At 48.6% G+C, this 61,071-nt stretch overlaps 1 protein-coding gene across 1 annotated transcript; it reads left to right on the top strand.

Annotated features, from left to right (window-relative positions):
* Positions 1–19,432: 19,432 nt before the first annotated feature.
* LOC309415216 (zinc finger protein 367-like) lies at positions 19,433–60,655 on the top strand (the record flags this gene model as incomplete). The annotated part of the gene is given in 6 exon segments (XM_082012667.1): positions 19,433–19,777; positions 55,942–56,079; positions 56,083–56,092; positions 59,151–59,270; positions 59,690–59,828; positions 60,424–60,655. Coding segments are annotated over 6 exon segments (984 nt in total).
* Between the last annotated feature and the right edge of the window lie 416 nt (positions 60,656–61,071).

Here is a 61,071-nt window from a genome sequence, read left to right as displayed (position 1 = left end):
TCTCTTCTCCCAAGTAACTAGTGATAGGACAAGAGGAAATGGCCTCAAGTTGCGCCAGGCGAGGTTTAGATTGGATATTAGGAAAAATTTCTTCACTGAGAGGGTGGTCAGGCATTGGAACAGGCTGCCCAGGGAGGTGGTGGAGTCGCCATCCCTGGAAGTGTTCAAAAAACGTGTGGATGTGGCGCTTCAGGACATGTTTTAGGGGACATGGTGGTTCTGGATTAATGGTTGGACTTGATGATCTTAAAGGTCCTTTCCAACCTAGTGATTCTGTGATTCTGTGATTCTGTGATTCTGTGATTTTGTGTTAACTCAAACAGACTTCCTGTCATTCCTTTTACATGTTTCTCCTTCCGCAAATAATTTAACACATATAAGGCTTTATTCAAATGTTCTTGGGGTGGTGTGATAGCCTCTCCCCCTTTTTGTTTTGAGCGTGTTTATCTAAGAGGTTTACCTAACAAAGCTCATTCATTGGGTGTGTAAGACACTCGTTTGAACTATTAGCCAAACATTCCTTATTACCTTTTGAACCATTCCTTGTAGACAGTGTAATAAACATGGTACAATAAGCATTATTATTAAGATAACAAGTAATATAACAACTGCCCTTTTAACTAAGTCTTGTAACCATCCGCTTAGGCCGAAACTTGACAGCCATGGTTCGAGGCCAAGCGAACTTGTCTGTAACTTGTCCGTTAACTCCTTCAGTTTTCGCAATTGTTGAGTTACCATCTGTGAGGTATCTGTTAAATTCATACAACACATGCCTTCAAACTCCTCACACCTGTGCCCTTGGGCCAGAAGTAGGAAGTCGATGGCCGCCCTATTTTGCCTTATTGAGTCAGTTTCCATTAACAAAGCACTGAGCGCTGCAGAAGTAGCATTGGTTTGATTCGCTAGCCAACATCCCAATCTATTTAAGGTGGTTAAGCCTTGGGCAGCAGCGACCCCAGGGGCAAGGAAAGAGGCTAGTATGGTTTTGTCCGCGTTCCAAAAATCCAATTGGTCATTGCACCCTTCTTGATATTTTTGAATCTGTCGTTTTATTCTATGCCGTCGGGTAAGGTTTAATATCATAGAAGTGTTGGGAGTTAACAATGTCAGATGCCCCAATGTGCAAGGACCACCTCTCAAACGGAAGGGAATGCCTTGCCATGCACGATCACCACAAATTAAAAATATTCCTTTAGGGAGTCTTATTGGGACAATACTAGAGCGCGAGGTGTTGCTCGCCGTATAATTACACCAATTGGTAGCATTCTGAAAAACGGCCAACGTGCGGCTTACATCCTGTGACCTGGTATCGTCCTGTCCTGTATAATTAAAATATAAACAGGTAGGGGCTGTAATGCTTCCTAAAATATCCAACTCCCGTGGTTCCAACAACTCCTGTGGTCCGTGCACCATCCATCCGTCCCACTTATCCATAGCTGCAGAGGTGTTTGTTATGTTTAAAAACAAGGCTAGATCAGGGGCAGTCTTATTTACAACCATTGCCAAGTCATAGTCCCCTAATGGCAGACCAACCAAGCATGTTGTAAACGGATTCTCAGCAGTGGATATGGATAAACAAAGGTGGCCTTGGCCTGTTTGATTAGCTAGTGTAACCCAGATATTTTTTCTTGGTTGAACAGAAAGCCATGTCTGACCTTGGCATATTAAGCACGTGACTATTAGACTCATGAACAACTTTCTTCCGCTTGTGGAGAGAGGTGCGCTCGCCATGGTCGAAGCCATCGACTTGGAACCCATCTCACTCCGCTATCTGTAAGAATACAAGCAAAGCCTCGACCAGTCATTTTTAACTCCGCAGGTCCTTTCCATTCTCCAGTGACCACATCTTTGTACTGTACTAAAATTCTTTTCCCAGTCTGGGATACCCCAGATTGTAGACTTGAAGCATGAATCACCATTGGAGGGTCTTCCCTGTCTCCCGTAAAACGCAAATAATTTAGCACATACACCGCCTTTGCAAGTCGTTCTGTCGTGTCCAGCACGCTTCCCCCTTTTTGTTTTTGCAAAAGCGCTTTCAACGTTTGATGCGCCCGCTCCACGATAGCTTGCCCTGTAGGGGAATGAGGAATCTCTGTAATATGTCGAATGCCCCAAAGCTGACAGAAATGGGAAAATTTTCGAGACACATACGCAGGCCCATTATCCGTTTTTACCTGTAAAGGTACTCCTAAGGCCATAATAGCAGCATGCATATGCTTGATAACGTCACGCTGTTTCTCCGCCTTGTGCAGTAGCCCAAATGGCATGCGAAAAGGTGTCTATCGAGACATGGACATATTTCATTCTTCCAAATTCTGGAACATGTGTTACATCCATCTGCCATAACTGTAATGACTGGAGCCCTCTGGGATTAACCCCTATACCAATGCCCATTCCTGCTTTCTGACAGCTGGGACAAGACTGAACAGTGCCCCTAGCATCTGTTACGGGAATATGGAACTGTTTTGCCAACGCCTTTGCTGACTGATGGAAAAACTCATGTGATAGCCTAGCTTGTTCAAATGTCTTTACCACAGGTGGGGTCCAGGCTGGAGATACGAGGTGATCAGCGCGGGCATTTCCTATGGCTAAGCCCCCACACTGCTGATGGCTACGAATGTGCGTAATAAAATATGGTTGCTGTCATTGGTTTAACTATCTCAACAGCTGCAGCAGTAAGGAATATAATACCGGATTTTTGACTGCTTTGACCATGCCATTGTGAAATATGTTTATCTGATTCGTGTGATGAAGTGTAATCTTCTGTACTTTCATGGATTTCTCCTGCACCATAAAAAGGGGTATTTTACAGGAGAAAGTTAAACTACTTTGCTGGTATATCAGCTCAAACCAGTTTGACCACTGACCGCATAGTATTGTGTAAAGAAAGTGCATGCATAAGGTTTGGGGTCATCCTGGGGGCACGCCGAGGAAGATTCGAGAAGACTCTAGCAGGAGAAGAGGGCATGCGCTGAAGAAGACACGCCTATTCATGAATATGTATTAGAAGACACGCCTATTCATGAATATGTATTAGCGAACAGGATCACGCTGAGGAAGAGTCGAGAAGATTCTAGAAGGAGAAGAGGGCATGCGCCGAAGAAGACACGCCTATTCATGAATATGTATTAACGGACAGGATATAAACCAGGAACAGGAACTGTACCGCGTGCGTCTTGGTGGAGCAGAGACTCCCGGCGCACCCAGCGCTGTTTGCTTGCCTCTATTCGCTTAATAAATTGTAAATTTGAATTGGAATCCTGTTTGGGACTAAATCATTTATAACACCATGTTCAAGTTGCTGTACCGTGCCCACCACATATTGCGAATCCGACACAACGTTAACAGCCTCTTGAGACCATTTTTCGAATACCCAAAGAACTGCCCGAAGTTCCATAGTTTGTAAAGAATCTCCATGCACCCCAGGTAACAGTTGATGTTTCCATTCGTCATTTTCCTTCCAAGTGACAGCCGCTCTACGGGATTTGCGCCCTGCGTCGGTAAAGACTGTCACCCCGTTCACTGGGGACTCCGATCGCATGGGCATTTCTTCAAACTGTTGACTAGCCAACAGTGACAATAATCTATCGGACGGATAGCTATTTGTAACGTGTTCTAAAAAATCAGAGATTGCGATCTGAAACTCCAGAGAACTGGCCAACAACCAATCTAAGTACTTTTGAGATACAGGAACATAAATTATTACAGGTTCTAACCCAGATATTTCTACAATTCTTTGTCTTCCCTTAATAATGAGTTGTGCAAATAATTCATATCTGGTGACCACTGTTTTTCTGGGTTGATAGGAGAGGAAAACCCATTCCAACACTTTCAAACTGTCCGCCGTATTTCCTAACTGCACAATCAGTCCTAGTGGATGTTTCCATTCCCCTCCTGAATTAACTATCATAAGTGAGATACTGTCAGTAGGTGAACATCTGTGAGCATAGGCTGTTGCTATCTTCTCAGTAATTTTCTGCAATGCTTGCTGTTGATCCTCGTCCAGTTGACGGCGTTCTGGAGCCTCCACCGAAGACCCCAGGAGCGGCATCAACGGCCTCAGATCATCATTAGTAATTCCACAAATATTTCGAACCCACTGTATATCCCCCATTAATTTTTGGACATCAGAAACATTTTCTATTTTCGAATTAATCTTTATCTTCTGTGGGTGGACCGCTCCACTGGTAATAATCCAGCCCAAATATTTCCATGGTCCCTTCTTCTGAATTTTTTCCGGTGCTATTTTTAAACCCCGTTTTTCTAAATCATGCCCTAAGTGCTGTAAAATGTGGTCTGCATTCAATTGTGTCCCTGCTATTAATATATCATCCATATAATGATACATTATTAAATCTGGATACTTTCTCCGCACCGGCTCTAGAGCCCATGCCACAAATGTCTGACACATCGTAGGTGAATTTTTCATTCCTTGCGGTAACACTACCCAATGATACCTCTTTGCTGGCTCTCCTTTATATACCGATGGTACCGTAAAGGCAAACTTCTCTGCATCCTCAGCTGCTAAGGGAATGGTAAAAAAGCAATTGAAATATACTCTTCGATTCCCTGCAAAAGAAATGATACATTTGTGACAATAATTACAACGACATAGAACAAACCCACAACACCATTTTACAAATATGGCATATTGAAGTTCCTGCTCTTGAATGTCCAGGGAGTGCCGCTGAAACGGTCAACGAGCCATCATTCCCCATACAAAAGAGCGAAAGCATCAGCTGGCGATATGTCGGAGTTGACTGCGTCCGTGTGACGTGTGACAGGATCTTCTGGTCTTACTGCTGGCCGTACTGACCTGGCCGGTACCCACTTCGCTCCGTCACCTCCCCCTCTGCCAAGGCCTCTTGTCTCATGCCTCGCCAATGTTGGGCAGGGTCGTATCTCGACTTGGGGGAAGGATCGCCCCAGGCAGCCCCCTTCTGTTGCAGCACGGGCGACCAGCGCTCATGTTCCGGGTCAGGAGGCGGGGGCCAAGGAGGACTCGCCACCTCCATTGGTTGCATTAGCGGGGGGGCGGGCGGGGGTCGCTCGTTCTTATCATCCCCAGCTCGGCCTCCCTTCTCTCCCGAGGCTGTGGCAGCGGCAGCTGCTGCTGCCGCTGTCCGCTCTGATTTTATCGCCTTTATAGTCTCTGACTAATCGCCAGGTTGTTAACACTTTCACAGCCGTATGGTCCCCTTTAGAGGCTGCCTCAAACACCAATTTCCCTGCTTTCTCCCAGGTAGGTAACTCAAAAGCTGTGGCAGAGTCTGCTGCTAGCCCCTGGCTCTTCAAAAGAGTCTCCAATAGCAATCGCCTCGTTGTTGCTAGCTCCGCTGCTTGCCCATCTCCTTTTGAGACCCGCCCCATCCATCTTTCACACAGGCACACAGGTAACATTGAGTACATTGTTCTGGGCAACGTTGTCCCGTCTTGCCCTCACATACATCATCGTAGATCTGTTTCTCTGACTTATCTGATGCAGCCGGTTTACTCGGTGCATCTGGCACCTCAGGAGGTGCAGTCGGAGTCGCTGAAGGTCCTGGACCCTCTGACTCGGTTAAAAAGGGATTGGTTGAAGGCGGTTTAACAGCCTCCTCCATATCAGCTGCAGCTTTTCTCTCTGCCTTCAAGGCTTTTAATGTGGTTAACATCAACTTCCATGCCGTCACTAACTCTGCGGCGGTTTTATCTCTGTTCCCAATATGTTCCTATAACATTTTTCCTATCTCCTCCCACGTCTCTGCCTTAAACGCCACAGACAGATCGGGGGGGTACCCTTTCTTTCGGCTCCAAATTAGAAGCCTTCTAAGTGTATATTCATCATATTTCAGTCCTCTCTTAGAGAGCATATGCGGCAGGAGTCTGACCATCGCCCCTTCTTCATGCGATGCGTTCTGCCTTTAGTTCTTTTAATGTCTCGAGGATCAACCTCCAGAGCGTTGGAAACTTTATACTGTCTTTGTTGCCTGTGCTGACTTCATTCCTCAGTGCTGCGCCAATTCCTTCCCAGATCGGGATCTCAAAAGCCGCACTTACTGAGGGGATTAGTCCTTTTTGCCGCGCCCATACCAATAATCTTTTTAGGCCGGCTTCCTCATACTGTACACCTCTCTTTGAGAGGATATGTTGGAGGAGCTTAACCACTGCTTCTTCCTCTTTTGTTAGCGTGGACCCCATCTCCTCCCCAGCCGCTCACCTGATCAGGGCGAGATTCCAACAGTTTCTTCGGTTGCGCTAGCGACTTCCAGGCACCGGGGCAGTGCCTGCTATGGCTGGCTTCCGCACCCCCTTTGCTGTCTCTTCTGCTCCGGGAAGCATCGACTAGAGGGTCCCTGTTGGAGCGCCACCTGACGCAGAAGTCTCGGACACAACGCATATGACCAATATGATCAGGTCAATGCCGTTTATTGTCTTGTCTGACTCCAATATATATCATAATTTTCGCTTAGTCACTGCGCACACACTCATGATTGGTTACAGCTTGTTACACACATTATTGCAATTGGCTATATACAAAATATCACGCGCTGTCCACGCGCCCCTCACACAGTCAGGATTCACTGCCTGCAGGTGTTCCTGCACTCCTTTGCTGCTTCTTAGTTGTTTACCACAGCTCCTTCTCCTCAAGGCCGAGCCGTGCAGATCAATGCCACAGCTCCTTCTCCTTAAGGTCGAGCCATGCAGGGTGATCCCAACACGTAGCCACGCAATTGAAACCACAGGGTGGCTCGCGGTGTGTATCCTCTATATCCTCTCTCTCAAGCAGAAGAACGCTTACTCCTAATAGCTGAGATACTGGTCTGTACGGGTGGGGGGTAGGGCATATCCTCTTTGAATTGCCGGAACTCCCAGGACAGTTTCTCCACAGCAGAGATGCAGGCCCGTAGGGAGGAAGAGAGACTTTCTTCGTATTGACGGAGCTGGCCAGCCAATTCATCCACCGTTGGTCTCTCTCCGTCTTTCCAGGCCATTACTGCTAATGAGTTGGCATATGATGATGGTGCACTCCGTACAAATTTCCGCCACATAGGTCGCGTGCAATTGACTTCATCTGGATCTTTGGATGATCGACCATTGTCCAAGTCACCATAAATCACCTCCAGCACAGCTAGCTCCCTCAGGTACTGGATACCTTTCTCCATGGTGGTCCACTTGCCTGGGTGACACAGAACATCTTCCTTGAAGGGATACCTTTCCTTCACACCCGACAGGAGTCGCCTCCAGAGGCTGAGGACTCGTGCACCTTTTCCAATAGCTTTGTCAATGCCCCCTTCCCAAGAAAGGGATCCCAGCTGCTTGGCTTCCCTACCCTCTAATTCCAGGCTACTGGCCCCATTATCCCAGCATCGGAGCAGCCAGGTGACAAAGTGCTCACCTGGACGACGGCTGAAATCCTTTCGCATATCTCTCAGTTCACTCAGGGATAGAGATTGGGTAGTCACCATCTCTTTTATAAGTTCTTACTCTTCCTCCTCTTCAAGTGATGACCTGCTCTCTTCCCTCTTCCGTCCTCGTGACGGCCCTGCTTCAGAGCACTCTGCTTCCTCACTCTCTTCCTCTGGCTCCTTCTTAGCAGAATCTTCCTCATCCCTTACTAAACGAGCTGACTTCCACTTCCAAGATTTCTTCTTTTGTACAGGGGTGACTGATGCCAGGACGGGCTGGTTCTCTGGTTCAGCTGCAACAGTCTGAGTAGCTACAGTGCCCATTGCAGGGGTTGGAGTAGTGGCAGTGCCCGTCGCGGGGGTTGGAGTAGTCACAGTGCCTGTCACATTGTCATCAGATCCAGAGACCCTGTCTCCCCTTTGAATAGTGTTAAATAGAGCTCGGTAGGCATGGGCCAGGCCCCAGCACATTGCAATGATTTGTGTCTCCTTGGAACTGCCAGGCCGACAGCATACTTCTTCCAGATATTCTGCTAGTTTATCAGGATTCTGCACTTGTTTGGGAGTAAAGTTCCAAAAACACCGGAGGTGCCCACCGCCCTAGGCATTTGCCCATGCTGTTCCACACACCCTGCCATTCATAACTATCCAGCCTTGGGGTAGATCTCTGGGTGATATTCTTAAATTGCTTGCTAATCTTAGACAAAACCAAAACAATGATGTTCCCCAGAAGTATCAATAGAAGTATTTTAATTATCCAAGGGTGTTCAAAATACTGAAAAGTTATTGTGATGATGGAGGAAACATTATGATAGAGGGTAGCAAAGGTACCATTCTGCATTTCCTCCATAAAAAGCCTTCCGGAGGCAGAAGTATAATTGCTAATTGTCTCCACAAGATGCTACCTGAAATACAGTAACGGCTTTAGTACAGAGCTCAGATACCACATTAAACTCAAGGTCAGCATCCTAAAAACAAATCTTGCAGGCAAGACATTACTAATCATTGCAGAATACAGTAACCTGCAGAAACCAACACTGATCCTTAACATGTACGGGAAAGACAAGAGCATGATGCAAATCAAATAAACTGATATCGTGACCTGCAATCATTATTATCTCAAGCCTTTTGCCCCATGTTGGGCACCAAAAAGGACTGTCGTGGTTTAGCCCCAGCCGGCAACTAAGCACCATGCAGCCGCTCGCTCACTCCCCCTTCCCCCAGTGGGACGGGGGAGAGAATTGGGAAAAAACTCTTGGGCTGAGATAAAACCAGTTTAATAGGACAGCAAGAGAGAAGGAAACAACAATGCTAACAACAATAATAATACCGACAAAGGAATGTACAAGAACAAGTGATGCCCAGTACAGCAATTTCTCACCACCCGGCAATCGATAGCCAGTCCCCGAGCAGCAATTCCCACCCCTCGGCTAATTCCAGTTTATGTACTGGGCATGATGTTGTATGGTAGGGAATATCTCTTTGGCCAGCCTGGGTCAGCTGTCCTGGCTGTGTTCCCTCCCAGCTTCCTGTGCACCCCCACCCAGCCTTCTTGCTAGCAGGCCAGCACGAGAAGCTGGACTGTCCTTGACTACTTAGCAACAGCTCAAAACATCAGCACGTTATCAACATTTTCTCATCCCAAATCCAAAACATAGCCGCACACTAGCTTCTGTAAAGAAAACCAGCTCTATCCTGTCTGAAACCAGGACAACAACATCCACAGCCTTTCCCTCATCCACTAAGTGGGTCACCTGGACATAGAAGGAGATCAGGTTGGTCAAGAAGGACCTGCCTTTCATAAAGCCATACTGACTTGGCCTGATCACCTCATTATTCTGTACATGCCGTATGATGGCACTCAAGATGATCTACTCCATGACCTTCCCTGGCACTGAGGTCAGACTGACAGGCCTGTAGTTCCCTGGATCCTCCTTCTGGCACTTCTTGTAGATGGGTGTCACATTTCATAGAATCATAGAATAGTTTGGGTTGGAAGGGACATTTAAAGGCCATCTAGTCCAGCCCCCCTGCAATGAGCAGGGACATCTTCAACTAGATCACGTTACTCAGAGCCCTGTCCAACCTGACCTGGAATGTCTCCAGGAATGGGGCATCTACCACCTCTCTGGAAAACCTGTTCCAGTGTTTCACCACCCTCATTGTGAAAAATGTCTTCCTTATATCTAGTCTGAATCTACCCTCTTTTAGTTTAAAGCCATGACCCCTTGTCCTATTGCAACAAGCCCTGCTAAAAAGTCTGTCCTCATCTTTCTTATAAGCCCCCTTGAAGTACTGGAAGGCTGCAATAAGGTCTCCCCAGAGCCTTCTCTTCTCTCGGCTGAATAACGCCAACTCTCTCAGCCTGTCCTCATAGGAGAGGTGTGTTGCGTTAAGAGGCAGAGAAATTTGGCAGAAATTAAACCCCCTTGCTTTCCAGTCGATCCTCAGATATCAGAGGGACTGGGGGCGGCTGAGCTTAGGTTCTGAATGATGCCCAAAGTCAGCGTTAGTAGTCCGGTCGCGCCCAACACCTTCGTTGGACTATCACAGGTCCGGATGCACTACTAACATCACACTACCTGCTCAGCCGGACACCTCCTGAACTAACACGGCCGCACTCAGAGGTATGGTCGCGTTCAGGGACAACACACACATGGCTGAGTCAATCAATAGTGCGATTTATTGAAGCAACAGATACACAGGTTCTTTGGATTGCCGGTGATAAATTCACTGTCTGCAAAGCACGTGCAAATACCAAAAGTATGAGTGACACTACTTGGCTATAAACGCGTTAAAAGATGTAAAGTGACTCTATAGAGATTTCTAAGTTTCCCGGAGAGGCACTTGGTATGACCAATGGTTCAAATCTTACCCAACGGCGTCCCGATGGGGGGGAAGAGAGGCTCAGCCCGTCGACTGATCCCAGAAGTTAGAATAGTACACGACGATGGTATCTTCCCTAACATCCAGCTCTTAAAACATTATTTTATAGTGTATTACTTTACAAGTGGAGCTTGAGTGACTCTAGTCATACATGCCTTTATCAGGACTGGTTCAGAATTCTCTCGCTTCGCGTTTAAAGGTACAGACCAGGAAAAATTCAGTGCGCACGCTCATTGAGGAGGGGTCGCACCTTGGGGGGGTGGTAGCCTTTGAGAGGGGAGTGCATTTTAGTATTATAATGATATTATAATTAGCAAAGTTCACTCCAAGTACAGCACTTCATCAAAGTTGACAGGTCCTTGGCCCAGGACATTGCAAGCGCAGCTTATCAATGTACATCCTGTGCATCCCTAAACTCCCCTGTTCACAGAGCGTGGCTGCGACGTCTCCACTCTGCTCCACCCTCCATGTAATCTCTCCCAGAGTCAGCACACCAGGTGCCCCTGATGTTGCCAACATCCAGGGCCGTCCAGGGAGTCTCCATGGCACAGACCCGTTGTACGAGTGCTACGTTCCACCTGGTTTCAAGGCTGTTCTTAGAGGGTAAATTTCCAAAGGACCCCTCAGCGATTACTCCACAGAGGTGTTCCATCCCTCTGATCATTTTCGTGGCCCTCCTCTGGAACCGCTCCAACAGGTCCATGTCTTTTCTTGTGCTGAGGGCTCCAGAGCTGGATGCAGTACTCCAGGTGGGGTCTCACCAGAGTGGAGTACAGGGGCAGAATCACCTCCCTCAACCTGCTGGCCATGCTTCTTCTGATGCAGCCCAGGATACAGTTGGCCTTCTGGCCTCTGAGCGCACTTAGTCGGCTCATGTGCAGCTTTTGATCCACCAGCACCCTCAAGTCCTTCTCGGCAGGGCTGCTCTCAACTCCTTCATCCCCAAGCCTGTATTGATACTGAGGGTTGTCCTGACCCAGGTGCAGGACATTTGCTAACCTCCAGTCAACTGGGACCTCCCTGGTTAGCCAGGACTGATGATAAATGTTTGAAAGTGGCTTGGTGAGCTCTTCAGCCAGCTCCCTCAGTACGGGCCTCATAGACTTGTGTACACCTAAGCAGTGTAGCAGGTCGCTAACCATTTCCCCTTGGATTATGGGGGGTTCATGTTCCCTGTCCCTGTTTTCCAGCTCAGGGGGCTGGGTGCCCCGAGAACAACTGGTCTTACTATTAAAGACTGAGGCAAAGGCGGCATTAAGTACCTCAGCCTTTTCCTCACCCTTTGCCATGGTGTTTCCCTCTGCATCTAATAAAGGATGGAGATTCTCCTTAGCCCTCCTTTTTTTGTTAATGTATTTCTAGAAACATTTATCATAGAATCACTTCCTTTGGAAAATACCTATAAGATCGAGTCCAACCATTAACCTAATACTACCAAGCCCACCACTAAACCATGTCCCTAAGCTCCACATCTACACGTCCTTTAAATACCTCCAGGGATGGTGACTCAACCACTTCCCTGGGCAGTCTGTTCCAATGCTTGACAACCCGTTTGGTGAAGAATTTTTTTCTTAATTGTCCTGGTTTCACCTAGGATAGAGGTAATCTTCTTCACAGAAGCTAGTGTGAGGCTATGTTTTCGATTTGAGATGAGAAAATGTTGATAATGTACTGATGTTTTGAGTTGTTGCTAAGTAGTCAAGGACAGTCCAGCTTCTTGTGCTGGCCTGCTAGCAAGAAGGCTGGAGGTGGGGACACAGCTGGGACACAGCTAGGACAGCTGACCCAGGCTGGCCAAAGGGATATTCCATACCATATGACATCATGCTCAGTATATAAAGCTGGGATGAAGAAGGAGGAAAGGGTGGAGGGACATTCGGAGTGATGGCGTCTGTCTTCCCAAGAAACCATCACGCATGATGGAGCACTGCTTTCCTGGAGATGACTGAACACCTGCCTGCCAATGGGAAGTAGTGAATTAATTTCCTGTTTTGTTCTGCTTGCATGCACGGCTTTTGGTTTACCTATTAAACTGTCTTTATCATAACCCATGAGTTTTCTCACTTTTGACTCTTCCAATTCTCTCCCCCACCCCACCGTGGGGGAGTGAGCGAGCGGCTGTGTGGTGCTTAGTTGCTGGTTGGGGCTAAACCATGACACTGATATCCAGTCTAAACCTCCCCTGACACAACTCGAGGCCATTTCCTCTCATCCTATCAGTAGTTACATGGGAAAAGAGACCGACACCCACCTCACTACAAACTCCTTTCAGGTAGTTGTAGAGAGCGATAAGGTCTCCCCTCAGCCTCCTTTTCTCCACACTAAACAACCCCAGTTCCCTCAGCCACTCCTCATAAGACTTGTGCTCCAGACTCCTCACGAGCTTCATTGCCCTTCTTTGGATGCACTCCAGCACAGAATCACAGAATCACAGAATCACTAAGGTTGAAAAGGACCTTCAAGATCATCAAGTCCAACCATTAATCCAGCACCACTATGTCCCCTAAATCCATGTCCTGAAGCGCCACATCCACACGTTTTTTGAACACTTCCAGAGATGGCGACTCCACCACCTCCCTGGGCAACCTGTTCCAATGCTTGACCACCCTCTCGGTGAAGAAATTATTCCCAATATGCAATCTAAAACTCCCCTGGTGTAACTTGACGCCATTTCCTCTCGTCCTATCGCTGGTTACTTGGGAGAAGAGGCCAACACCCTTGTCGCCACAACCCCCTTTCAGATAGTTGTAGAGAGCGATAAGGTCTCCCCTCAGCCTCCTCTTCTCCAGACTAAACAACCCCAGTTCCCTCAGCCACTCCTCAGAAGACTTGTGCTCCAGACCCCTCACCATCTTCGTTACCCTTCTCTGGACACGCTCCAGCACCTCAACATCCTTCTTGTAGTGAAGGGCCCAAAAGTGAACACAGGATTCAAAGGTGCAGCCTCACCAGTGCCGAGTACAGGGGCACAATCACTTCCCTACTCCTGCTGGCCACACTAATGCTGATACAGGCCAGGATGCTGTTGGCCTTCTTGGCCACCTGGGCACACTGCCGGCTCATATACAGCCGGCTGTCAGACAGCACCCCCAGGTCCTTTTCTGCTGGGCAGCAATCCAGCCACTCCTCCCCAAGCTTGTAGCATTGCATGGGGTTGTTGTGACCCAAGTGCAGGACCCAGCACTTGGCCTTATTAAACCTCATACAGTTGACCTCTGCCCATCGATCCAGGCTGACCAGATCCCTCTGCAGAGCCCTCCTGCACTCGAGCAGATCAACACTCCAGCCCAATTTGGTGTCATCTGCAAAATTACTGAGGGAGCACTCAATTCCCTCATCCAGATCATCAATAAAGATAATGAATAAGACTGGCCCCAGAACCAAGCCCTGGGGAACACCGCTTGTGACCGGCCGCCATCCAGATTTAACGTGATTCACCACAACTCTCTGGGCTCAGCCATCCAGCCAGTTCCTCACCCAGCGAAGAGTAATCCCATCCAAGCCACGAGCCGCCAGTTTCTCCAGGAGAATGCTGTGGGAGACGCTGTCAAAGGCTTTACTCAAGTCCAGGTAGACAACGTCCACAGCCTTTCCCTCATCCACTAGGTGGGTCACCTGGTCATAGAAGGAGATCAGGTTGGTCAAGCAGGACCTGCCTTTCATGAACCCATGCTGGCTGGGCCTGATCCCTCAGCTGTCCTGCAGATGCCCTGTGAGCACTCAAGACAAACCGCTCCATGATCTTCCCCGGTACCAAGGTCAGGCTGACAGGCCTGTAGTTCCCAGGATCCTTCTTCTGGCCTTTCTTGTAGATGGGTGTCACATTGGCAAGCCTCCAGTCTTCTGGGACCTCCCCTGTTAACCAGGACTGCTGATAAATGATGGAGAGTGGCTTGGCAAGCTCCTCCACCAGCTCTCGCAGTACTCTTGGGTGGATCCCATCAGGCCCCATAGACTTGTGGGTGTCCAGGTGGCTTAACAGGTCCTTAACTGCTTCCTCCTGGATTATGGGCGGGTTATTGTGCTCTCCATCTCCATCTTCCAGCTCAGGGGGCTGAATACCCTGCGGATACCTGGACTGGCTATTAAAGACTGAGGCAAAGAAGGCATTAAGTACCTTGACCTTGTCCTCATCCTTGGAGAAAATGTTCCCCGCCATATCCAGTAGGGGATGGAGATTCTCCTTGCCTCTCTTTTTGTTGTTAATATATTTGTAGAAGCATTTTTTATTATCCTTTACAACTGTGGCCAGACTGAGTTCTTGCTGGGCTTTTGCCTTTCTAATTTTGTCCCTGCTTGACCTAACGAGATCCTTGTACACTTCGTGAGTTGCCTGCCCCTTCTTCCAGAGGTGATAAACTCTCCTCTTTCCCCTGAGTCCCAGCAAAATCTCCCTGTTCAGCCAGGCCAGTCGCCTTCCCTGCCAGCTCTTCTTACAGCACGTGGGAACTGCCTGCTCCTGCGCCTTTAAGATTTCCTTCTTGAAGACTGTCCAGTCTTCCTGGACCCCTTTGCCCTTCAGGACTGTCTCCCAAGGGACTCCCTCATCCCGTGACCTGAACAGGCCAAAGTCTGCCCTCCGGAAGTCCATGATAGCAGTTTTGCTGACCCCTCTCCTTACTGAGAATTCTATCATGTCGTGATCACTAAGCCCAAGACGGCCTCCGACCACCACATCTCTCACCAGTCCTTCTCTGTTTGTAAACAGCAGGACAAGCAAAGCACCTCCCCTGGTGGGCTCACTCACCAGCTGTGTCAGGAAGTTATCCTCCACACACTCCAGGAACCTCCCAGATTGTTTCCTCTCTGCCGTGTTATACTTCCAGCAGATGTCCGGTAGGTTGAAGTCCCCCACAAGAACAAGGGCCAGCGAATGTGAGACTTCTGCCAGTCGCTTATAGAATGTCTCATCTGTCTCTTCATCCTGGTTGGGTGGTCTGTAACAGACTCCCAGCAGGATATCTGCCTCATTGGCCTTCCCCCTCATCCTTACCCATAAGCACTCTACTTGGTCTTTACAGTCATTGATTTCTATACAGTCAAAACACTCCCTAACACACAGAGCCACCCCACCACCTCTCCTTCCTTGCCTATCCCTTTGGAAGAGATTATAGCCATGCATTGCAGCACTCCAGTCATGAGAAGCGTCCCACCATGTTTCTGTGATGGCAACTACATCATAGCTGTCGCGCTGCACAATGGCTTCCAGCTCCTCCTGTTTGGTGCCCATGCTGCGTGCATTGGTGTAGATGCACTTAAGCTGGGCTATCGATTTCAACTCTGGCATGCCACCCCCCGGGTCAACTCTAGTGAGCCTGGTTTTATCCCCTCCCCCCTCCAAATCTAGTTTAAAGCCCTCTCAATGAGACCTGCCAGTTCATAAGCAAGAATCCTTTTCCCCCTTGGAGATAGCTGACCTCCATCTGCTGCGTGAAGGCCCGGTGCCGTGTAAACCACCCCATGGTCAAAAAAGACAAAATTCCACTGATGGCACCAGCCCCTGAGCCATGTGTTGATCAGATGTGCTTTCCTATTCCTTTCAGTGTTCTTCCTTGCCACTGAAGGCATTGATGAAAACACTACCTGTGCTCCCGCTCCATCGACCAGTCGCCCCAGTGCTCTCAAGTCCTTTTTGACTGCCTTTGGGCTTCTTAGTGCAACCTCATCGTTGCCAACCTGCATGACCAACAGTGGGTAGTAATCAGTGGGCCGAACCAGACCAGGGAGTTTCCTGGTGACTGATTTTCCTCAGTGCCTGTCCTGTAGTGAGGGACCCAAAACTGAACACGATATTTGAGATGCGGACTCACCAGTCCCGAGTACAGGGGGAGAATTTCTTCTTGTTCCTCCTTATGAGGAGCGGCTGAGGGAACTGGGGTTGTTTAGTCTGGAGAAAAGGAGGCTGAGGGGAGACCTTATCGCTCTCTACAACTACCTGAAAGGGGGTTGTGGCGACGTGGGTGTTGGTCTCTTCTCCCAACTAACCAGTGATAGGACAAGAAGAAATGGCCTCAAGTTGCGCAAGGGAGGTTGAGATTGGATATTAGGAAAAATTTCTTCACCGAGAGGGTGATCAAGCATTCTAACAGTCTGCCCAGGATCACAGAATCACAGAATCACTAAGGTTGGAAAGGACCTTTAAGATCATCAAGTCCAACCATTAATCCAGCACCACCATGTTCCCTAAACCATGTCCTGAAGTGCCACATCCACACGTTTTTTTGAACACTTCCAGAGATGGAGACTCCACCACCTCCCTGGGCAGCCTGTTCCAATGCCTGACCACCCGCTCGGTGAAGAAATTTTTCCTAATATCCAATCTAAACCTCCCCTGGCGCAACTTGAGGCCATTTCCTCTTGTCCTATCACTGGTTAGTTGGGAGAAGAGGCCAACACCCACCTCGCCACAACCCCCTTTCAGGTAGTTGTAGAGAGCGATAAGGTCTCCTCTCAGCCTCCTCTTCTCCAGACTGAACAACCCCAGTTCCCTCAGACGCTCCTCATAAGACTTGTGCTCCAGACCCCTCAGCAGCTTTGTTGCCCTTCTTTGGACACGCTCCAGCACCTCAGCATCCTTCTTGTAGTGAGGGGCCCAAAACTGAACACAGGATTCGAGGTGCAGCCTCACCAGTGCCGAGTACAGGGGCACAATCACTTCCCTACTCGTGCTGGCCACACTAATGCTGATACAGGTCTGGACGCTGTTGGCCTTCTTGGCCACCTGGGCACACTGCTGGCTCATATTCAAATTAGTTCTCTTCATCACCAAATCTTTCATCATTCAGCTGTATGTTTTTTAATCACATGAATCAAATAAAAGCCGATAACAAATCCCAGTTTTCTATTTTTTTAGAAAACATTAATTACCAAATACTAAAATTAATAACTTTTAGAAACTTTGGATAAAACATACTAGCTAAACCTCAAACTTTCTGACTCATACAGACTGGTTAGAACTCATAAAGCAATGGCAATCTGGAGCTAGATCTGTATAATTATTTGGCACATAACCCATACTGATTTTATAAACTTTTGTGAATGGTGCCATAGTTACTCAGTGGTAACATGTTGGTGGTATAGGTCAGGCTGTCTAGCTGGAAGCTTATATAAGACAGTTCTGTATGGATTGTGTATGACCAATATAAAAGTTGGTTCTTTGCCGGCCGAGGAGGGAGGTAAGGACACTTAGCATAGAATTACCAAAGGAAGTTATTCTCTCATATTAGCTATTGCACATAGCATTTCCCCAGCCTAACACGTGGAGGACCCCAATACAGAGGAAAGCAGGGTTTAGGTCTCTTACAATACAGTTGTGCAGCCTAATCAAATCACTCATGTTACAAGGTGGACTAATCAGTTACTATTGCTCGCATAATCAGGTGCCTGATCCACCTGCTGGTTGTTTCGATGGCATTGGGGTACACTGTGCACCGGTGTCCACTAGAGCCTTATACTCTTGTGGGTCTGACCTGCCCGGCCACCAAATCCACACAGTCCAGTAAACTCAGTTGTCCCTTTCCTCCACCTGGCTGGAGGCAGGGCCCCTCTAATCCTGGTATGCACTTGTCCTGTGCAGGTGGTGTAGGTGCCTATGGATATATGCCTGTTATTTTTTTGAAAGGCAAATCTCCTATTGTTTTATTGTCAGTATGGGGTGTTCTCAGCCGGTAAGAGCCGGCTTAGGTTGGGTTCAGGTCACATCAATGTTGAGCTAAAAGCTCATAGTCTCAGGTAGTGTTCATTCTTCTAAGCAAGTCATATTGCAGTTAGTGCCTTGCTTTTCATACCAATCATCACAAAACAGCATTAGACTCATTGGACTCCCTGTTAGTGTATGATCAAGCAATTGGATAGAGCTGTAGATTATTTTAAACGTGTACGTGGAGGAGCAGAGCTGCCGACTCAGCGTGGCTTATCAGTGTTAGGGTCTAGTACTGAAACAGGCATTTCTCCATACACTCTAGACCCCCTCCCCCCCCAGTGATATCCCGGTACCGCAGGGAGGCAGCAGCCCGCAGGAGCACACCAGCGACTCCAAGCTCCCTGCTCTGAATCCTCACAGGGCGCAACCACGCGCTTGCCGCTGCAGCGTCCCACAACGGCCACCGCGTGCCACAACGAGCGCGCTGCTGCAGCCTGCACAGCGCCTGTTCCAGATCTCCCGCCCTAAACACATCTTGGTGATGGCAGTACCACGTCCCGGTGGCGACTTCCCTCCGCTCCTCCCGTTGCTATGTGCAATCCTCAGCTACTCCCCGCCTCTAGAGACGGAGTGGCGGCAGAAGACGTCTCCTTGCGATAGAGCACGAATCCACACAGGCAATGAAATCTCAGCACCTTCTAGGCACTTTCTAGCATCTCTTCTGCATGATAAGCACCAAATACCCGAGCGGGGGCCGACCTTTTAAACCCCACATGTGACGCGCCGCGTCCAAAGCCAGGTGCGCCAGAGCTCATCCATCAAGCGCCCAAAGGGCGAAACGAAAACGCGCATACAAGCTAGAGCACACAAACAAGCATGCCCGCCCGCCCACCGTGGCGGGCCAATCAACAACCAGAATGTGCCTCCTCAGAGGAAATTAGTTATAGTGAGGGAAAACACCCCCAGCAGTCCACCAGCTCAGACAGTTTCGAATTCTAGCAGTCGGCCTGGCGCCTGGCCAATAGAGCGGCAGAAGCGAAGCCGAGTTCCGCTCTGTCCCCGCCCACAGGGCAAAGTGGTTGGTGAGCAGGAACTGTTGCTCCATGACATCAGCGCCTGGTTCGGTGATTGGTTACGCCCAGGCGCGAAATGTAACGCGGGAAAAATCTCGGGTTCAGCCTGGGTTGTGCAACAGCAGTTCTTCCTCAGGAGTCACCAGGACTGGGACTACAAGTGGGGACCAGTGCCGCTTCAGGAAGGTGTGGGGAGACTGTAGCCATCACAGATTTTGCGACGATGGTAGCTGGGAAAGGGGGGGGTGACACCCTGTGACGAGTCGCCATCTCTGGCGATAAACACCTAAAGCAGACCTGGGGGGGTGACAAGTGGTGGTGATTGCAGGATTTCTATGTTTTCCCCGCCTTGGGACGTAGACTGGGAAAGGGGAACTGAGCCGTTGTGGAGTTTCCCCACTCCCTCTTCCCTTTTCTGCGCTGGTATCTGAGAGGGGGTGGCGATGGTGGAGAGGTCACTGCTGGGTCCCCCGGTGACTTTTTGCCAGGACTCCCTGAAGCGCGTCCTGGTTTCTGTTATCAAAACCACCTTGATCAAACTGCTCTCCCGGGGGAGAGATGAGGAGCCAGCGCTCCCTTCACCCGTCCCCATCAGCTCTGGCTTCAGCAACTTCATGGTTTACCCCTGGCGCTGGGGGGAGAATGCCCACAGTGTGACCTTGAGCCTGGGTGGCTCCGACGCCCCTTCATTCGTCCAACAGCCCCGTGGGGGCCCAGCCAGAGCCTGCAGCGGGGAAGAAGAGGAGGGGGGTAGCCCCGGCAGCAGTAGCAGCGGCAGCCACCTCAAGGTGAGTGTGGCCGGGACGGGCCAAGCAGCTGGACACGACGGGGTGAACTCTGCTGCCCCTGTGCGTGCAGTCCGGAGTCAGTGGGGTGGTAAGGTGCCTCACTACGGAGGGGCAGAGACGCAAAGTTAAAGGGCGACGGGCCGAACACTCCTTCCCTATTCTCAGCGTCTAGCTCCTCCTGGACACTTGAAGTGAAGTCTCTTCTGATGACACCACGGCACGCCCAACTGCATCGGGGGGGGCGGGGGGAAGAGGCGAGCCGCCCTTAACGGTCCCCGAGGGGTGGGATGGGGGTGGAGCCAGTTGCAGATGGATGACAACCCGCCAACGGCTGGGCATCTACACGCTGACAACCCTCCAAACTCCTCAAAACATCAAAAACGCCCACACCCTAAAAGCGCCCTACCCCTAAAACAAAAAACCCAACCCCCCAACCCCTCAAAAAAACCCCAAACCCTGAAACCCTCCAGTCCATCGAACCCCCCACAAATCCCAAGCACCAAACAAAAAAAACCCTCCATGACCCCCAAACTTTGTGAATCCCAATCCCCCAAAGTACCCCAAACCAGAACCCCCCAAAAACCCACCCCAAACAAAAACCCCTAAACCCCTAAATACAAGAAACCCTGAAACCTCCAAACCCCCTGAATGCTCACACTCCCTCCAAAAGTCCCAACCATGCACAATGCCCCAAACCCCAGAAGCCCCCACACCTAAAACCACCCCAAAACTTTGGACACCCCCCCCCAAAAAAAAGAAGCCCCAAATGCAAAAAAACCCCAACCCCAAATCTCCAAACCCACCCCTCTCAACCCCCCCCAAAATCCAATAAAACACAACCCCCCCCATGAACCCCCAAACCCAATCCCTCCCAAGAACTTCAGAACGAAAAACTGGTAAATCATACCTAAACCCAAAAACCCCACAAATTACAACTGCCTCAACCTGTCCTGCCCAAAACCTCTCAACCCTGCCAAAACTGCAACAAAACATCCCAACCCCCTGTAAAAAGCCCAAACCAATAATCAATAACCTTGAATCCTGTGTTCAGTTTTGGGCCCTTCACTACAAGAAGGACATTGAGTTGCTGGAGCATGTCCAGAGAAGGGCAATGAAGCTGGTGAGGGGTCTGGAGAACAAGTCTTATGAGGAGCGGCTGAGGGAACTGGGGTTGTTTAGCCTGGAGAAGAGGAGGCTGAGGGGAGACCTTATTGCTCTCTACAACTACCTGAAAGGGGGTTGTAGTGAGGTGGGTGTTGGTCTCTTCTCCTGAGTAACTAGCGATAGGAGGAGAGGAAGGAGCCTCAAGTTGCACCAGGGGAGGTTTAGATTGCATATTAGGAAAAAATTCTTCACTGAGAGAGTGGTCAAGCATTGGAACAGACTGCCCAGGGAGGTGGTGGAGTCACCATCCCTGGAAGCGTTCAAAAAACGTGTGGACATGGCACTGCAGGACATGGTTTAGTGGGCTTGGTGGTGTTGGGTTGGTGGTTGGACTTGATCTTGAAGGTCTTTTCTAACCGTAATGATTCTGTGATTCTGTAATCCAAGCCCCCAAACCTGAAGAAGGTACTTCCATCAAAATGCGCCACACTAAAAAAACCCATACCAAACGAAGCTCTCCAAACTCTGAACATCAAACCCTCTCCCTAAAACACATCACGCAAAAAGACTCTCCAAACCTACCGTCTCAAACCTGAAGGCAACAACCTCCCTCCCCAAGAAGTACTATGAAAAAAACACTCCAGTTCCCCCAAAACATGCTACACAAAAAAAGTGCCAAACCCAGCCCCCCCAACCCCAAAAAGTCACCCTCACCCCTAGAACATGCCATGCAAAAAGATGTGCCAAAATCAGTCCCCTGAACCCTGAGAAGGCAACCCTCACAAAACTCCCCACAGGAAAAAGCATGCCAAACCCAGCCCCCCTGTGGTGGGTTGAGCCTGGTTAGACACCAGGTGCCCACCAAAGCCACTCTATCACTCCCCTTCTCCGCTGGTCAGGGGAGAGAAAATGTAACAAAAAGCTTGTGGGTCGAGATAAGGACAGGGAGAGATCACTCAGCCGTGACTGTCATGGGCAAAACAGACTCAACTTGGGGAAATTAATTTAATTTCTTGCCAGTCAAAACGGACTAGGGGAATGAGAACTAAAATAAAATCTTAAAATACCTTCCCCCCACCCCTCTCTTCTTCCTGGGCTCAACTTCACTCCCGATTTCTCTACTTCCTCCCCCGAAGCAGCACAGGGGGATGGGGAACGGGGGTTGTGGTCAGTTCATCACACGTCATTTTTGCTGCTCCTTCCTCCTCAGGGGGAGGACTCCTCACACTCTTGCCCTGCTCCAGCGTGGGGTCCCTCCCACGGAACACAGTCCTCCATGAACTTCTCCAACTTGAGTCCTTTCCACAGGCTGCAGTTCTTCACAAACTGCTCCAGCGTGTGTCCTTTCCATAGGCTGCAGTCCTTCAGGAACAGACTGCTCCAGCATGTGTCCCCCACGGGGTCACAAGTCCTGCCAGCAAAACTGCTCCAGTGTGGGCTCCTCTCTCCATGGGGTCACAGGTCCTGCCAGGAGCTTGCTCCAGTGCAGGCTTCCCATGGGGTCACAGCCTCTTTTGGGCATCCACCTGCTCCGGTGTGGGGTCCTCCAAGGGCTGCAGATGGATATCTGCTCCAGCGTGGAGCTCCATGGGCTGCAGGGGGACAGCCTGCCTCACCATGGTCTTCACCGTGGGCTGCAGGGGAATCTCTGCTCCAGCACCTGGATCATGTCCTCCCTCTCCTTCTTCACTGACCTTGGTGTCTGCAGAGATGTTTCTCTCACATATTCTCACTCCTCTCTCTGGCTGCAATTGTTGTGTGCCCTTTTTTTCCCCCTTCTTAAATATGTTATCCCAGAGGCACTACCACTGTCACTGATTGGCCTGGCCTTGGCCAGCGGCAGGTCTGTCTTGGAGCCATCTGGCATTGGCCCTATGAGACATAGGGGAAGTTTCTAGCAGCTTCTCACAGAAGCCACCCCTGCAGCCCCACCGCTACCAAAACCTTGCCACACAAACCCAGTACACCCCTCAAACCCCAAGAAGGCAACCATCTGCACCACAACACACTACACAAAAAAGTGCAGCAAATACAGCCCCCAAAATCTCAGGAAGGCATGCTCACCCCTGGAACGTGTCACATGAAAAAGTGCACCGACCCCAGCCCACCGAACCCTTAAAAGGCAACCCCCCCTACTGAAAAAATCTGCAACAGGAAAAAGCGCTCTAAACACAGCCCCCCAAACCCCAAGAAGGCAACATCCTGCCCAAAAATGCGCCATGTGAAGGAGTATGCCAAACCATGCCCTCCAAACTCCAAGAAGGCAACCCCCCCCAACATGCGCCACATGAAAAGATGTGCCCAGCCCCCTGAAAACAAAAGGCCACACCTCTCCCTAAAACACACCATAAGAAAAGACACACCAGCCTCAGCCTCTCAAACACCAAGAAGGCACTCACCCCACAAAATGCACCACAGGAAAAAGCATGCCAAGCCCAGCCCCTGGAACCCCAAGAAGGCAACCTCTGGCCCAAAACCACGCCACATGAAAAAGTGTGCCCAAGACCAGCTCCCCGAAAAATGCAGGGAGTACAAAAAATGCAGCACCCTAAATCCTGAGAAGGCAAACTTCTGCCCAAAAATGTTCCACATGGAAAGCGTGCCAAATCCAGTCCCCCAAATAACAAGAAGGCAACCTTCTACCCCAAAATGTGCCACAGAAAAAGCACACCAGCCCCAGCCCCTCAACCCCCAAGAAGGCAACCACTCCCAAAAACGTGCCACAGGAAAAGGTGCTCTAAATATAGCCCTCCAAATCCTGAGAAGGCAACCTCCTGCCCCAAAATGCACCACACGAAAGTGTGCCAAACCCTGATCTCCAAACCACAGGAAGGCCACCTGAAAAGGTGCGCCAAGCCAAGCCCCCCTGAACCCTGTGAAGGCAACCTTCTGCCCCAAAACATGTCACATAAATAGTGTGCCAAACCAAGTTCCCCAAACCCCTTAGAAAGCAACCCCTATCCAAAATGCACCACACAAGAAAGCACACCAAATATAGCCCCCGCCAAAATCTGGAAAGGAACCCCCCACCGCCAAACCAAGCCACATAAAAAAGCACCAGTCCTAGCCCATCAAACCCTGCGAGATGGCAACCTCCCACCCCAAAATGAGCCACAGCAAAAAGCACGCCAACCCCAGCTCCCCAAATCCCAAGAAGGTACTGCCCCCAAATGTGCCAAATGAAAATGTGTCACAAACCAAGCTTGCCAAACCCTGAGAAGGCAACCTCCCACCCCAAAATGTGCCACAATAAAAACCGCACCAAAACCAGCCCCCTGAATCACCGAAATGGAAAAAAACCCCTAAAATATGGCAAATTAAAAGACTAGCCACACCTAGCCCCCCAAACCCCAAGAAGGCAAGCCCCCCTCAAAATGTGCCACACTAAATGCACCAAACTCAGTTCTCAGAATCCTGAAAAGCAATCCCTCTCGCCAAAACATGTCACACAAAAAGATGCTCCAAATCCAGCCCCTTGAACACTGAGAAGGCAACACTCCCAAAACAAAAACTTGCCATGAGTAAAGACGCCAACCTCAGCCCCCCGAATCCCAAGTAGGCAACTCCCCCCCCCCGCCAAACACACCACACAAAAAAATGCACCAAACCCAGCCCCCGCTGAACCCTGAGAAGACAACTACACTCCCCAAAATGCGCCACGTGAAAAAGCATGCCAAGTCCAGCCCCCCAAACCCTGAGAAGGTAACACCTCTCCCCAAGATGTGCCACATGAGAAAGCGCGCCAAATCCAGCCTCCCAAACTTTGTGAAGAACACCTTCCCCCTCAACAAGCCACATGAAAAAGCACCAAACTCAGCCTCCTGAACCTCGAGAAAGCAACCCCCTTCTAAAACGTGCCACATGAAAAGACATGCCAAACCCAGCCCCTCGAACACTGAGAAGGCAACCTCCTGCCCCAAAATGCACTACATTCAGTGGTTGCCCCTCCAACCACTGAACCAAAAAAACCCCAAAGCACACCAAAAGAAAAATGTGCCAAAGCTATCTCCCTCAAACACATAACCCCAAAAAAAGAAAATCCCAAACCATGTCAAAAGTAAAAAGTGCCAAAACAAGTCCTCTGAGCCTTCGAAACATAAAAAATCCCTAAAACCCATGAAAAACCCTGAAAACCTCCCAAATTTGTACCACCTCCCCAAACCTGCACAAAAAAAAAAAATAGGACAAAACAAAAAAATGCCAAACCTAGCCCCTGAACCAAAACAAACCCCAAGACATACCAAAACGAAACCAAAGCCCTAACCACCAGAAGAAAAAACCTAAACCCCAACCCATCAAAACCCCTAAACCCGATATTAACCCCCCAAAACATGCCAAAGACAGCCCCCTCAACCACCAAACCAAAAAGGCCCCCAAAACTATGCCAGAAGTGTGCCAAACCCACCCACCTCAACTGTCAAACCAAAAACCCCCCAATCCACGCCAAAACAAAGCCACGCCAGACAGCTCCCCAACAACTGAACCAAAAAAACCCCAAATGCACTGAAACGAAAATGTGCCAAAACAAAAGCCACCAAATCCAGCACCTCAAACCATTGACCAAAAAAAACCCCTGTTGTGGTGAGCGAGTCTTGCTTGATCACTCCTTGGCTCTCCAGCTGATGAATCAGCTCATGGATGGGGATCAGGGAGTCTCTGTTGGTGCGATATTGCCGCCGGTGCACTGTTGTGGTAGCGATCGGCACCTGTTGTTCTTCAACCCTCAGCAACTCCACCACAGAAGGGTCCTCTGAGAGACCAGGCAAGGGGGACAGCTGTTTAATTTCTTCCGTCTCCAAGGCAGCTATACCAAAAGCCCACCGGTACCCTTTTGGGTCCTTGAAATACCCTCTCCTGAGGTAGTCTATGCCCAGGATCCATGAAGCCTCTGCGCCAGTCACAATGGGGTGCTTCTGCCACTCATTCCCAGTTAGGCTCACTTCGGCCTCCAGTACAGTCAGCTGTTGGGATCCCCCCGTCACTCCGGAAATACAGATGGGTTCTGCCCCTATATGCCTTGATGGCATCAGGGTACGTTGTGCACCAGTGTCCACTAAAGCCTTATATTCCTGTGGGTCTGATGTGCCAGGCCATCGAATCCACACAGTCCAATAAACTCAGTTGTCCCTCTCCTCCGCCTGGCTGGAGGCAGGGCCCCTCAAGTCCTGGTCATAGTACTCGTTACCCACTTCTTGTAAATATGAATCAGAAGTCCCTTCAAGACGATCAGAGGTGAGATCAGCCCTTCTATTCTTTCTGGGAAACTGCCCACTGGAAAGTGGAGCAACGATTTTTCTGGAGGAACCTGAACCCCCTTTTGTAATTGTTTTTCCTTGCAGCTCGCGTACTCGTGCCTCTGGGGTCGAGGTAGGTTTTCCATCCCACCTCCTCATGTCCTCTCCGTAGTCACGCAATTGAAACCACAGGGTGGCTCGCGGTGTGTATCCTCTATATCTTCTCTCTTGAACAGAAGAGCGCTTACTCCTAATGGCTGAGACGCTGGTCCGTATGGGTGGAGGGTAGGGCATATCCTCTTCAAATTGCCGGAACTCCCGGGACAGTTTCTCCACAGCAGAGACTCAGGCCCATAGGGAGGAAGAGAGACTTTCTTCGTATTGCCGGAGTTGGCCAGCCAATTCATCCACCGTTGGTCTCTCTCCGTCTTTCCAGGCCGTTACTGCTAATGAGTTGGCATATGATGATGGTGCACTCCGTACAAACTTCCGCCACATAGGTCGCGTGCAATTGACTTCATCTGGATCTTTGGATGATTGTCCATTGTCCAAGCCACCATAAATCACTTCCAGCACAGCTAGCTCCCTCAGGTACTGGATACCTTTCTCCATGGTGGTCCACTTGCCTGGGTGACACAGAACATCTTCCTTGAAGGGATACCTTTCCTTCACACCCGACAGGAGTCGCCTCCAGAGGCTGAGGACTCGTGCACCTTTTCCAATTGCTTTGTCAATGCCCCCTTCCCAAGAAAGGGATCCCAGCTGCTTGGTTCCCTACCCCCTAATTCCAGGCTACTGGCCCCATTATCCCAGCATCGGAGCAGCCAGGTGACAATGTGCTCACCTGGACGACGGCTGAAATCCTTTCGCATATCTCGCAATTCACTCAGGGATAGAGATCGGGTAGTTACCATCTCTTTTATGAGTTCTTCCTCTTCCTCCTCTTCAAGCGATGACTCGCTCTCTTCCCTCTTCTGTCCTCATGATGGCCCTGCTTCAGAGCACTCTGCCTCCTCACTCTCTTCCTCTGGCTCCTTCTTAGAAGTATCTTCCTCGTCCCTTACTAAACGAGCTGACTTCCACTTCCAAGATTTCTTCTTTTGTATAGGGGCAACTGATACTGGGATGGGCTGGTTCTCTGGTTCAGCTGCAACAGTCTGAGTAGCTACAGTGCCTGTTGCAGGTGTTGGAGTAGTGGCAGTGCCCTCCGTGGGGGTTGGAGTAGTCACAGTGCCTGCCACATTGCCATCAGACCCAGAGAGCCTCTCTCCCCTTTGCATAGTGTTAAATAGAGCTCGGTAGGCATGGGCCAGGCCCCAGCACATTGCAATGATTTGTGTCTCCTTGGAGCTGCCAGGCTGACAGCATACTTCTTCCAGATATTCTGCTAGTTTATCAGGATTCTGCACTTGTTCGGGAGTGAAGTTCCAAAACACCGGAGGTGCCCACCGCCCCAGGCATTTGCCCATGCTGTTCCACACACCCTGCCATTCATAACTATCCAGCCTTGGGGTAGATCTCCGGGTGATATTCTTAAATTGCTTGCCAACCTTGGACAAAACCAAAACAATGTTCCCCAGAAGTAGCAATAGAGGTATTTTAACTACCCAAGGGTGTTCAAAATACTGAAAAATTATTGTGATGAAGGAGGAAACGTTATGATAGAGGGTAGCAAAGGTACCATTCTGCATTTCCTCCATAAAAAGCCTTTCAGAGGCAGAAGTATAATTGCTAATCATCTCCACAAGATAGTAGCCAAAATACAGTAACGGCTTTAGTACAGAGCTCAGATGATACCACATTAAGCTCAAGGTCAGTGTTCTAAAAACAAATCTCACAGGTGAGATATTACTAATCATCGCAGAGTATAGCAGCCCGCAGAAACCAACACCGATCCTTAACATGCACGGCAAAGACGAGAGCATGATGCAAATCAAATAAACTAATATTGTGACCTGCAACCGTTATTATCTCAAGCCTCGTGCCCCACGTTGGGTGCCAAAAAAGACTGTCGTGGTTTAGCCCAGCCGGCAACTAAGCACCACGCAGCCGCTCACTCACTCCCCCTCCCACAGTGGGACGGGGGAGAGAATTAGGAAAAAAACCTCGTGGGTTGAGATAAACACAGTTTAATAGGACAGAAAGAGAGAAGGGAACAACAATGATAATACCAACAAAGGAATGTACAAGAACAAGTGATGCCCAATACAGCAATTGCTCACCACCCAGTGATCGACAGCCCATCCCCGAGCAGCGATTTCCGCCCCCCGGCCAACTCCAGTTTATGTACTGGGCATGACGTCGTATGGTAGGGAATATCTCTTTGGCCAGCCTGGGTCAGCTGTCCTGGCTGTGTCCCCTCCCAGCTCCCCGTGCACCCCCAGCCTGCTCACTGGCAGCCCAGCACGAGAAGCTGGACTGTCCTTGACTACTTGGCAACCACTCAAAACATCAGCACATTATCAACATTTTCTCATCCCAAATCCAAAACACAGTCTCACACTAGCTTCTGTGAAGAAAACCAGCTCTATCCTGGCTGAAACCAGGACACCCCCAAAACATGCCAAAACAAAAATATGCCAAACTGAGCCCACTGAACCACTGAACAAAAAAATCCCTAAGATGTGCAACCCCCTCCCAAAACATGTTAAACCCAGCCCCCCCAACCACTGAATCAAAAAGCTCTCAAAACTTGCCAAAATAAAAGCATGTCAAACCCAACAAAGTGGTTGGGGGGAACCACTGAACCAAAAAACGCTCCCCGAATGCATCAAAACAAAAATGGGACAAAACAGAAATGTGCCCAAACAGCAATGTGCAAAACCCCGTCCTGCTAAACCCAGAATGAAAAAAACACCCAAAATGCTAGAAGAGAAACAGCCTAAACTAAGCCAGTCATTGAACGAAAAAATACCCCACAGCACACAGAAAATGCTGAAAACATGGCAGAACACGCTAAGCCTCCCAAAACCACACTAAAACAAAAACGTGCCCAATCCGGCCCTCCAACTATCAAACAACAAAAAAACCCAAAACCCAGTGCTGCGAGTCCCCCAAACACAATAATAATCCCCCCAAACATGCCAAAACTGTGCCTAACCCAGTGCTCCCAACCACTGATCCAAGCCCCCCCCAAAATGCACCAAAACAAAAACTGCACCAAACCTAGCATCTCCAGCCACCAAACCAAAAATCTCCCATAACGTGCTGAAACTCATACAAACCCAACCCTCAATCACAAACCCCCCCAAAAAACCCAAACCCAACAAAATCACACCAAACCAAAGACATGCCAAACCCAGCCCCTGCAACAACCAAACCACCCCACCAAAACACTCCAAAATAAATAAAAAAGCCAAACTCAGCATCCCCATTAATGAACAGACAAAAAAAAACAAACACCAAGAGGTGCCAAAACAGAAACGGGCCCAAAAAAATGCACCAAACCCAGCCTCCTGAACCATCAAAGCAAAACAAGCCACCAAAACATGCTAAAAAAACCCAGCTGCCAAAATAATAAAAAACCCAAACACCAACCATTCAAAACCCCCAAACCTAATATTAACCCCCCAAAACATGCCAAACCCAGTCCCCCAACAACTGAAACAAAAAGCTCTGAAAGCACGCCAAATCAAAAATACCCCAAACCCAGTCCGTCCATCCACTGAAAAAAACGACAAATCACGTGAAAACTAAAATCCACCAATCACCAACTAAATAAACCCCCATAAAGCATTAGAAGAAAAATGTGCTAAAAATACGCCAAACCCAGCTCTTCAAACCACTGAACCACAAAAAAACTAATGTGCCAAAAGAAAAATGCCCCAAAACAAAACCTAGCCAAACAGAGCCCTCCTCAACAAGAGCCCCCCCAAAGCCCAAAACATGCTGAAAGAAAAATGTTCCAAACAAATCCATCAGAACCACTGAACCAAAAAACCCCGCAAAACACTGTCACCTGACACTAAGGGGACAGACAGGTTCTTTTAGGGATCCTTGTCAGAATGATCACAGCACTAAATTGTAGGTAAAATTAAAGCATTATTTTCTTAACGGGATATTATGATTATTGTAGCACAGAATTTATGATTAGAATGGCACAGGATTTCTACAAGCAGAATCAATATCGGACAATCTATATCACAGAATCACAGAATCACTAGGTTGGAAAGGACCTTTAAGATCATCAAGTCCAACCATTAATCCAGCACCACCATGTCCCCTAAACCATGTCCTGAAGCGCCACATCCACATGTTTTTTGAACACCTCCAGTGATGGCGACTCCACCACCTCCCTGGGCAGCCTGTTCCAATGCCTGACCACCCTCTCAGTGAAGAAATTTTTCCTAATATCCAATCTAAACCTCCCCTGGCGCAACTTGAGGCCATTTCCTCTTGTCCTATCACTAGTTACTTGGGAGAAGAGACCAACACCCTCGTCGCCACAACCCCCTTTCAGGTAGTTGTAGAGAGCAATAAGGTCTCCCCTCAGCCTCCTCTTCTCCAGACTAAACAACCCCAGTTCCCTCAGCCGCTCCTCATAAGACTTGTGCTCCAGACCCCTCACCAACTTCGTTGCCCTTCTCTGGACACGCTCCAGCACCTCAACATCCTTCTTGAAGTGAGGGGCCCAAAAATGAACACAGGATTCAAGGTGCGGCCTCACCAGTGCCAAGTACAGGGGCACAATCACTTCCCTACTCCTGCTGGCCACACTATTCCTGATACAGGCCAGGACGCTGTTGGCCTTCTTGGCCACCTGGGCACACTGCCAGCTCATGTTCAGCCGGCTGTCAACCAGCACCCCCAGGTCCCTTTCCGCCAGGCTGCTCTCCAGCCACTCCTCCCCAAGCCTGTAGCGTTGCATGGGGTTGTTGTGGCCAAAGTGCAGGACCCTGCACTTGGCCTTATTAAACCTCATACAGTTGGCCTCTGCCCATCGATCCAGCCTGTCCAGATCCCTCTGCAGAGTCCTCCTACCCTCCAGCAGATCAACACTCCCACTCAACTTGGTGTCATCTGCAAACTTACTGAGGGAGCACTCAATTCCCTCATCCAGATCATCAATAAAGATATTGAACAAGACCGGCCCCAGAACCGAGCCCTGGGGAACACCGCTTGTGACCGGCCGCCAGCCGGATTTAACTCCATTCACCACAACTCTCTGGGCTCAGCCATCCAGCCAGTTCCTCACCCAGCGAAGAGTAAACCCATCCAAGCCACGAGCCGCCAGTTTCTCCAGGAGAATGCTGTGGGAGACGCTGTCAAAGGCTTTACTAAAGTCCAGGTAGACAACGTCCACAGTCTTTCCCTCATCCACTAGGCGGGTCACCTGGTCATAGAAGGAGATCAGGTTGGTCAAGCAGGACCTGCCTTTCATGAACCCATGCTGGCTGGGCCTGATCCCTTGGTTGTCCTGCAGATGCCCTGTGAGCACTCTCAAGACCAACCGCTCCATAATCTTCCCTGGAACAGAGGTCAGGCTGACAGGCCTGTAGTTCCCAGGATCCTCCTTCCGGCCTTTCTTGTAGACGGGCGTCACATTGGCAAGCCTCCAGTCATCTGGGACCTCCCCTGTTAACCAGGACTGCTGATAAATGATGGAGAGTGGCTTGGAAAGCTCCTCCGCCAGCTACCTCAGTACTCTCGGGTGGATCTCATCAGGCCCCATAGACTTGTGGGTGTCCAGGTGGTTTAGCATGTCCTTGACTGCTTCCTCCTGGATTATGAGGAGTACATTGTGCTCTCCATCCCCATCTTCCAGCTCAGGGGGCTGAATACCCTGCGGATGCCTGGACTGGCTATTAAAGACTGAGGCAACGAAGGCATTAAGTACCTCAGCCTTGTCCTCGTCCTTGGAGACAATGTTCCCCGCCATATCCAGTAGGGGATGGAGATTCTCCTTGCCTCTCTTTTTGTTGTTAATATATTTGTAAAAACATTTTTTGTTATCCTTTACAATTGTGGCCAGACTGAGTTCTAGCTGGGCTTTTGCCTTTCTAATTTTGTCCCTGCTTGACCTAACGAGATCCTTGTACTCTTCGTGAGTTGCCTGCCCCTTCTTCCAGAGGTGATAAACTCTCCTCTTTTCCCTGAGTCCCAGCAAAATCTCCCTGTTCAGCCAGGTCGGTCGCCTTCCCTGCCAGCTCTTCTTACAGCACATGGGGACCGCCTGCTCCTGCGCCTTTAAGATTTCCTTCTTGAAGACTGTCCAGCCTTCCTGGACCCCTTTGTCCTTCAGGACTGTCTCCCAAGGGACTCTCTCAACCAGTGACCTGAACAGGCCAAAGTCTGCCCTCCGGAAGTCCATGATAGCAGTTTTGCTGACCCCTCTCCTTACTTCCCTCACAACCGAGAATTCTATCATGTCGTGGTCGCTCAGACCAAGACGGCCTCCGACCACCACATCTCTCACCAGTCCTTCTCTGTTTGTAAACAGCAGGTCCAGCAAGGCACCTCCCCTGGTGGACTCACTCACCAGCTGCATCAGGAAGTTATCCTCCACACACTCCAGGAACCTCCTAGACTGTTTCCTCTCTGCCGTGTTATACTTCCAGCAGATGTCTGGTAGGTTGAAGTCCCCCACAAGAACAAGAGCCAGCGAATGCGAGACCTCCGCCAGTCGCTTATAGAATGTCTCATCCGTCTCTTCATCCTGGTTGGGTGGCCTGTAACAGACTCCCAGCAGGATGTCTGCCTCATTGGCCTTCCCCCTCATCCTTACCCACAAGCACTCTACTTGGTCTTCACAATCTTCGATTTCTATGCAATCAAAACACTCCCTAACATACAGAGCCACCCCACCACCTCTCCTTCCCTGCCTATCCCTTCGGAAGAGCTTATAGCCATCCATTGCAGCACTCCAGTCATGAGAAGCATCCCACCATGTTTCTGTGATGGCAACTACGTCATAGCTGTCCCACTGCACAATGGCTTCCAGATCCTCCTGTTTGGTGCCCATGCTGCGTGCATTGGTGTAGATGCACCTGAGCTGGGCTATCGATTTCAACTCTGGCACGTTGAACCGACCCCTAGGTTCAACTCTAGTGAGCCTGGTTTTATCCCCTCCCCCCTCCAAATCTAGTTTAAATCCCTCTCAATGAGACCTGCCAGCTCATGAGCAAGAATCCTTTTGCCCCTTGGCGTCAGTTGCACTCCATCAGCTGCGAGGAGGCCCGGTGCCGTGTGAACCGCCCCGTGGTCAAAAAACCCAAGATTCTGACGACGGCACCAGCCCCTGAGCCACGTGTTGATCAGGTGTGCTTTCCTGTTCCTTTCAGCGTTCTTCCCCATCACTGAAGGGATTGACGAAAACACTACCTGCGCTCCCGCTCCATTGACCAGTCGCCCCAGCGCTCTCAAGTCCTTTTTAACTGCCTTTGGGCTTCTTAGCGCAACCTCATCGTTGCCAACCTGCATGACCAACAGCGGGTAGTAATCAGTGGGCCGAACCAGACCAGGGAGTTTCCTGGTGACGTCTCTCACCCAGGCCTCGGGGAGGCAGCAGACTTCCCTGTGAGTTGGGTCTGGTCGACATATTGGGCCCTCTGTACCCCTTAGGAGGGAGTCACCTACAACAATCACCCTCCTCTTTTTCTTAACTAAGGACGTCTTGATGCATGGGGCTCGTTGACTCACCCTAGGCACCCCCTCGGACGGACCTTCGTCAGGGTCCTCATGTTCCTGTCCCTCACGTTCCAGAGCCCCATACCTGTTGTGTAAGGGCAGCTGGGATGGTGAGGAAGGCCGGGAGGGAATTCGCTGACCTCTCCGAGGAGGGACCTGCTTCCATTTCCCCTCATCTCTTAGGTCCTCTCCTTCTGCCCGGCAGCAAGAGGACAGGGGATCTCTTGCTGCTTGTGGAGCCTCCACCAGCTGCCCCTGCCTCAGGGCCGCCAGGGTGTGGCTCCACCAATCTATCTCCCTCTCACACTCCCTAATGCTCCTCAGCCTCTCCACTTCCTCTTTCAGCTCTGCTACCAGGCTGAGCAGGTCGCTGACCTGGTCGCACCGCACACAGGTAGTGTCCCTGTCGGTCTCTGGAACAACCGACAGGCTCAGGCACTCTCTGTAGCCGGATACTTGGACAGCCGCGTGCCTGAGCGGGAGCTCCGTCTGTGTCGCCACAGTCTTTCTGGCCCCGGTTTTCAGCCGAGTGGTGACCATGGCTGAGCCTCCTCTGGGAGGACGATGGCCACTTGTACTGTACCCCGCTCGCACGCCTTCCCTGCACGCCCTGCCCGCGCAAACTGACGCGCTACGCCCTCGTGACGCGCCACGTCCTGTTTGCCCACCCTGTTCGCCGTGCTCCGGGTTGCTCGCGCTCCCGGTGGCTGCTCTTGTAGGCGAGGGGTTTTGGCCGCCGCCGCCCTGGGCCCCGCCCACGCTGAGTCAGAGCTGCCGCTCGTTAGGAGCCCGCTCCGCCTGCCGGGGGTCGGGGGGGGGAAGCTGGGGCACTCTCTCGCTCCCTGTGCTGCCGCCTTCGCGGTTTGGCCGCGTCGGGAAGGCTCCCCCGGCGCAATCCTTCGCTCCGTAGCCCTTCGCCTCGGTGTATGCATGTAGCATAATACATATTGTAAAATACAGATTATAATTTCTAATCACCTGGACCCTCTGCAGGTCATGTCAAATTTTAATACATGGTTTGCTGTATCAAAATAACAATCATAATCTAGACTTGAAAATCATATAAAAGAATACAAGTCACTCAATCCTTAGCAGAAGCAGATGATGGTGGAGGTGTCCCTGGCCACTGGGGATTCACAGATCACAGAATCACAGAATCACTAAGGTTGGAAAGGACCTTCAAGATCATCAAGTCCAACCATTAATCCAGCGCCACCATGTTCCCTAAACCATGTCTTGAAGCGCCACATCCACTCGTTTTTTGAATACTTCCAGAGATGGCAACTCCACCACCTCCCTGGGCAGCCTGTTCCAATGCCTGACCACCCTCTCGGTGAAGAAATTATTCCTAATATGCAATCTAAACCTCCCCTGGCGCAACTTGAGGCCATTTCCTCTCGTCCTATCGCTGGTTACTTGGGAGAAGAGACCAACACCCTCGTCGCCACAACCCCCTTTCAGGTAGTTGTAGAGAGCGATAAGGTCTCCCCTCAGCCTCCTCTTCTCCAGACTAAACAACCCCAGTTCCCTCAGCCGCTCCTCATAAGACTTGTGCTCCAGACCCCTCACCAGCTTCGTTGCCCTTCTCTGGACACGCTCCAGCACCTCAACGTCCTTCTTGCAGTGAGGGGCCCAAAAGTGAACACAGTATTCAAGGTGCGGCCTCACCAGTGCCGAGTACAGGGGCACAATCACTTCCCTACTCCTGCTGGCCACATTATTCCTGATACAGGCCAGGATGCTGTTGGCCTTCTTGGCCACCTGGGCACACTGCCAGCTCATGTTCAGCTGGCTGTCAACCAGCACCCCCAGGTCCCTTTCCGCCAGGCAGCTCTCCAGCCACTCCTCCCCAAGACTGTAGTGTTGCATGGGGTTGTGGTGGCCGAAGTGCAGGACCCTGCACTTGGCCTTATTAAACCTCATACAGTTGGCCTCTGCCCATCGATCCAGCCTGTCTAGATCCCTCTGCAGAGCCCTCCTACCCTCCAGCAGATCAACATTCCCACCCAACTTGGTGTCATCTGCAAACTTACTGAGGGAGCACTCGATCCCCTCATCCAGGTCATCGATAAAGATATTGAACAAGACCGGCCCCAGAACCGAGCCCTGGGGAACACCGCTTGTGAACGGCCGCCAGCCGGCTTTAACGCCGTTCACCACAACTCTCTGGGCTCGGCCATTCAGCCAGTTCCTCACACAGCGAAGAGTAAACCTGTCTAAGCCACGAGCCGCCAGTTTCTCCAGGAGAATGCTGTGGGAGACGCTGTCAAAGGCTTTACTCAAGTCCAGGTAGACAACGTCCACAGCCTTTCCCTCATCCACTAGGCGGTCACCTGGTCATAGAAGGAGATCAGGTTGGTCAAGCAGGACCTGCCTTTCATGAACCCATGCTGGCTGGGCCTGATCCCTTGGTTGTCCTGCAGATGCCCTGTGAGCACTCTCAAGACCAACCGCTCCATAATCTTCCCCGGCACAGAGGTCAGACTGACTGGCCTGTAGTTCCCAAGATCCTCCTTCCGGCCTTTCTTGTAGATGGGCGTCACATTGGCAAGCCTCCAGTCATCTGGGACCTCCCCTGTTAACCAGGACTGCTGATAAATGATGGAGAGTGGCTTGGAAAGCTCCTCCGCCAGCTCTCTCAGTACTCTCGGGTGGATCTCATCAGGCCCCATAGACTTGTGGGTGTCCAGGTTGCTTAACATGTCCTCAACTGCTTCCTCCTGGATTATGAGTGGGTTATCGTGCTCTCCATCCCCATCTTCCAGCTCAGGGGGCTGAATACCCTGCGGATGCCTGGACTGGCTATTAAAGACTGAGGCAACGAAGGCATTAAGTACCTCAGCCTTGTCCTCGTCCTTGGAGACAATGTTCCCCGCCATATCCAGTAGGGGATGGAGATTCTCCTTGCCTCTCTTTTTGTTGTTAATATATTTGTGGAAGCATTTTTTGTTATCCTTAACAATTGTGGCCAGACTGAGCTCTAGCTGGGCTTTTGCCTTTCTAATTCTGTCCCTGCTTGACCTAACGAGTTCCTTGTACTCTTCGTGAGTTGCCTGCCCCTTCTTCCAGAGGTTATAAACTCTCCTCTTTTCCCTGAGTCCCAGCAAAATCTCCCTGTTCAGCCAGGCCGGTCGCCTTCCCCGCCAGCTCTTCTTACAGCACATGGGGACCGCCTGCTCCTGCGCCTTTAAGAGTTCCTTCCTGAAGACTGTCCAGCCTTCCTGGACCCCTTTGTCCTTCAGGACTGTCTCCCAAGGGACTCTCTATCCCGTGACCTGAACAGGCCAAAGTCTGCCCTCCGGAAGTCCATGGTAGCAGTTTTGCTGACCCCTCTCCTTACTGAGAATTCTATCATGTCGTGATCACTAAGCCAAATACGACCTCCGACCACCACATCTCTCACCAGTTCTTCTGTGTTTGTAAACATCAGGTCCGGCAAGGCACCTCCCCTGGTGGGCTCACTCACCAGCTGCATCAGGAAGTTATCCTCCACACACTCCAGGAACCTCCTAGACTGTTTCCTCTCTGCCGTGTTATACTTCCAGCAGATGTCCGGTAGGTTGAAGTCCCCCACAAGAACAAGGGCCAGTGAATGTGAGACTTCTGCCAGTCGCTTATAGAATGTCTCATCTGTCTCTTCATCCTGCTTGGGTGGTCTGTAACAGACTCCCAGCAAGATATCTGCCTCATTGGCCTTCCCCCTCATCCTTACCCATAAGCACTCTACTTGGTCCTCACAATCATTGGTTTCTATGCAATCAAAACACTCCCTAACACACAGAGCCACCCCACCACCTCTCCTTCCCTGCCTATCCCTTTGGAAGAGCTTATAGCCATCCATTGCAGCTCTCCAGTCATGAGAAGCGTCCCACCATGTTTCTGTGATGGCAACTACATCATAGCTGTCCCACTGCACAATGGCTTCCAGCTCCTCCTGTTTGGTGCCCATGCTGCGTGCATTGGTGTAGATGCACCTGAGCTGGGCTATCGATTTCAACTCTGGCACGCCACCCCTAGGCTCAACTCTAGTGAGCCTGGTTTTATCCCCTCCCCCCTCCAAATCTAGTTTAAAGCCCTCTCAATGAGACCTGCCAGTTCATAAGCAAGAATCCTTTTCCCCCTTGGAGTCAGTTGCACTCCATCTGCTGCGAGGAGGCCCGGTGCCGTGTAAACCTCCCCGTAGTCAAAAAACCCAAAATTCCACTGATGGCACCAGCCCCTGAGCCATGTGTTGATCAGGTGTGCTTTCCTGTTCCTTTCAGTGTTCTTCCTTGCCACTGAAGGCATTGATGAAAACACTACCTGTGCTCCCGCTCCATCGACCATTTGCCCCAGCGCTCTCAAGTCCTTTTTAACTGCCTTTGGGCTTCTTAGTGCAACCTCATCGTTGCCAACCTGCATGACCAACAGCGGGTAGTAATCAGTGGGCCGAACCAGACCAGGGAGTTTCCTGGTGACGTCTCTCACCCAGGCCTCGGGGAGGCAGCAGACTTCCCTGTGAGTTGGGTCTGGTCGACATATTGGGCCCTCTGTACCCCTCAGAAGGGAGTCGCCTACGACAATTACCCTCCTTTTTTTCTTAACAGAGGATGTCTTGATGCGTGGGGCTGGTTGACTCACCCTAGGCACCCCCTCGGACGGACCTTCGTCAGCGTCCTCATGTTCCTGGCCCTCAAGTTCCAGAGCCCCATACCTGTTGTGTAAGGGCAGCTGGGGTGGTGAGGGAGGCTGGGAGGGGATTCACTGGCCTCTCCGAGGAGGGACCTGCTTCCATTTCCCCTCATCTCTTAGGTCCCCTCCTTCTGCCCGGCAGCAAGAGGCCAGGGGATCCCCTGCTGCTTGTGGAGCCTCCACCAGCTGCCCCTGCTTCAGGGATGGCAGCGTGCGGCTCCACCAATCTCTCTCTCACACTCCCTAATGCTCCTCAGCCTCTCCACTTCCTCTTTCAGCTCTGCCACCAGGGTGAGCAGGTCGCTCACCTGGTCGCACCGCACGCAGGTGGTGTCCCCGTTGGTCTCTGGAACAACCAACAGGCTCAGGCACTCTTTGCAGACGGATACTTGGACAGCCGCGTGCCTGATCTCACTGTCCAGCAGCAGTTCTGGTCCAAGTTCCCCATTTAGGACTTGTAACTGCTTGATTTTTTAGACAGTGCTCTGTGAACTGCTATGCTTCCCTGTTCTGTGATGGGGTGTGGTGGGTTGACCCTGGTTGGATGCCAGGTGCCCACCAAAGCCGCTCTATCACTCCCCCTCCCCAGCTGGACAAGGGAGAGGAAATATAACGAAAGGCTCATGACTCGAGATCACTCACCAGTTACAGCCAGGGGCAAAATAGACTCGACTTGGGGAAAATTAATTTAATTTATTGCCAATCAAATCGTAGTAGGGTAATGGAGATAATAAAAACAAATCTTAAAAACCCTTCCCCCTGACCCCTCCCTTCTTCCCGGGCTCAACTTTATTCCTGATTTCTCTACCTCCTCCCCCCGAGTGGCACAGGGGGATGGGAATGGGGGTAGCAGTCAGTTCATCACACGTCATTTCTGCTGCTCCTTCCTCCTCAGGGGGAGGATTCCTCACACTCTTCCCCTGCTCCAGCGTGGGGATCATCCCATGGGAGACAGTCCTCCACGAACTGCTCCAGCGTGGGTCCTTTCCACAGGCTGCAGTCCTTCAGGAACAGACTGCTCCAGTGTGGGTCACCCACGTGGTAACAAGTCCTGCCAGCAAACCTGCTTCAGCGTGGTCACAGGTTCTGCCAGGAGCTTGCTCCAGTGTGCGCTCTCCATGGGGTCACAGCCTCCTTTGGGCACATCCATCTGCTCCAGTGTGGGGTCCTCCACAGGCTGTAGGTGGATATCTACTTCACTGTTAACCTCCAATGGCTGCAGGGGGACAACCTGCCTCACCATGGTCTTCACCACAGGCTGCAGGGGAATCTCTGCTCTGGCGCCTGGAGCACCTCCTCCCCCTCCTTCACTGACCCTGGTGTCTGTAGAGTTGTTTCTCTCACATATTCTCACTCTCTCTGCTGCTATTGGTGTTGCACAGTTTTTTTCCCCCCTTCTTAAATATGTCATCCCAGAGGTGCTAACACCGTCATTGATTGGCTCAGCCTTGACCAGCAGCAGGTCTGTCTTGGAGCTGTCTGGCATCGGTTCTATCAGACATAGGGGAAGCTTCTAGCAGGTTTTCACAGAAGCCACCCCTGTAGCCCCCCCGCTACTAAAACCTTGCCACACAAACCCAATACATTCCACCCCTCACCTCTGTGAATCACATATTTAAGAATTATCATTAAAATCCACGTTCATCATACAATCTTCACAGACTTCACTTAGAGCAATAAAAAATTCCCCACACCAAAATCAAAATAACATCATCACAACAGCGAACGGAAGTGGACAAATTGCACACAATCCACCCCTCCTCCCTTCACCACAATTACAACCAAAATTCCCCACAATCATTCTGCTCTTAGCTCTCTAGCAATATTCAGTCCATGTTTTGCCTGTTACCTCACCCAATTACTATCCTTATCTTGAATTCCTTGAGCTACACATTGGGTGCCAAAAAGGACTGTGGTGGGTTGACCTTGGCTGGAAGCCAGGTGCCCACCAAGCTGCTCTATCACTCCCCTCCTCAGTGGGACACGGGGGGAGAAAATAATATTGAAAAAACACATGGGTCAAGATAAAGGCAGTTTAATAAAGCAAAAGCAAAGGCTGTGCGCAGAAGCAAAGGAAAACAAAGGATTTATTCTCTACTTCCCATCAGCAGGTGATGTCCAGCCACTTCCTGGAAAACAGGGCTTCAGTACACGTAGCAGTTGCTCCGGAAGACAAATGTCGTAAATGATGAATTTCCCCACTTCTCCTCCTCCTTTCTCTTAGTTTTTATTGCTGAGCTGATGTCATATGGTATGAAATATCCCTTTGGCCAATCTGGGTCAGCTGTCCTGGCTATGTCCCTTCCCGAGATCTTGCCCACCCCCAGCCTACTGGCCTTTGGGGATGAGGAGGGGGAATGTTGGAAAGACAGCCTTGATGCTATGGGAGCACTGCTCAGTAGTAGTCAAAACACCGGTGTATTATCAACACCTTTCTAGCTACCAATACAAAGCACAGCACTATGAGGGCTGCTATGGGGAAAGTTACCTCCAATCTCAGCCAGACCCAATACACAGGGTCATCAATAGCACCTGGTTGGCTGGATGCCTGGGACCTTCAAGGACAGTAAGGAAGGGAATAATCAGCCTGGTGCCCAGGAATGTTGAGGCCAGTAGGGTGGGGAAGAAGAAATCTGTTTGATTTGTCTACTTGGTTCACAGGACCTTCAGGGCCTGATAACGAGGGGAAAGGGAATGAATATGTGACCCACATGGTCACAGAGAATGGCTGTTTGCCTTATAAAATGGTGTTAGTTATGCTAACCACATTGCCGGGGGTCAGGAGCAGGGGGTACCAGTCACAAACACATGAAAAAAAACCCCAAACAGGCCACCCACCCCCCCAAACAACACAACCACCCCCCGTGCCAAACCTAGCCCTGCCAACCAGAGAACCACCCACCCCCAAAACAAGCCAAACCAAAACCACGCTAAACATACATAGCCCCCTGAACCACTGAACAAAAAACCCCCACCCAAAATATACCAAACCAAAACAGCATCAAACCCATCCCCACGAACCACTGAATGGAAGAAAAATGCAAAAAATCACCCAAAACACGCCAAATGCAACCCCCCCAATACTGGGAAAAAATCCAACCCCAAAACAAATGCACCAAAACAAAAACATGCCGAACCCAGCCCCCCAAAAGCCCAGAACCAAAGAAAAACAGATAACCAATACCCTGGAACCAAAGAGAACGAGATATCCAATTAGCCCAGAACCAAAATAAACCAAACCACCCAAATGCTCGGAACTGAAAAAGCAATGGCAAACCCGAAGCTCGGAGCCAGAAAGACCTAGATGATCCAAAAGCCTAGAACCCAAAATCCCAGACAAACCAAAAGCTCAGAAATAGGAGCAAACAACCAACCAACTCAGATGACCCAAAAGCCCGGAACCATAAAAAAACCAGTGGACCCAAAAGCCCCCCAAACCAAGAAAAACACAAAATCCCAAAAGCCCAGATCAAAAAAAACCCCAAATATCCCAAAAGCCTGGAAGCAAACAAAAAAACCAACCCAAAACAAACAACCCAAAAGCCTGGAAATGACACCCCCCCCCCCCCAACCAGATGACCCAAAAGCCTAGAACCAAAAAAACCCTAGAAAAAATCCCCAAACCCCCCAAGACCAAAAAATATTCCCAAACCCTCTCAGATAAAAAAAAAATCCCTAAACCCACTAGGATAAAAAAATAATCCCCAGAACACCCCCCAGCAAAAAAAAAAAAATAATCCCCAGGACTAAAAAAGAGAATCCCCAAAGCTCTAGAAACCCAAAGCCCAGAACCCAAAAACTAAAAGCCCAGAACCAAACAAAAAACCCAGATGCCCCAAAAGCCCAAACAAACAAATAAAAAAATTCCAGGTGACCCAAAAGCCCAGAACCCCAAAATCCCAAAACTCCAGAATCTGAAAATCACGAAACTAAAGAACCAACAGAATCCAAAACCCTCAAAATTCAAGATCCAACAAAACCCTTGCAAAACTCCCAGACTCAAACCCCGACCCCACGCCGGAGCAGTTGGATATGCCCTTGTGCAACGAGCGAGGGAAGGCATGCAGTCGACTCAATATGAGTGATAAAGCAAGCTTCAACTTTATTGCAAAACCTTACACATATTTATACACTAAGTTCTACCTTATGCATACTTGTCTTACAATCATTGGCTTAGCTCTAAAGATTGCATTATCATACTCCTCCTACTTGCGGTTACTGCTACGTGGTCCGGGTTCCATCCTGTTTTTCTTATACAGTGCTGCTTCTTAGCTGTTTACCACAGCTCCTTCTCCTCAAGGCCGAGCCCTGCAGATGTCCAGCTGTTTACCAGCTTCCCAGTGCCACAGCTCCCTCTTCTCAAGGCCGAGCCGTGCAGATATCTAGCTGTTTACCAGCTTCTCAATGCTGCAGCTCCTTTTCCTTAAGGTCGAGCCGTGCAGAGTGATCCCAACATCTCCCCCTTTTTGTTTTTGTATAAACAAAACCTGATGGATCATTTGCAACCCAAGGACTGTGAGGAAGATGGACCCTCTGTACATTCTTGTATCGTCCTGCGCCGCGAACTCAGCCCAGCAGTTGGTAGGTGCCAGCTTTACGTGGGCGTCCCCACGGAGGCAACGGTGGCCTTGCTGTACACCAGCCCACTGCCCTTCAGGAAATCCCGGTATTACACATTTGTAGAGGAACGAGTTTTGACACACGTGGCCAGCGAGTGTCGGAACTCACCTCAGTTGTCACCTTTTAATACAGGGAGCCTATGGCGTATGCGCCCGCTGGCCAGACGTGCTGCACGCGCCACAGCCATCCCGTCTATTGGTTCGTAGGCTTTGTTCACACGGCATTTTTTCATAACTCAGCAGTCACATATCAACTTATGCTTAAGTCAATAGCAGAATATTACAAAGCAAAACAATTCTAGCTGTACTACTTCTAGTGATATAAACTACTCCTAGTGATAGAAAAAAGGTACTTGTATAAGGCTATGAAGACCAATATTATATCTTACCAAAGCATTTGTAGTTATAGAACGCTTTGCCTCAAAAGCTTTCCACGTTCATCTCATGATACCACAAATTTCAGTGTGATTTACCCCTACATTTTCTTTTGACTGAGGTGGCATCCAGATTGCGATGACACCTGATAGTGTCATGATGTGTCCAACGATGACGATGGCGACTGCCCCACCCATGGCCTCACCCACTTCAAGGCACCTGCAAAGTGGGTTACCCATGGTTTTACCCATGGTTTTAAACAGCCACCACCGTCAACCTCGTCCCCTGGTTAGCAGTTGAAAAGGTCCTTTCTCCTTCCGCAAATAATTTAACACATACAAGGCTTTATTCAAACGTTCTTAGGGTAATGTGGTAGCCTCTCCCCCTTTTTGTTTTGAGCGTGATTATCTAACAAAGCTCATTCATTGGGTGTGTAAGATACTCGTTTATTAGCTAGCCAAGCATTCTTTACTACCTTTTGAACCATTCCTTGTAGACAATGCAATAAACATGGTACAATAAGCATTAGTATTAAGATAACAAGTGCTATAACAACTGCCCCTTTTATTAAGTCTTGTAACCATCCACTTAGGCCCAAACTTGACAGCTATGATTCGAGGTTTAGTGAACTTGTCTGTAACCTGTCCGTTAAGTCCTTCAGTTTTTGTAATTGTTGAGTTACCGACTGTGATGTATCTGTTAAATTCATACAACACATGCCATCAAACTCCTCACACCCGTGCCCTTGGGCCAAAAGTAGGAAGTCGATAGCTGCCCTATTTTGCAATGTCGCATGCCTTATTGAGTCAGTTTCCATTAACAAAGCACTGAGTGTTGCAGAAGTAGCATTGGTTTGTTTCGCTAGCCAACATCCCAATTTATTTAAAGTGGTTAAGCCTTGGGCAGCAGCGACCCCAGGGGCAAGGAAAGAGGTTAGTATGGTTTTGTCCGCAGTCCAAAAATCCAGTTGGTCATTGCACTCTTCCTGATATTTTCAAATCTGTCATCTTATTCTATGCCGTCGGGTAAGGTTCAATATCATAGAAGTGTTGGGAGTTGACAATGTTAGGTGCCCCAATGTGTAAGGACCACCTCTCAAACGGGAGGGAACACCTTGCCATGCACGATCACCACAAATCAAGAATATTCCTTTAGGGAGTCTCATTGGGACAATGGTAGAGCGTGAGATGTTGCTCGTTGTATAATTACACCAATTGGTAGCATTCTGAAAAATGGGTAACGTGGGGTTTACATCCTGTGACCTGGCTATCTTCTCAGTAATTTTCTGCAAAGCTTGGTGTTGATCCTCATTCAGTTGACGTCGCTCTGGAGCCTCCACCGAAGACTCCAGGAGCGGCATCAATGGCCTTAGATCATCATTAGTAATTCCGCAAATATTGCGAACCCACTGTATGTCCCCCATTAATTTTTGGACATCAGAAAGATTTTCTATTTTCGCCTTAATCTTTATTTTTTGTGAGTGGACCGCTGCCCTGGTAATAATCCAGCTCAAATATTGCCATGGTCCCTTCTTTTGCCTTTTTTTTTTTTTTTTTTTTTGGTGCTATTTTTAAACCCCGTTTTCCTAAATAGTGCTCTAAGTGCTGTAAAATGTGGTCTGCATTCAATTGTGTCCCTGCTATTAATATATCAACTATATAATGATACATTATTAAATCTGGATACTTTTTCCACACCGGTTCTAGAGCCCATGCCACAAATGTCTGACACATCGTAGGTGAATTTTGCATTCCTTGTGGTAACACTACCCAATGATACTTTTTGCTAGCTCTCCTTTATTTACCGATGGTATCGTAAAGGCAAAGTTCTCTGCATCCTCAGCTGCTAAGGGAATGGTAAAAAAGCAATTGAAATATACTCTTCGATTCCCTGCAAAAGAAATGATACATTTGTGACAATAATTACAACGACATAGAACAAACCCACAACACTGTTTTACAAATATGGCATATTGAAGTTCCTGCTCTTGACCGTCCGGGGAGAGCCGCTGAGACAGTCAACGAGCCATCATTCCGCATACAAAAGAGTGAAAGCATCAGCTGGCGGTACGTCGGAGTTGACTGCGTCCGTGGGACGTGTGACAAGATCTTCAGGTCTTACTGCCGGCCGTACTGACCTGGCCGGTACCCACTTCACTCCGTCCCCTCCCTCTCTGCCAAAGTCTCTTGTCTCATGCCTCGCCAATGTTGGGCAGGGTCGTATCTTGACTTGGGGGAAGGATCATCCCAGGCAGCCCCCTCCTGTTGCGGCACGGGTCAGGAGGCGGGGGCCAAGGAGGACTCGCCACCTCCGTTGGTTGCGTTAGTGGGGGGGGGGAGGCTGGCGGGGGTTGCTCGTTCTCACCATCCCCAGCTCGGCCTCCCTTCTCTCCCAAGGCTGTGGCAGCGGCAGCTGCTGCCGCCGTCCACTCTGATTTTATAGTCTTTATAGAGTCTCTGACTAATCGCCAGGTTGTTAACACTTTCGCAGCCATATGATCCTCTTTAGAGGCTGCCTCAAACACCAATTTCCCTGCTTTCTCCCAGGTAGGTAACTCAAAAGCTGTGGCAGAGTCTGCTGCTAGCCCCTGGCTCTTCAAAACAGTCTCCAATAGCAATTGCCATGTTGTTGCTAGCTCCGCTGCTTGCCCATCTCCTTTCGAGACTCGCCCCATTGATCTTTCACATGGGCACACAGGGGAACACTGAGTACATTGTTCTGGGCAACGTTGTCCCGTCTTGCCCTCACATACATCATCGTAGATCTGTTTCTCTGACTTATCTATGCAGCCGGTTTACTCGGTGCATCTGGCACCTCAGGAGGTGCAGTCGGAGTCGCTGAAGGTCCTGGACCCTCTGACTCAGTTAAAAAGGGATTGGTTGAAGGTGGTTTAACAGCCTCCTCCATATCAGCTGCAGCTTTTCTCTCTGCCTTCAAGGCTTTTAATGTGGTTAACATCAACTTCCATGCCGTCACTAACTCTGCGGCGGTTTTATCTCTGTTCCCAATATGTTCCTATAACATTTTTCCTATCTCCTCCCACGTCTCTGCCTTAAACGCCACAGACGCATCGGGGGGGTACCCTTTTTGGCTCCAAATTAGAAGCCTTCTAAGTGTATATTCATCATATTTCAGTCCTCTCTTAGAGAGCATATGCAGCAGGAGTCTGACCATCGCCCCTTCTTCATGCGATGCGTTCTGCCTTTAGTTCTTTTAATGTCTCTAGGATCAACCTCTAGAGCGTCGTAGATTTTATACTGTCTTTGTTGCCTGTGCTATTCGCTTTTCAGTTTTATATCTTTTCATGCAATGAATAACATCTCTCCAAGATTTCATTAATTTTTTGCTGATTTTTCATCATCGATTACTAGATCCCACAAACAATCTCCATAAGAACGCCACTCGTCTACTTCAAACATACTTTCAGGGTCTTTAAAAAACCCTTTCGCTTTCCCTAACGCAATTAACCCAGCCAGATCTTTTAATTGGCTTACTCCCTGCTTTTCTAAAAAGCATTTTAAGATTTCGAATGCTACCTCTATTTCCATTGCGCGCTACGTTGACCTTCTTAATTATCTGGTCAATTATTTTTGCAGCCTTTTCCCACGGGTAGCCTTCTTTCGGACGGCGAACCCCTTCTTAATTATCCTGGGTTCAAGCACGGATCAGGCGCGCCGCGGCAGCGTCCGCCGATCTTCTGCTCCCTGGTCGCTGCTACCAGTGCTTCTCCGATCTTGCTGTCCGGTGAAAAACAAGGATGGGGGTCCCTGTTCGGGCGCCACTTGCGACGAGCGAGGGAAGGCATGCAGTCGACTCAATATGAGTGATAAAGCAAGCTTCAACTTTATTGCAAAACCTTACACATATTTATACACTAAGTTCTACCTTATGCATACTTGTCTTACAATCATTGGCTTAGCTCTAAAGATTGCATTATCATACTCCTCCTACTTGCGGTTACTGCTACGTGGTCCGGGTTCCATCCTGTTTTTCTTATACAGTGCTGCTTCTTAGCTGTTTACCACAGCTCCTTCTCCTCAAGGCCGAGCCCTGCAGATGTCCAGCTGTTTACCAGCTTCCCAGTGCCACAGCTCCCTCTTCTCAAGGCCGAGCCGTGCAGATATCTAGCTGTTTACCAGCTTCTCAATGCTGCAGCTCCTTTTCCTTAAGGTCGAGCCGTGCAGAGTGATCCCAACACCCTTGTCCTGGTTTCAGCCAGGATAGAGCTGGTTTTCTTCACAGAAGCTTGTGTGAGACTATGTTTTGGATTTGGGATGAGAAACTGTTGATAACGTGCTGATGTTTTGGGTTGTTGCTGAGCAGTCAAGGACAGTCCAGCTTCTTGTGCTGGCCTGCCAGCAAGGAGGCTGGGGGTGCACGGGGAGCTGGGAGGGGACACAGCCAGGACAGCTGACCCAGGCTGGCCAAAGAGATATTCCCTACCATACGACGTCATGCCCAGTACATAAACTGGAGTTGGCCGGGGGGCGGAAATCGCTGCTCGGGGACGGGCTGTCGATCACTGGGTGGTGAGCAATTTCTGTATTGGGCATCACTTGTTCTTGTACATTCCTTTGTTGGTATTATCATTTTTGTTTCCTTCTCTCTTTCTGTCCTATTAAACCGTGTTTATCTCAACCCATGAGGTTTTTTTTCCTAATTCTCTCCCCCGTCCCACTGCGGGAGGGGGAGTGAGTGAGCGGCTGCGTGGTGCTTAGTTGCCGGCTGGGGCTAAACCACGACAGCCCTAAAAGAATCTGCAGCCCATGGAGAGCCTATGCTGGGGAACTCCAGACTAAATGCAAGCACTTGCTCTATCCCTTGAAACCCTCTTCTCAGCCAAGAAAGGGAAATTGGGGAAAAAATGAAACTCATGGGTTCAAATGGGTTGAAATAGAAACAGATTTAATAAAACAATAGAACTAATATCAATACTAAAGCAATATAAAGTATACAGAGTTATACTCATCCCAGATAGTGGTCATGAGCTGTTGCACTCCCAGCTGCGAACGCTGGTTGGCGAACACTGCGAGCAGCACAGCTCCAGCGAAGGGAGAGTAGGCCTCAGGAGCAGAGCGACAGACAAGACCCTCCAGGGATGGCAGCCACTGAGGGAGAGAGAGAGAGAGAGAGATTCCCAGCAGACTCCTCAATTTACAGTGAGCGTGATGTTTATGGTATGGAATACTTCTGTTGGCCAGCCTGGTCAGCTGTCTTGGCCTCTGTTCCTCCTAGCTTTAGCACCTGGCTATCTCAAGACTGCTAGAGGCCTTGATCACTATGTATACCATGACTGGCCATGAACAACAAAGTATCTTATCAACTTTATTCTCACAGTAACAGGTGCTGTAGTCTTCTTAGAAATGGAGCTTTCCTGAACAGAAATATGATTTTATGGTTCTATCCCAGCAAAACCAGGACAAATAATGAGTGCCCTCCCACCCCCACCCCCCCCCCCCCCCGGCCAGTCCTTTCTCTTAGCTTTTATTTCTGAGCAGGCGTCATATGGTATGGAATATCCCCTTGGCCTGTCTGGGTCAGCTGTCCTGGCTATGTCCCTTCCCAAGATCTTGCCCACCCCCAGCCTACTGGCCTTTGGGGATGAGGAGGGGGAATGTTGCAGAGACAGTCTTAATGCTGTGGGAGCGCTGCTCAGTAGTAGCCAAAACATTGGTGTGTTATCAGCACCTTTCTAGCTACAAATACAGGGCACAGCACTATGAGGGCTGCTATGGGGAAAAATAACTCCATCTCAGCCAGACCCAATATAATCTCCACCCCTGATTCCATACCATTTGCATCATGCTCAGGTCCCACATAATTTGATACATTTACATATCTTCTAACCATCTCACTGTATTTAATTCTCATTACTGAAATCCGCTCTTACCAACACTTACAATGTATACTACCTACTTAAGCCATCTTTATACACAACATACAGATTTATACATTCTCATTAACTATCCCCTGTCCTTTAACAGATAGATATTACTCTCCCATTCCATGGGCTTCCTCCACTCCCCTAAATGTCCACATGAACTGGCTATGACTTGGGCCCCATCTGTCAAGATGGGTGCTCAGGACAGCAGCAGCAGTGTGTTTGATTGTTGGGCACCAACACCGTCTTGGTTTGGGTCATTGCTGCATTCACCAGATTCCTTGCGAAACTATCTCTTCGTCGGTTCAGGTCATTCCTGCTACATTACTTCCTACAACATACAACTCACATCACAGATTATTTTTCCCCCAAGGTTAAATCTCCTTGAGGCACACGTCAGGTCTCTCCATCTTTCCGCATTACCCACTGTCGTGGTTTAGCCCCAGCTGGCAACTAAGCACCACGCAGCCGCTCACTCACTCACCCTCCCACAGTGGGACGGGGGAGAGAATTAGGAAAAAACTCGTGGGTTGAGATAAACACAGTTTAACAGGACAGAAAGAAAGAAGGAAACAACAATGATAATACCAACAAAGGAATGTACAAGAACAAGTGATGCCCAATACAGAAATTGCTCACCACCCAGTGATCGACAGCCCGTCCCCGAGCAGCGATTTCTGCCTCCCGGCCAACTCCAGTTTATGTACTGGGCATGACGTCGTATGGTAGGGAATATCTCTTTGGCCAGTCTGGGTCAGCTGTCCCGGCTGTGTCCCCTCCCAGCTCCCCGTGCACCCCCAGCCTGCTTGCTGGCAGGCCAGCACAAGAAGCTGGACTGTCCTTGACTGCTCAGCAACAACCCAAAACATCAGCACATTATCAACAGTTTCTCATCTCAAATCCAAAACACAGTCTCACACTAGCTTCTGTGAAGAAAACCAGCTCTATCCTGGCTGAAACCAGGACACCCACCGAGTACACCCAGGTCCTTGAGCGAAGACAATCCCACAAATGGGTTTTCCTTTTCCCATGGGAGGAGTAATCCACACCGCCTTCCCCAGCCACTTCCCTAGGTGCACTACAGGGACCTTATCTCCTCCACAGTATGTAAGGGTTTTGTTTGGACAGGACCAGGACAGTTAGCAGATCCTCTAGTGTTAACCAGCCAAGTGGCTTCTGCTAAATTTGTATCCCAGTGCTTCTACGCCTCGTTGACCAAGACTCTCAACATAGTCTTTAACAGTCCATTATATCTCTCAATCTTTCCAGAGGCTTGTGGGTGATAGGGGATGTGATACACCCACTCAGTGCTGTGTTTCTTGGCCCAGGAGTTTATGAGGTTATTTTGGAAATGAGTTCCCATTGTCTGATTCAATTCTTTCTGGTGTGCCATGTCACCATAAAATTTGCCTTTCAAGGCCTAAGATGGTGGCTTGGGCAGTGGCATGATTTATAGGGTATATTTCTAGCCAACCAGTAGTTGCTTCCACCATGGTGAGTATGTAGCGCTTGCCTTGGCATGTTCATGGCAATGGTCCAATATAGTCAATTTGCCAGGCCTCACCATATTGAAAACCCAGCCACTGCCCTCTATTCCAGGCAGATTTTACTCGTGTGGCTCGCTTGACTGCAGCACATGTTTCACATTCATGAGTGACCTGTGTGATGGCCTCCATGGTCAGGTCCATCCCTCGATCACAAGCCCATCTGTATGTTGTATCTCTTCCTAGGTGTCCCGATGTCTTGTGGGCCCATCAAGATATAAATAGCTCACCCTTACGCTCCCAGTCCAGGTCCACCTGAGCTACTTCAATTCTGACAGCCTTGCCTACCTGTTGATTGTTTCTATGTTCCTCAGTGGCACGGCTTTTGGGCATATGAGCATCTACATGACGTACCTTGAGAGATGTGTTTTCTACCCAGGCAGCAATGTCCTGCCACAATGCAGCAGCCCAGATGGGTTTACCCCTGTGCTGCCAATTGGTCTTCTTCCACTGCTGTAGGGCATTACAGCCATTACATTCCACCCCCATAGGGCATTAGCCACCATCCAGGAGTCAGTATAGAAATAGAGCACTGGCCACCTTTCTCGTTTAGCAATCTCTAGGGCCACCTGGATGGCTTTCACTTCTGCAAACTGACTCAATTTACTGGCAGCTGGCTGGCCCCTCCCACACACACAGCCCAAGGGTGTCAGGGGCCCAGAAACCCCCTCAGACACCCCCAGGGACCTCAGAAGCCTCACACTCCTCTCAGCATGCAGCAACTGCTGCTGCTGCTAGCATCGGCTTCCCATGGCTTGAACTGGCTGTGGGGACAGCTGCTGACAGGAGCAGTTTGTGAAGGACTGTATCCCATGGGAGGGACCCCATGCTGGAGCAGGGGAACAATGTGAGGAGGAAAAAGCAATCTCCCTGTCCTTACCTCAACACATGAGCTTTTCATCTTATTTACTCCCCCGTCTTGCTGAGGAGGGGGAGTGAGGGAGTGGCTTGGTGGGCACCTGGCAGCCAGCCTAGGTTAACCAACCACAAAACCAAAGCCCCGGAATGAAAAAAAACCCAACCATTCCCCAAAAGCCCAGAATGAAAAAAACCCACAGATGCCCCAAAAGCCCAGAACTAAACAAAAAAAACAGATGATGCAAAAGCCTGGAACCAAAAGGAAAAAACAGATGACCCAATAGGCCAGAACAAACAAAACCATCAGATCCCCCAAAAGCCAGGAACCAAAAAACCCCCAGCCCCTACGACCCAAAAGGCTGGAACACCCCCCCCCCCCCGACCTAAAAGCCTGGAACCAAAAAAATAAACTGGACAACCCAGAAGCCTGGAAGCAAACGACCTCAAGACCCCAGAAATGCAATATCCCAAAGCCCAAGAATCCAAAAGCCCCAAAATACAAGAACCAAAGATCTCCCTCCAAAAAACTCAGATCCAAATAAGACTCCCAGCCTCCCCCCCTTGTCACCGAAATCGGGAATAAACCTCGTAACACCAATGTAGTGTTAAAAGGCAGGCATTCTTTATTCACGGTGCCGGGAACACGGGGGATAGCTCCTCCTAAATCGTGTTTGCTCGATCAGTTCAAAAATCAAACATTTATAGGCAAGATTAATACATATTCATCAAGTGTCCATACAATGATTGGTTAAGTATTCCTCGCCTACCATGTAAATGACCACGCATGCTCACTATAATTTCTTGGGATTTTACTTCCTTAATCTTTTGAGTCGGAGGGTTTCTTGAGTGGGTGGTCTCTGAGTCGGTGGTCGCGATCTCCCCCTGCCGGAATTACCTTTCCTACAAAGTTCACTTAAGCTTGGCAATACTCAATAAGCCTTCACGGGCTGTCGGTCCAATATGCAATCATTCACCCCACAGTCCTTTGTTTTAAGACAAGACTGTAGAATGAATAATTACCTACCCACCGGACCGTAAAACTGACCAAGGTGTTCCTTCTTTCTGACTACTTGTTATTAGAACAAAACATGATCACAATGTTACACTTAACTCCTTGATAATTAAATCAAGATGGGAAGGGTTAGGTGGGTTCTCGAGCAGCATTGCTGGTGCATAATGTTCTTAGAGTTACAACTTGCTACAAATTCACAAACCTATTTTCTAACCCTATTTTATTTTAATTCCCTTCCACCTTGGTTATACCCTGAAAAAATCCCAGACACTAGAACCCCAAAACTAAACCACTGTAATCAAAAAATACCCAAACAACCCAAAACCTCACAGTCAAACACCCCAAACAACCCAAAACCCCAGAACTAAAAACAAAACAAGATGAAAAACAACCCCAAGCAACCCAAAACACTGGAATCAAATACCACAAAAAATCCAAGACCCCAGAACGAATAAAACCCCCAACAACCCAAGACCCCAGAATAAAAAAAAAACCCTCAAATGACACAAAAAGCAGGAACCAAAATAAAAAAAAACCCAACCAAACCTGGAAACCCAAAAGCTCATAACAAAAAAACTCCCCAACAACCCAAAGCCATGGAATGAAAAAAAACCCTGACAACCTAAAACTGCGGCACGAAAAAAAATCCAGATGACTCAGGACCCTGGAGTGAGAAAAAAACCCCAACAAACAGATGCCCCCAAAACCCCCGTATGCACACATCCCCACCCCCTACCTAATCCTGACACACCCCACACCTTCCCACAACCCACCACATGTACTCCACAAATGCACCACACACCGTGCATGCACATGCGTGCCTCCCCATGCACCACACATGCATGCACCTCCTACCCCATGCACCCCACACTCTACTCCCACACATCACCTAACACCTGCACCCATCCACAGCACACACACCCCCACGCAACCATGCACCACACACACCACACTCACACACTGCTCTCACCCACCACATACTGCTCACACAACATCCACCCCACACACTACACCCCCTGTGTGCACACACACCCCCCATGCACGCACCACGAACCACGTGCACACACACCATGCACCTCACACGTACCACGCACACCATGCTACACACACTTCATATATCCTACACACACCCCACACACACAAAACCAGCCTCTCCCATACTGCTATTTGATGACTCCTGTGATAATGTAAGCTATACCGTGGGATAGGCTTAGACTTGTGTCGTGGTTTAGCCCCAGCAAGCAATTAAGCACCACACAGCCACTCGCTCACTCCCCCCTCCTCCAGTGGGACAGGGGAGAGAACAGGGAAAAAACTTGTGGGTTGAGATAAACACGGTTTAATAGGACAGAAAGAGAGAAGGAAACAGCAATGATAACAACAATAATAATACCGACAAAGGAATGTACAAGAACAAGTGATGCCCAATACAGCAATTTCTCACCACCCAGTGATAGATAGCCCATCCCCAAGCAGCGATTCCCAGCCCCTGGCCAACTCCAGTTTATGTACTGGGCATGATGTTGTATGGTAGGGAATATCTCTTTGGCCAGCCTGGGTCAGCTGTCCTGGCTGTGTCCCCTCTCAGCTTCCCGTGCACCCCCAGCCTTCTTGCTAGCAGGCCAGCATGAGAAGCTGGACTGTCCTTGACTACTTAGCAACAACCCAAAACACCAGCACATTACCAACAGTTTCTCATCCCAGATCCAAAACATAGCCTCACACTAGCTTCTGTGAAGAAAACCAGCTCTATGCTGGCTGAAACCAGGACATCTTGGTTCTCACAGTTCTGCTGTTTTACCCATCTTTGGATATATCTTCATTATAGCCCTGTAAAAAATTTTTTGGGGACACTTCTAAATGAGTTCTAGTGTCTTTTTCTTTTTCTTTTTTTTTCCCATAAAAATACTTGTGGTTTCCTATGTATTGTTTTAGCAGATCCTTCAATTTTATTTGGCTTATGTAAGAATACTCTGCGTGTGGTTGTTTGTGGGTTGTGTTGTAGGTTTCTTTGTTTGGAGGAGGGGGGATGTTCTTTGCTAAACTGCTTACATGGTGTTGCATTAAGAGGCAGAGCAATTTGGCAGAAACTAAACCCCCTTGCTTTCCAGTCGATCCTCAGATATCAGAGGGACTGGGGGCGGCTGAGCTTAGGTTCTGAATGATGCCCAAAGTCAGCGTTAGTAGTCCGGTCGCGCCCAACACCTTCGTTGGACTATCACGGGTCCGGATGCACTACTAACATCACACTACCTGCTCAGCCGGACACCTCCTGAACTAACACGGCTGCACTCAGAGGTACGGTCGCGTTCAGGGACAACACACGGCTGAGTCAATCAATAGTGCGATTTATTGAAGCAACAGATACACAGGTTCTTTGGATTGCCGGTGATAAATTCACTGTCTGCAAAGCACGTGCAAATACCAAAAGTTTGAGTGACACTACTTGGCTATAAACGCGTTAAAAGATGTAAAGTGACTCTATAGAGATTTCTAAGTTTCCCGGAGAGGCACTTGGTATGACCAATGGTTCAAATCTTACCCAACGGCGTCCCGATGGGGGGGAAGAGAGGCTCAGCCCGTCGACTGATCCCAGAAGTTAGAATAGTACACGACGATGGTATCTTCCCTAACATCCAGCTCTTAAAACATTATTTTATAGTGTATTACTTTACAAGTGGAGCTTGAGTGACTCTAGTCATACATGCCTTTATCAGGACTGGTTCAGAATTCTCTCGCTTCGCGTTTAAAGGTACAGACTAGGAAAAATTCAGTGCGCACGCTCATTGAGGAGGGGTCGCACCTTGGGGGGGTGGTAGCCTTTGAGAGGGGAGTGCGTTTTAGTATTATAATGATATTATAATTAGCAAAGTTCACTCCAAGTACAGCACTTCATCAAAGTTGACAGGTCTTTGGCCCAGGACATTGTAAGCGCAGCTTATCAATGTACATCCTGTGCATCCCTAAACTCCCCTGTTCACAGAGCGTGGCCGCGAGGTCTCCACTCCGCTCCACCCTCTATGTAATCTCTCCCAGAGTCAGCACACCACGTGCCCCTGATGTTGCCAACATCCAGGGCCGTCCAGGGAGTCTCCATGGCACAGACCCGTTGTACATGAGTGCTACGTTCCACCTGGTTTCAAGGCTGTTCTTAGAGGGTAAATTTCCAAAGTACCCCTCAGCGATTACTCCACGCATGGAAAAGTATGACACTTCAGTTTCTTAATTATTTTAATACAGGATGGGATAAGACGTGGCCGACCAAGAGCAGACACAGTTCATGAACTGATAAATGAAGGAGAGCATTCTTCTAGCAGAATACATTGCAATATCTGCAACAGGGTATTTCCACGAGAGAAATCACTACGGGCACACAAATGAACTCATAGTGGTAAGTGAAGAGATTAAAAGGAAGATGTGAGTAGCTGACAAACACTTATCAAGCAGTTGGGAAGGCAAAAAAAAAATACCTCATCCTGTGCACACAAGATATTAATCTTATTGTAATTGTTAAATTAATCATACTTTTCTCCCAGGGCTTGTTAGTGCAATCAAAGGAAAGTCTTACTGTAACTTTTTGTCACAGGGTAACTGTAGCAGTAATTTGGGCTCTAATAGTAAAGGCATATAGTGTAAATATTTTTTCTGCTGTTGTCAGACTTCCTTAATAAGAGGAAAAATTTTTCCTGAGCTTAGTGTTCTGTACTTGGTAGTATTTATCATTCTGACTACCTCTTCTCTGACTTCTGTTTCCTTCTTCTTTTGTGTAGTTTTTACACAGGAATTGAAACACAGAATCATAGAATCATTTAGGTTGGAAAAGATCTTTAGGATCATCGAGTCCAACTGTTAACCTAACACTACCAAGTCCACCAATAAACCATGGCCCTAAGCGCCACATCTACATGTCTTTTAAATACCCCCAGGGATGGTGACTCAACGACTTCCCTGGGCAGCCTGTTCCAATGCTTGAGAACACTTCTGGTGAAGAATTTTTTCCTAATATCCAATCTAAACCTCCCCTGGCACAACTTGAGGCTGTTTCCTCTCATCCTATCACTTGTTACTTGGGAAAAGAGACTGACACCCACCTTGCTTTTGGGTAGTTGTAGAGAGCGATAAGGTCTCCCCTCAGCCTCCTCTTCTCCAGACTGAACAACCCCAGTTCCCTCAGACGCTCCTCATAAGACTTGTGCTCTAGACCCTTCACCAGCTTCGTTGCCCTTCTTTGGATGTGCTCCAGCACCTCAGCATCCTTCTTGTAGTGAGGGGCCCAAAACTGCACATAGTATTCGAGGTGCAGCCTCACCAGTGCCGAGTACAGGGGCACAATCCCTTCCCTACTCCTGCTGGCCACACTATTTCTGATACAAGCCAGGATGCTGTTGGCCTTCTTGGCCACCTGGGCACACTGCCAGCTCATATTCAGCCAGCTGTTGACCAACACCTTTAGGTTCTGAAGTGCAGCTGTAAGAGGAAAAAGTATCTTAAAAAATAGCTGATACCTTGGATAGTGTAATATATTAAAAGTGTATCTTAAATGTTGAGAAAAGAGTTCAAATGCTTAAAATCATTGTCCAGTTGTCTCCCTTACCATTTCCTTATTTAGAACTTATTTTCTGGGGTGAAGGTGGTCACTTTAATTTACTGAACTATATATAAAGCAGCTCCAGAAGACAATTCATTTAAGTTAAAACATAGTGACAATTCACTCAATGTCCAACTGAGCTTGAACTGAAAGGGAGATGCTGTTTTTATACCAAGTAAATACACTTTTTGTTTTCTTCATGTTCCAACAAGACTGTATGTTGCAATAAAGTATGAACTATTGTAGACACATGAAGCCATGGCTCCTGTTGTCTCTTTTTCTGACTCAAATAAGACAAATCTGTGGATACTAATATTAAACACCAGATTCTTCATGCCTTTTGGTCAAAAGATGTTTTCATTTCACTCGGTTGAACTTGTGTATTTAAACATGAATTGCTTAATTGAGCAGAACTCACCTTGGTGTTACTCTTCTGACTTAGTAAGTCAGTGTTATGTTCTTTTAGTTGTCCTTTCCAAGGAGTGGTGGCATGGCACACCTTTGCAAACTTGCCACCTAATCATACTCTCTTGAGAGGCAGAGAGGAAATACCCACTGTCTCCATTCCTCTTGTTGCAGTTTGCATGGGGAAGTCTTTCTTGATGGTTGGCCTAAATTCTCTTGGCTTGAGTCTAGAATGAGTTTCTCTTCCTATCTCCATTTATTCATTACAACTTCTTTCAAATAGTCTAGTAAAACTCTCTGATAAGATACCTCTGCAACTTTATACATACCTATATCATTAACCTCAGTTATTTTACCCTAGTTCAGTTTATATTAATGATAAAATTTATCTGGTTGCAACTGGAATTAAATTGCTTGCCTTTACTTTGTTCTACCTATACTATAGGATGCTATCTATACAATATACTGTGTATGTTTCATTCTACCTAACTACAAGTATTGGTTCTAGGACTTATCTCAGTGCTTTAGGAAAGTTTTATGTAAAAAAAAAAAGTTCTTAAACAAACAAAACACTCTAAGCACTCAGTTTTTCATGATAGTCTCTGAAAGGCAGGATGCAGTGCTCAAAGGGAAAACATGGTCAAATTCTTCTCTTCTCTGGAACTGCCCTTTCTAATACCAAAGATGGTGAGATGCTGCTAACATCTAGAACTACAAAACTGTAGCCTTTCTGGAAACCTGGCCACTACTAAGTTCACACGTCTGCTTACATGCTGAAGCAGAAGTTTTCAAAGAAGGAAAACAGTGTGTAACATTGCTTGCCACTGTCTCACACACCAAAATGAACAGAACTAAGGATGACTCCTTGATAAGGAGTCATCTTATTTGCAGTTGCTCTAGTGCTCTGTGCCTCATTCAAATTCCTACTGCAGTCCAAAAAAATCTGGACAGTGACAGGGAGGAATGTCCAATCTTCTCATGGAGGGGGGAAAAAGCAAGGCCCATGATTCCTCTGAACTACTGTCAGCCCATCCTTTTTATGCCTTCTAGAATTATCTTGTACTTCAACATACCAGAAGCTGACTTGAGTATAGATTATTTAAATAATGTGCAAGATTAGGAATATAAGGCAAAAATACAATTTTGATATTTTTCTGGGGAAAAAATGTATTATCCAGTAGCATTTAATACGTACTTTAAACATTCTTTTGGAGTAAAAGTGTATCTCTGCTGTCCAGTGCATTAAGTCTTTCTGAGTAGATGCAAGTATGAGTGCATAAAAGGAGAGCTTGCTTGTGTAAGTCTAAAGCCAAGGACCACCACTGGATAGTATGACTGTTCTATATTCAGCTTTCATAAATCTGTGTGTGTGGTTTTGGGTTGGGGGGGGTGCTTTTTTGTGGGGTTTTGTTTTTGTTTGTTTTTTGTTTTGTTTTGTTTTGTTTTGTTTTTAAAGGTGAAAGACCTTATTTGTGTGACTACCCAGACTGTGGGAAAGCCTTTGTTCAGAGTGGGCAGCTCAAAACTCACCAGCGTCTTCACACAAGGGAAAAGCCTTTCATCTGCTCAGAGAACGGTGAGCCCTCAGAGAATAACTTGTGGCTTTCAGAATTAGTGTCAGTCTAGTATTGGGAATGTATGGACGCTCATGTGGCAGTGATCTATAAAAGCTTTGGATCTTAATTTTAGAGGAACTTCTAGGGAAGGGAGAAGCCACACAAAATCTGTGCATAATCACTCAAACTTGGATATAAGGATTGCATGACTGATTATATAAGCCAGGTTATCACTAATTGTATCAGTTGATACCAATGCATAAAATGACTGGGCATGTTATGGGCCTTGCGACTAGTGTGTTGTTTCCAACTGAATCCAGTTTTTTGTGGAGTAAGGAAGGTTGGATTCAGGACCATCTTCATCCCACGGATGTTATGCTAACATGTCAGTTGACTGCTTTCCTTAATGTGTTCTCCATTGGTATTTTGTGTTTTTAAGGCTGTTTAAGCAGATTCACACATGCAAACCGTCATTGCCCCAAACACCCATATGCCCGGCTGAAGAGTGAAGAACCCACAGTTAGACTGAGTAAAAAAGAGACAGCTGACAATAAAGCTGCAGCTGAGTGGCTAGCGAAGTAAGTTTCCTTATGGTGTGATCTCTCTCTAAACTTAACAGAGTGGCCTGAGAAAGTGTTTTATTCTTAAGGGCAAAAAAAAAAAAAAAGAAAACAAGTAAACAAACTCCAACTGTTCCTTTAGTATGATTCAACCCAGCCTTGCCTTTTTTTTTAAGTGCTGACTCCTGGTTAAGACAAAGTTCCTCATGAGGCTTTCTCATCTGTTTTTCCTTCTCTGCTTAAAGGCTTCTCTTTTCTTGAGCAATACCTGCTAATACCATGTTAGTGCTACAGTTATACTGATGAATTTGCATCTATGTGAGGAACAACAGTTGTGTATGCACGGAGAGAGATGACTGGTGGGAATACCATGTAGCAGAAAGATCTGTGTGAAAGATCAGATATCCCGTGGGCACTTCTGCACTTAAAACGCTGAATAAAGGAGGCTTCTGACAGCTTAAATAGTGCCATAAAAGGGTTGAAAGAGAAAAAAACAAATGCAGTGATTAGTCATGTGCAAGACAATACTTGAAAGATCTTTGATAGCTTTGCATGGTAGTTCTTACATAAACTGTATGTAATTTAAAAGCATTCTCCGCCTCTGATGTTGTAGATACTGGGAGACTAGAGAACAGCGTGCTCCCACTTTGAAAAGTCAAACAATCCAGAAAATGGATCAGGAACAGAAGGACGTGATGGGATATCTTCAGTCTGATGAAGAGGATGATGAAGAGAAAAATAGCGCTCATTCAGCTGCTTGCCGCCGCCTCCAGGAACAGCGTGAATGCATGCATGGTGCGTTGGCTCTTATTGAGCTTGCAAACCTAGCTGTGGCATCACTGTGACAGTAGCATAGGAATGGAGTCTGCCTTTACGAAATGGTGGTACTTGGTGATCTTTAACCAGTTAGATCCTGGGCATAATCTAAGCACCTTATTTATTTATCATAGGCTGCTGTTCTGTAGACTTTATGAAGAATGTTGTCATCCCATAACATGGGGTGAGAGAGTTGCACTTTTTGTAAGGTAAAAGACAAATGTAAAGTTTAAGTATCTTGTAAATACGGAACTGCATAATGCGGGGTGGAAAAACTTCATGTTGTGGGAAGCTAGATTTTTGCAAGGTTAACTCATTTATTTGAAACAGTTTTCACAGGAAGCACTTTCTGAGCACAGTGTTTGTGGTTAGCAGAATGGTACATGTGGCCAAAGAAGGCTGAGAATAGGGAAAGTATTTATCTCACTGTTTAAGCAAAACTATA

The sequence above is a fragment of the Phaethon aethereus genome, assembly GCF_964289735.1.
Source record: "Phaethon aethereus genome assembly, chromosome: W".
NCBI classification, from domain to species: domain Eukaryota; kingdom Metazoa; phylum Chordata; class Aves; order Phaethontiformes; family Phaethontidae; genus Phaethon; species Phaethon aethereus.
The sequence above is the reverse complement of the archived record's forward strand: the minus strand, read 5'-3'. Positions and strand labels throughout refer to the sequence as shown.